The sequence below is a fragment of the Perca fluviatilis genome, chromosome 18, assembly GCF_010015445.1.
Source record: "Perca fluviatilis chromosome 18, GENO_Pfluv_1.0, whole genome shotgun sequence".
NCBI classification, from domain to species: domain Eukaryota; kingdom Metazoa; phylum Chordata; class Actinopteri; order Perciformes; family Percidae; genus Perca; species Perca fluviatilis.
Window position 1 is genome coordinate 21,616,867 of NC_053129.1, and position 52,842 is coordinate 21,669,708.

General features: G+C 40.1%; 1 protein-coding gene across 5 annotated transcripts; it reads left to right on the plus strand.

Moving 5' to 3' along the window:
• The first annotated feature begins 472 nt into the window (after positions 1–472).
• fndc1 (fibronectin type III domain containing 1) lies at positions 473–36,702 on the plus strand. 5 transcript variants are annotated; one of them, XM_039782415.1, is made up of 23 exons: positions 474–618; positions 7,811–8,005; positions 9,503–9,571; positions 13,848–14,093; positions 14,273–14,371; positions 14,628–14,745; positions 14,861–15,048; positions 15,651–15,758; positions 16,182–16,364; positions 16,458–17,830; positions 17,990–19,040; positions 19,128–19,243; positions 19,907–20,018; positions 20,164–20,496; positions 21,874–21,948; positions 22,901–23,050; positions 26,082–26,318; positions 28,936–29,044; positions 31,779–31,858; positions 32,173–32,202; positions 33,529–33,690; positions 33,785–33,907; positions 34,999–36,702. In XM_039782415.1, exons 1-23 carry the CDS (start codon positions 546–548, stop codon positions 35,112–35,114), a joined length of 5,346 nt encoding a protein of 1,781 aa, XP_039638349.1. In that variant the 5' UTR covers positions 474–545; the 3' UTR covers positions 35,115–36,702. The 5 variants fall into 5 exon arrangements, with proteins under 5 accessions (XP_039638344.1, XP_039638345.1, XP_039638348.1 ...); XM_039782410.1 differs by having other exon boundaries at positions 473–618; positions 16,458–19,040; XM_039782411.1 differs by having other exon boundaries at positions 473–618; positions 7,814–8,005; positions 16,458–19,040.
• Positions 36,703–52,842: the final 16,140 nt, after the last annotated feature.

The following is a 52,842-nucleotide window of genomic DNA, read 5'->3' on the forward strand; positions in this document are numbered from 1 at the left end:
TTCTGCCACTAATCACTTGCTTACACCCTGCAGTCTTTTTTCTCTCCCTCCACCTGCTACCAGACCTTCAGTTTTGGATGAAATCAGTGGTGTTCCCTGAAGAGGGAGACATTTTATCAATTTTATTATATTATGTTATCCAAAATGAAAAGACACCCTGCAGAAGCCTGCAGGCACTTTTAAAGAACTGAGACATAGGCTATATTGTTGAGAAATAAAAAAATGCATTTGAATAAATTAAAATGATGAGAACCTATGAGTCTTTATATAGAGAGACAGCATTCAGTTTATAAATGCGTTTTATTTTTTAAAGTCAACTCCACAGTGTTTAATTCTTTCAAATCAGAATCGACTGCAGAGGTTTATGGATGTGAGATTCATTATTGGTTTTTGAAAGTGTTTTGTTGACATAAAGAAGCCGAGAATTAATGGTGAAAAGCAGCAGTCCCATCGGAAGAGGGGAGGGGAGACGTGGTGCTGGTGTGTCCCAGCCCTCTGCATCCAGCTGGTGCGTCGCTTCGCAGCAGTAGCGCGCCACACTCACCATGGCTGTAGCCGCAAGCAGGACGCTCTTGGCGCTATTTGTTACGTTTTGCGCACCAGGATGCGGATGGACAGGTAAAAGATTTGTTTACTTTTTTTCCTGAGCAGGTGCACGTTTTCCATTAATGTGTTATTTTAGTTTGATCATTGCTGCTGCACTGTTGCTTTCTTCTCTTGTGGTCTATTGGATCCAATTTGATCGATGAGGCAGTGGTTGTTTGAGTTTGACCAGCTTATTGCGATAATTTTTCATGAAACCGAAAGAGATTAGTTGTAGCCATTTAGAATGCATTAGAATATTTAATTTAGAGTGTATGGCTTGATTTATCATTTGCAGATGTGACAGGTAGCCTAGTTTAAGTGAGCAATTATAGCAAAAACAGACTTTGACAGTATTTTTACTGTTGTTACTTTATGAGGGGAAAATATGATGCTGGCCTCTTAGCATCAGTCATGCAACAAGTCCTTACCTCATATAGTAGGCCCATGCTGCAGGAGCTGTGATCAACAATTAGAAGATGATGATAAATACCAGGCTGCATCATTGTGCTTTCTTCTGAGGGCTATTATGCCAAATGGGTGACTAATCTGGCTGATGGTGGTGATAAATGGCCTTCCTGTAAAACTAAAGAATAAAAGTGGTGGGTTTTCTTTCTGTCATACTTTCTCTGGGCAGAGCTGCTTTGAATATCAATCATCACTATTAAACAGAAATGGGTGAAATACTTCTTATAGAAAAATTATTAAAAGTGTACTTTAATGTATTTTGTATTTGAACATGTATTAGATTTTTTATTCATGTCAGCATAGTGATATATCAAATGGATGTAACATTTTTGACAGGCACAGGGACCGCAGCACTTAAGTTTCTTAAATACTGTTTGTAAAATAAATCTTGAGGGAAAGAAGCCCACATCCTCCAGATGGTCAAAATATCCCAAATATCAAAACTGCCATAGAGCCTGAGGAGTTTTGGAGGGCAGTAAGCTAAACCTTTTGGCTGAGTTTAAAGGCCACGTTACAGCCAGCCTTTTTTTTCTTCTCCCCTTTTCTCCAACACACTCAGTCCACTTATATTGTCAGTTGATCTGTAAGTTTCTATATGCCTCCTTCTTGACTGTTAGCACTTAGTGCATGAGGTCATTGCTTTCTCTGAATATAGGCAGCTGCTATTTGTTGTGGTCTTTTCCTCTGAGTCGTTTTCTTTTCCATCTTTTAGGAAGTATTTTCAGAGCACTTTTTCTGCAACACCCTGCTACACATTCATCCACTTATATAATGTACATTCTGTTTAATGTACACCTGGGAGCTACTTACTGTAATACAACCACAGTTCACTGCTCCGCTAGAACAGCTTGGAGTTAAATGTCTTCCTCTCAGGCATTTTGACAGTTGTTGTTAAGGGAGAGGAGAGTGTTACTTATTAACTTTCTCCATTCACATGTCATCAGCTTGTCAATCTAAAATTCTACACAACAGTAGATGAAATTGGGCACTTGGGGATATCTGGGCACCTAGGCGGGAGCTGTGCAAATAGAGAGAACAGAAACAGTGTATTTGGACCATAAATAATGTCAACTTCTTCTATGCAGCCACAGTCCATCAACGTCTGGAAAGTGTCGAGTGTAGAGAGTAATTGGGACGGAGAGTGAGGGGAAAGAGGGAATCATGTCTTTGCAGGCCAGTGGAATTTAATTTCTGTGCTCCACTTACAGTAATATGCTGGGATTGTGCAGGAGCACCCCGTGAATATCTCACGGAAAACTTAAAGAACTTTTCTTTTTTTTTTTTTACTTTGCATTGGGAAAATATGACAGCCAGAGCGGCAGCGCAGATCCAAATATCTCAAAAATTTTCCACAATACTGGGTATGTTTGATCACCTGTTTCACCCAGCCCCCTCCCCCCCCCCCCACCTGAAACTTGGCTGCCTGTCAAATCTGCCAGCGATGGCATGTCTGGTGTCATGTCATCTCGAGACGCCGTTCCAGTTGTTTAAACAAGTACCACCTGGGTTGTGAGCACACCTGTCACAGCAGTATGTCAGCATAGTAAGTGTGTTGCAGGAAGATATAGCAAAAACTAAGTGCAAGATGTCAGTCTTGTGTGGTATATTTGAATAATTTTGGAAGTATTTTGGTTCGAGCTTGTGACCATCAATATTGAAATGCAAAGCACGTTTTTTAAGACTGTAATTGTACTGGCCAGCTACTGTTAGTAAATGTCACATACGTATGCATGTAACTCTCCCAAGTTAAACAATTACTCACTTCAGGCAGTTGCTTTAAATAAAATATGTTCTCAGTCACATTTCCCTTTTAAATAAGGCTTCATTTCCAATAATAAAATGACAGAATCTAATCTGACAGTCAGGTGATTGATTGTGCCTATGGTCATGGTCTCAGTCTGGTGTGTTGGCTTTATGACAGAGTTGATTACTGGGAAGAGTTTGATGAAGGACAGAGGTCAGAGTGATAATAATAAGGGTGACAGAGGTGAAACCAAGAATTCTGTAGCCCCTGGCAAGATTTCACACCGAGCTCTCTATATGAATTAAAGGGACACTTCACCGATTGGGTCTGGAAAAAAGCCTCAGATGACGCAAAATGACGATTTTTGCGTCATCTGAGGCTTTTTTGCCCAGAGGCAAAAGACTAGAGCTAGTATTAGGAGCCACTTCCGCATAGCCCATAGGTGGTTGGACTGTCAGCTTTTTCCGGAGATTGCCGAGGAAAAAACGAGTGTTAGCCATCTTGAATCCTCGCTTAGCTTCTCAGCAGGAGCAGAAACTGTTCATCCCGACGGAAATTTTAGAACAACAATTATGTGCATTCAAACTACCGCACACGTGTACCACCGGGATACATTGGTACAGATCGGAGAATATGCAGGACACTTTATTACAGACGCAATACTCGACACACTATGCGAGCTTCGCCTGCATGGACACCAGCGGTGGTGATCGATGGCTCTGGCCGGTAAAGAGACCTCATCAGCGGGGAGCGTTGAACGAGTGTGCCGGTGGAAAGCTAACGCTAGCCGGCCATCTGTTCACCAATCCTGCTTGCAAGTGTCCGCTCATTAAACAAACTGGACTACATCCAACTTCAACGAAACTCCCAATGTGAGTTCAGAGACTGCTGTGTTTTTGTTGTTGGAAATATTGCTGTGGACAATCCAGCCTGCTGCTCTGTCACCGGGTAAGACTAGCTAGTGGAGGTGGGCTGTGTTACCACGGACTGCCTGTTGCAGAAATGGGGTGATTTGTATCCAACTAACTGCTAACTGCTGGTGGAGTTTGTGACTGTAAAATGCCGACCATTCTACATCCCACGCAAATTTACGGCTGTGTTTATACTCGATGTTTATACCACAGCCCACCAAGAGCTAATGCTAGTAGCTATGTGTTAGCCTTCTTTTATGGCTTGGTTGAATTCTAATGTAGAATGCGGTCTGTTATTTTCTTGATAACCCACCGTTGCCATGCATAGCAGAGCGTTGCCATGGACACAGTTCTGTTCACTCTGGAGCTATCAATCAATCTGCTGAAAGAAGTCCGGATAATGTATCAGCTGTGGCAAAAAAGTATATATTTTAAATGTGTAACACCACTTGAAACGTTTTTTCGTGTATATGGTTGAAATGACAATAAAACACACTTGTTGAGTTGATCGCCTCACTGTCTGTCTGTAAAGGGTAGGCGTGGCTTGGGAGTAGACGCTAAAGCAGCAAAGCAAGTGCATTCTGGGATTTGGTGTCTTTCATCCACATGAGCCAAAAACACATTTTCTGGCTTTTCTTGGCCTAGAAGCCACCAATTTCTAAAAAAATGTCACATTTCTACTACATAAGTGACCCAATTTAAATATATATTCATCTTTACAATGGTGAAATATTCCTTTAATGTTCTTTTTTTTCTTAGAAGAAAGATAGATGAGAAAATCAGAGACTGTCCTCCCTAGAAAATCGCCCCATCAGTCGTTTGCTCAAAGTAAACAGCGTGTTTGTTTTACTTTACAGTATAAACGGAACTACGTCAAGCTCTGCGTAACATGCCTAACCGGAAGCAAAGTAACATAACAAATTTACTTGTCTTAACCCTAATCACAATCTTTTTCTAAAATTAACCAAACTGCTTTCACAATGTTATTGACGTGTTAAAAAACGCAACGGTTATGTTCTCTAGTTTAGATATGACGACGGAAACATTCCTGTGGGTCGTATTTCCTGCCACTGCTAGGGACGCTAATTTATGAGACACACCTATGGGTCGTATTAGAGCATAGAAAAAAATGACCTAGATGGTTGTATGGTTTGGAGGACTCGATACCCGTCTCATAACACACCAAACAGCGACAATCCTTAGCTTAGCATAAACACTGAACACTGCGGAAATTCACTCTCCAGTTTTTCATATATCTGTCCCAATACAATAAAGGTGAATGGGATTTTTTTGTGGGGCTAAAAACACAGACACAAAATACATTTAAAAAAAGCAACAGCTACATCTATGTCCAGAATCAGTTACTCATGATAATCTACAGAGCATACTGTCAACATGGGACTGTTTCTTTAGTAGAAAGTATTTCCACTGAAAACCGTTGACAGTGAGGTTTGTGAATTGTCCAGAGTAACATTTAGTTACAGTTACAGTAACACTTTTTAGTAAAGATACATTGCTGTGAGCACCACAAGAATTAATTCAATTTGACTTTGTCTGTGTGGCATCAGAAATCTCATAAACAGATATTTCAAAAACCAAAATTATCTGCATGATTTACGAGTGGTCTGTGAGAATTATCTATTTTGTAATTTGGGTAAACCAGCCCTTTAAACCAATGTCATGGGTGGTTGATGGCTTTCATGGCTCTAAGTTAAAGCTTGTTTTTTGCTCAGTCTAACAGCAACTTACAATATAATATAAGACATAAGATAAATAGACTAATAAAATAAGACTTTGTTGATACCAGGGGGTAAATTCACATGGTGTGCGTATATATCCCTAATACTAACAACAAAAATCAATAAGGCCCTGCCAAGAAACACTGCAAGACATCGTTGAGGTTTCATTCATGTCTGTGAAATGCTTGTTGTGCTGCAATGATAAAAAAAAAAAAAATTCAAAAAAATAGGAAAGTGTAAAATTTTACATCAAGTCTCTAGCACCTACAGTTATCGAAGAGAAAAGACACCTCAGTCAGTTCAAAAGTCTTTGTTGTTGCCATGACAGCAAATTATTATTAGAATCTAAACATGTACTGTTGTATATGACTTCAGTCTGTTGTATATGACTTCAGTCTAAAGAACTTACAGAACGGACAATCTTAGTTCGACACTTCAACACTACCTTGTTAACCCCTCCACACATACCTGCTTCCCCGCACACACACCTTCACTGGGGATCCTGGTTATTGATGGGAGTTTGTGGAAGAGGACAGTTATTAGGGGTTAATGGCAAACTTATTAGGGGTGAGCGGGGGGTCAGCGTCTGTGATTTTGTGTGCGAGGTGAGAAGGTGCTCTTGTAAAAGTGGAGCACATTGCAGGTGCATGAGCACAAGTATTTTCTAGAACAGTTTTACAAGAGTCCTTGACCTCAGGGCTTACCTGCATATGCTTCTTGTACCACACTACACATGAACATACATGTGTGTGTGTTCTGTCTCACGCTTACACACACACACACACACACACACACACACACACACACACACACACACACACACACATTCTAAAAAGACAGTGACATAATGACCCTCAGGCCCTGCCCTCATACTTAACATACTTAATACTTTCCACTGTCTAACTCAATCTCACTCTAACTGCCTGCCTGTCTTTTAAATGTTATATTATTGCCCTGGTGTCCCATGGCAACGCCCTTACAGCCTCCCTCCGTAAGATTATGATGTTACAACCACTCACTTGCTTAACTGCTTCTCAAACTGTTTATTCTTGAATGGCAATCATGCATACTGTGCTCGAAGGAGTCTTGATTTAATCAGAAATATCTGGTTTGCCCTTGGATCATACATTTCCAAAGAGGCCAAATCTCAGAATGATGTCTGGACAGAGGAGCAGATCCCTTCCTACGTAATACATGGCCTTATTAGAAACAGGGTTGGAGTGATTGAAATGCATCTAGACTTGTGTCAATGGAGTCTGCCATGAACAGCTGATAAAATTGACTCCATTGTAACCCTACATTAATGAGGATATAAAAAGGAGATATTGTGTTTTGTTTTTGGAAAACACTCACACTTTTTCATCCAACCAGGCACATAAAGTCTGTGTCCAAGGGTCTGTGTTGTCTAGAGTCCCTAAAAACAGCAAGGAGACGTTCTTTCAGCATGTAATTAAACAGTTAAGCAGAGACAACATTGTAGACCTCCAAAGAGCTGTGACCAACTGCAAACTGCAGCACATGAGGACTGACCGGCAATTATTTCTAAATGTGAAAAATCAAAGTGCAGATCCAGCTGGGTGCACACGCCTGCAGACAACAAGAATTCATAGCGATGGAGTTATTTTGTGACGATGCTAAACTGAAACGGCTGGTGTAAACCTTTGGCCAGCACAGACAGACATAAGGGCCAGCTGTTTATGATGTGAACAGACAATACTGACAATTATATGTGACAGCGATGAATGACCAGGTGCCAATAAAACCTGCAAATCCCCTCCATTTACAGCGTAGCCAATGCTTGAATACTTACTATTTGGATCTTGAGATTTAAAGCTGCTATAATCAATACATTTGTAATAACAACAGAATAAATGGCACAGAAATTTATCACCAGACTCTGCTGTTCCCCTCAGCTCTTTGGAGCGTTTTTAGCATCTTTCAGTTTGGTTCACCCTCACCGCTCTGATCAGATAACCTTTCTTTACCAGCAGGCAGCTGTTTTTCAGCAATAACAAAAGCTCTTAGAAGATTGTTTATTGTCCTGAGCATTTATCTATCCCAGCAAATCCTCATTCATTTATTTAGACCCCAAACTAGTTCGTATTTTTGGGGCCTCCTTACATGTAAGTTTGTGCGTCATCAGAATCAGTTTCTTCAAATGCCAAGTATAATAAATCCAGAGGAAATTGTACCGGTGGCACTGAAGAAGAGTTTTATTAACAGCTTACAGAGCTTGAACCGTAGACCCACATACTGCTACAATTTGTAGGGGAAACAAGCCTTCAACATAAGGGATAAAGACAAAGAAGATTGTTAAAATAAGCTTTATATAGACCCAATTTATCCTGACGTCATTTGTTTTGCAGCAGAGAAGCCCCTGCGGTCACACAATGGGAAACAGACATCTGTGGATAAGGGCCTGAGGGAGAGCTGGGAGCCTTCTATTCATCTGGATGGAAGACCTGTGGACCGCTTCGTCATAAACTCCAACAAACCCACAAGGTCTCACCGCTTCACAGAAGTGGGGAAGAACAGTCGCTCTCCTCTACTGGAGGATGTAGGTAAGGCAGAAACATAGAAAGAGTTAAAAAAGAGTGAGAGCAAGACGAGGATGTGAGATAAGTCACTGACTGCTTGAGATAGAGTGACATGAATGAATCAATTGGGAGCCAATCAATATGTTTCTGATGGACCTGAGGTCGCATTGCTAGACAAAAAAGTCATTAAGAGGAACATAGATGGATGAAGAGCAAAAAAAAGAGGTTTGGCTTAAACTATGGAGTAAGCTTTCAGATCCTGGAGTTCTGCACTTTCTCAAGACAAGTGCCAAGAATGAGGAGGGATGAGTAAAGCTGTGTACAAGGCAGAGACGCCAGGAGGTGAGGTGTATGCACACTTGTGCAAGTGCATGTATGATGGATTTTTATCAGAGGATTAGTTTATCATTGGATGTGCTGTCGTCCAAGTTTGCAAGACAGAAAGAGCACTGGGGGTTGGTATGTGTGACTGACGATCTTCATCTTGGCTCTGCAGACAGTGGCTATTTTAGGTTTTAGTAGGACATTATCTTTAGGTCTTAACTTCTTCGTAATTCCTAATCCTGCCTTGTTAAACATAAGACAGGTCTTTATGTTTCTATACACATACAGTTTGCTGTGTTGAAACAGTCTAGCCTGCTTTTGTCATTATTCCATTTTGTCCTTGGCCTCTTAGAGCCATACTTCATCAGCGGCTCAGTCTGCAGCCAACCCTTCATTTCCACATCCAAACCCAGCTCAGCTCCTTTAACCCAATCCCCTTTGTTGTGGCCACTTTGTGTGTGTGTGTGTGTCTGCACATATACTGTATGTATGTATGTATGTATGTATATGTATGTATGTATGTATGTATGTATGTATGTATGTATGTATGTATTTATGTATGTATAGTGGTGGAGGATAGGGTGGGGCCAAGTGTTGAATCATGCATTGTCTTGTATAGGGTGTCAGTATGTTAAAGTGTGTGTGTGTGTGTGTGTGTGTGTGTGTGTGTGTGTGTGTGTGTGTGTGTGTGTGTGTGTGTGTGTGTGTGTGTGTGTCCCACTGTGTGCTGTGGCGGCCTTGTGGTCTCTCCAGCTCCGGTGCAATTTGCCATAAGTCTCTGGCAACCGAGCAACATCTCAGTGTTGCCTTTCCAGAAATTCCTTGCAGATTGTGTGTTGTTCCCTAAGCAGCATGAGAGCAGCATCAGTCATCATAAATAACACAATGCTGTTTGCCTCCACATCATTGTGTCTGGACAGCTGCTGTTAAAACAACAAAAATGGAGAGATGACTTATCAGGAACAGGGGGCGAGATGGAGAGTAAATAATAAGGGGGTAAGGGGAAATACCAAATCATACACATTTAAAAGTTGACTACAAAAAAGAAAAATACCATTTCCACTTGAACATGTCTTCATCGGGTAGAAATGATTCAGTAAATTTGGATTCTTTTTAAATCTATATAATTTAGGGCTTGCTTACCAATTTTCTATTGGCAACATCATTTAACCAATATTTTGTTTGTTTTAATTTTAGACCCTGAATGGGTTAACCTGGATGGCTTTGCTGTTTTGGGCGGTACACCTGTCAGCAACACATCAGCAGGTAAACCTGATCTCAAGGCATCTTTACCAACACCACATGGGAGTGGTATGTCTCAGTGAACAACCGTACACGTAAAAGTATGTAGTTAAATCCATTAAAAGCAGTTTGCTGAAATTATCTGCTGTCACCGTGGATATAAAAGGAACCACCAAATCTAATGTCACAATGCAATGTCTTGGGGCTCACTTTTTCTGTCCCTATAGGATCAGTTGGGAAAAACACGTCCTGGTCTCTGACTCAGATTCCTATTTATTCAGCTAGCTGTTTTTCTTGCAGGTCATCCAAATTTAACATTTAATTGAGTTGTGTTGCCTTTAATGGTGAACAACACTTTAATTATCACATTTACCAGTCACTGCTTTCAACAGACTGTAAAAGTAACCTATAAACAAACTTGTGGAGAGGCAGACTATGGGTACCTAGCCTCCAAACAAGATGGCACAACTAAATACAAAAATAATCAGAAACAAATATACGGTAACTCAGTTAGTTAAACAAATAAGCAAAGAAAACTCACAAAAAAGCCAACAATACAAGGGCAGTACAATTAATGCAAATCAAACCTAAACTAGATGAACACAAGCTAAAGACAAAAATAAGATAACCAAAAGGCGAAACTAGACCAAAACAAAGAGACACAATTAGGGCAAAACACTAAGAAAATGGCAAAAGGCAAAACAGCAACAGGAAGTCAGGAGGAACATGGAAAGGAAGGGAGAATACATTCAACCAGGCTCAACCTTACTATATATTAAAATTCCATTTAAAACCGTGAACCTACTCACCACGGAGATGGGACATTAGGGGAACAAAATGACCTTTCCAGGGCAGGAGGGGCAACAAGCATTTCCACTTTAAACAAAAAGTCAATCAACCACTAGTCTTGCTTTGCCAGAACGTCCTCCGAAGCGTGCCGAAGGAGAGTCTAGCTACTCCACACAGCATTCGGGGATGGGAGGAAAACTCTGGTTTAATGGCATTTCTTTAAACCAATCAGAATCGTCATGGGCAGTACTAAACTCTGCACAGAGCCGCTGCAAAATAGTTGTGTGAGAGAAAGCTCAGATTGGACAGATAGTCTAGCTAGCTGTCTCAATTTACCCTGCAGAGATCTGAGGAGCAGTCAACAATTATAGTCCTCATAAATCCACCGAATTTAAAATTCCAACACAAAGAAAGCGGAAGGAAACGGAAAATACATGCATCCGGCGGAATTTCCTCCTACACCGCAGCAATCCCAAAAGTGGAACACGAAGGATATAGACTAATGTTAATTAGTCTATAGGTATAACTAACTAACTAACTGTTTAATTTAGAAATCAAATGTGACATACAAATGTGCCTTTCACATACCTGCGGGCAACAAACACTAGCCACAGCAGGGACAGACACAGGATAAAGGAGCACAGGTGCCTTATGTAGCCCAGCCCTGATTAGGAGGTTGGCCATGGGAGGGGTCAGGCCAAGGCTGCATTCAACTCCAGTACACATTTACCTGCACTAAGGGAAGCCGTCCCCACTACACTTGTAAGTAAGTAGTATGAGTGCACAGTCAATTAACTGCCAACAATTTCCATTAATTAATAATTAATAGTTATTTATCAAGCAAAAATGCTTCACATTGACTGTTTTCAAATTCTCAAATGTGGAAATGTTTAGATTTTTTCCGTTTTATATCATTTTATGATCCTTTTGACCTGTGATTATTTAAAGATATGCCACTTTGGGGATTATGAACTTATGATTGACATTTGTTTTGCTTGTGTGTTATTTATAGACTAAATGAATGATTGAAAATAGAAAAGAAAATCAATAATGAATTGTTCACAGCTCTAATATTTATTGAAATATCACAGGGTGAACAAAAATAAACATTTCTGTTCATACTGTTCCACATGGACAATTTAATCTCTCCACTTCACTTGCCATGTCTTTGTGCCACAGTAGGGAACATGGAGAAAACAATTCCAGACTTAAAGAACAAGGACCAGCAATTGAAACCAGGATCTTCTTGCTGTGAGGCGACAGTGCTAACCACTAAACCACCATGCTGCACTGGAGTTTGAGTTGTATTTATTTGAGGAAAAGCCACTCTGGAGACACAGCTAATCATATTTGTTGAGTTTATAACCTTAGTGAATGGAGCCAAAGACCCATGTGTTTCTGGCAAAGTAATGCTTCAATAACTCCCAGTGAAACACAAGGGGCAAAAGAAGACATAGCATGTCATGAAGCCTTGCTAGCACACTTAGCGTTACATTAGCTAAAGTTATCTAGCTAGCTACCAGGCCAGGCAATGTTAATTATCCCAGTTAACATTCCAAGTCATTACTATTACTAAAACTAAAACTACTACATACTAAAAATGCCAAACATTAGCAAGTGTTATAAAGCTAGCAACCGTAATGACAACTGACAAATGCTATTCATTGATAGGTTATCTTTTAGGTCAGCTAATTAGCCCAGTTAACAAATCAAGTTGTTTACTGAAGTAGGTGATAGCATGTTAAGCTAATGAATGAATGATGGCAAATGATGAACAAAGCCATTGAGCATAAGTTTTGTATTTTGATATTTTGACTATTTTGAGTTTTTTTGTATTTGTCGGTTATGTCTAAACTGATTATATCCGCCTCCAGGAAAGCTCTGCCACAGCATGTTGTTTGTAAATAAACAGTGGCTAAACTGAGCAATGTAACCAATTCTACCAAAGCAAAGTTGTAAAGTTTAGATTTACTTTTGAAGGTGGTGAAATGTCAGAGACAGCCTTGCTTTCTTCAGCTAGTTTTTGAGGAGGGAGTAAACAGTGACATTCTTCAACATCAGCGTGAACACTGAGGTGGGTCCCCGCTGTAGCAGTGGTCTGTCTGTCTGGAGGACAGGCTCACAGCATCTCGGACTATCGAGCTTCCAGGAGAGACAGAAAGGATTTGGCAAGTGAGAGCACTTGTGGAGTCAGTGGTTTAGTGGTCCGCAGCCTGGTGACCCACGCCAAACTATGCACTGTGACAGCTTTCCAGAGAGAGAAAAAGAGGAAGAAGGAAATAAGGAAAAGAAGATTTAGGCTGATTAAAACCAAATGTCTTTTTCTTCAAGTCAGTCAGTACGAAGAGAGACACCTCAGTTACATCAGTTAGCAGTCAAAAATGTGAATGAGAGAATGAATGATGTTAAGTTTAAGTTTACATTTAATTGGCTCCTGTTAATTTTCCATTATGATGTTCAATTTGATTAATTAATAATAATTTCAATGTCTACTAATTACACCTTTAATAGACATGCAACAGTTTGTTGTGTTTGCAGACAAACAAGAGGAACATACAGAACAGATTATCCATGAAACTTGTACAGGTGCAGGAGAATCTTGGAGTTGTTGCATTACCGAACAGCCAATTGTCTAGATCCAAAGGGGAGAAATCCACTCAGCTGTGCTGGCAGAACAGAGGAAAGGAGAGAGACAGAGAGACTCATGGAGAGCTCCAACAAACCTCCTCTTTTTTCCTGGGATCTTTTCTAGTGTGCTTATACTCCCCTTCACATCCTCTTTGTCTCATTTTTGTTCCCCCCATATATAAAGTGTCCTGGTGGAAGCCCACCAGCACTAAAACTCTCCCTCTCTCCCTTCTTTAAGCCAAAGTAAAAAGCAAACTACTCTTAGTTGACCCAGCCTACATCACAGCATTTTTTTGTCCTTATAACCTGACCTGTCAGTATTCATCCAGCTGTGCATGCAGCTATCCTGATGGGAAACAAGGCAGATCGTTTTCATCTGACAATGATTATGAGAAACGGATGAAGGAGGGATAAAGGGAGGAAAGGAAAAAAAGGAAGATTTTTTTGGGTTATATTGCCAATGCTATCGCTCAGCACTGTAGCCAAATGAGGGGGATTGTCTGGCTGTCTAAGTCAATGTCTGAGTTGTTGTCCAAGATGGAGTCACTCTAGGGTGGGATTGAAGCAGGAAGCAGGACGCCAGAAGTTGGAGCAGATGACAGGGGACATGTCTGTGTCATGACATGACGTGTCTTTCAATGGCATGTCCCTTTTGTGCATGTTAACTGACACGGTTGGATGAAAGTGACATGTAATTATGTGTTTATCACTGAGCTGATGTATCTTCAGTGGAGCAATTATGTTCAATGATTTTCCATGGCAGTTAGTTTCCCTAAGGCAAATCCAGCACAGTGCATAGATTATGAATGAACTATGAGATCAAAAAGGTAACATGAACTCTGGTGCCCTCTGACTTCTCCCCTCCATTATCATCCACCAACAGGTCCAGCCAGGTCACCACAAACTGCTGCCAGAAATCAGCCCTCTTTACAGCGGGCCACCAGGGTGGACAGAACGGCTCACCCATTAGGCGTGTCTAAGACACGGACACACAGGAGGGCCCCTCAGTCCTCCTCAGGTCCCAGGCAGCCTGAGAGAGCTTTGGCAGGAGCTCCCCCACTGGAAAGGAGACGCCAACACCACATCAAGCCACAATCTGACCAGAGAAACCGAAACACACAAAAACTAAGTAAGAGGACTCACATTTTACACTCGTAACCAGATTAAAGGGGTAAAGCTACATTTTGCAGATCTTATTTTGTGATTTTGTTTGAAATCAAAATTAGCTAAATGTATACATTTAGTTTGTACTATCTAGTGTTCATAGTGTAAACCCTGGCCGTGCCTGGTATCCCTTTCTATTCATAGCATCTGAGTCCGTTCATGTGGTGTCACTGCAGGCACAGAAAGCCCAGGGCCAGAGCGCAGCCGCCAGCAGAGCAGTCGCAACCAAAACAACCACACCAGGTACCTGCAGGTTTATTGAGAATCCCTGCATTCCTACACACATTGATTGTCTTTTTTGCATTGTAAATATCTCAAAATAGCTCATCAATATCTATGTAAGTTTGAATTTTGAATATATTTGGTTGTCATGTTGGCCAAAATGTGAGAAACCAGATGCAGACATTTATCCAAATTCAATGATCTCAGAGGTTATTTTAATGTTGGTTTGGAGCTAGAAAGCTTTGTCTCTATGTCTTGTGTGTGTCTGTGTGTCCAGTGCCACCGGAGTACGAGGCCCGGGACATCAGTGTCAGGGTCATGTCTCCTCAGTCGGTCCTCATCTCCTGGGTTGACCCTGCTGTTGAGATGGGGAAGGTCGGCCCCGGGGTAATCAGGTGGGAACTGTTAAATTGTGTGTGAAAGAAAGTGACTTAAAGGGAAAGATTGACTGAGTAAGAGAAATCTAACCCTTTCCACTGGAATAAAACATCCCTATTTTTCTTCACCCAGATCCTACACAGTAAGGTACAGGGAGAAGGGTGAGTCAGCACGTTGGGAGTACAAGGACAGCAACCAGAGGAGGATAATGATAGACTCCCTGTCTGCTGATGGCATGTATGAGTTCTCTGTCAGAATCTCTCAGGGAGAAAATAATGGAAAGTGGAGTATCTCCGTCTTTCAGAGGACCCCTGAATCAGGTATGCACATGCAGCCTCTGCCTGCTGCTTATAGCTTATCATTTAGTAGGTCGCAATGCACCTTAGGAAAGATTATGAGAAGTGAGTCAAGAGGAATAGCTATAGAGAGCCAAAGCCCTGCATTTTCCCAAGAATATGAAAAGAAAATTCATTCGTGTAGAAAATAATTCCGTCTCGCATAACTCTGTCAGTTAGCTCTTTTCTACTTATTTCCTCATACCACACTTCATCACATTCACTGCCTATTGCTCCCATTTGATATTTGATTCCAGCCTTGGCTGCAGCTCTGTCACGATTGCAGCTTTTGTACTATCATAGCAGCTCCTGAGCTGCGGTTCATTGGAATATCAGCATTTATTGCCTGGCTCACAGCTCAGATATCCATCTGCAGTTCCATACATGATCTCAAGGGGAGGTTCCTGACAATGTATGGCAGCAGAACTTCCCTCAGTTCAAGCCTCCTGGCACAAACTTGCTGTTTTTACATTCCTTAAGCAGCAATTTCCTCACCCTGTTACCTCTATGTTGCTTCTGGTTTCTGTCCTGCTGCTCCTCCTCTCACTGCTGTCTTTCCATTCACTTGTGTTTTCCTCACTTGTTAGCACCATCTGGGCCACCAGAGAACTTCGAGGTCAAGCCACTACGAGGCAAAGGAACTGCTGTCATAGCAACATGGGATCCACCTGAAGAACCCAATGGGAGGATAAGAGGTGAGGCCAGGAGGAATAAATAAATTAAATTTGCTAAGAAAACGGTATATATATATATATATATATATATATATATATATGTTTTATATTTGTGTTTTATTTATATTTCTGCAATGATAGTGCCCCCCATATTAGTGCTCTCCAGTGGTCATGAAATTTTTGTTCTGACTTACTATGTCGGTACTGTAATTTCTTTGGTTCATACAATAATGAAAATACTAAATACGGAAAATATGTCTGGGTAATGTACAGAGTGCTGAGGTCACATCAACTTGATGCATACGCATTGTCGGTTTGTTAGAAAAAGGGCAAACATTTCCTGAACTTTTGAATTCAGATTTTAAAGGCCATTAGTGAAATTTTCTCCTGAATGGTCATACAATCTCTTTTCACAACAGTTGTTCATGCTCTACCTCCACACAGAGTACATCCTGTCTTATGCTCCTGCTATGAAGCCATTTGGAATGAAAAGTGTGACGTACCGTGGCACCACAGCCACCATAGATGGCCTCACACCAGGAGACCGGTACATCTTCAAGATCAGAGCCACCAACAGGAGGGGTCAGGGACCACAGAGCAAGGTCCTCAGTGTTGTCATGCCAGGATGTAAGCACATTTGACTGTATACAGTATGTGTGTGCATGTATGATTCAAAATTGGATTAATTCTAAATTCACAACAATTTTTGTCTACTGCCAGCCAGCAGCGCTGCCTCTTCGTTCTCAAAAACCAAGGACAGCAGCAGGACTAGCCACACTCTTTCCAAACAGGATACTGACCATGATGAACCTGACCTGCAGTCAACAGATGCGACAGAAGAACCAACCAAGCCCCCTCAGCCACGCCCTGCTGCACCTGTCAACGGCCGTGTACGCCCACTTTCCCAGTCACGCTCCTATCACAGCATCTTCTCCTCTGTAAGGGGCTCAGTCAGAAACACAGTGAACAGAGGGTCGTCCAGAGGAAAAGCTCAAGATAGAGAAGATAAGGAGGTAGAAGAAGAGAAAAAACCCACAACACCATCTCCGGTAGAAGAGACGACAACCATGGAGGTTGTACCGGAGAGAAAAGAACCAGACAACGATGTTTCCCCTGAATTTGAAGATGAAATGGGATATGATGAAAAGCCTCTGACTACTGTGACCCCCAGCCTCAAAGTTTTGACGCCCTCCCCAACTAAACCTCGTCCCAATCCACCACCCAGAAGGCCCATTAAGATCAGGGTCCATCAAAAACCAGGATCCAAGGCTGCTTCTTCCTCTTCATCTTCTTCTACTTCATCCTCCTCATCCACTTCCTCCTCTTCTTCTGATTCCTCCACATCTTCTACTTCACCTTCTACAACCTCATTATCCTCCTCCTCACGTATTCAAGAGTCAGCAGCCAGTAGAAAGGACTATGTGGCTTCCACATACCCAGAGAGCAAAGACATCTACGATAAGTCCAGGTTAACACATACAAATCCCTCCTCTACAGTTGTAAAAGAAACCAATTTACAGCAGACAGAGTCTACATCTGTTGGTAGAGATTCGGCTTCAACGGGGCGCACCAATGGGTCTGGGTTGGGCTCTAGATATGGTTACATTCAAAGACGTCCTGGAATTTTCTTTAGAGGGAATTCAACTCGAATGCCGAATGGTTACAAACCTGCAGTCACCTCACAGTTGAATTTACCAAGCAGGACTTTGAACCCAGCAACTTCAAACACACATAGTTCAGCAACATCACAGTCCTCTTTACCAGACAGGACCCCAAACAATGTAACATCACATACTTTCAATTCAGCAACATCCAGGTCCGCTTCAGGAAGTGGAACCCACAGCCAGGCAACATTAGATGCATATAATGTTTACAAATCACAGTCCACATCAGGGTCTCGATCTAAAGGCTCTACAACTTTGCAGAGCTCAGGGACCAATCCATCCACTTCACAGAGCAGCTCAAACCACCCATCCAACAAAGACACAGCAGGCTCTTCTCAGTCAACTTCACACAGAGGATCTCATAGCTCTGCAACTTCACACAACACACAGAGTTCGCACACATCACTTGAGCGAGACACAATATTCAGGGAGGGAAATGATGACACTAATTACAAAAGCACAGACGCAGAAGTAACCAAAGTTAAAGAGTCTACTTCAAGCTCTATACCACAACCCACAGAGGAGAGAGGGAGGGAAGAGAAAGAGGACGAAGAGGGAAGGGAGATGAGACGTAATGAAAAACCTGTTGTTCCTCGTACTGGAATTAGCCCCTCATTTGCTGAAAAGTTCCCTTGGCTAGCTAGCCGTTACCCAGGCCAGTTTGGTTCAGGGACAAGAGCTTCATCTTCCAGGCAGGATGGTAGGACCCCCTTGACCAGGACATCATCCTCCATGGGGACTGGCAGACCCGTATTGAGGGGGACACCCACGAGGGTTTCAGGGGCCACAGGTGCTGCAGGAGTATCCATGATACAGCAGACTAGTGAAGATCTGAGGACTGACAACTTACTAAAGAATGGGGTAGGAGTGGGTTCAGTTAAGCCTTCTTTGACCAATCAAAATACAGCATCTAGTGACGCTAGAAACCTTGCTACCTCATCCTCTTCATCATCTTCCTCTTCAGCAGCCACTTCTTCAAACTCTGATTCCCATCATTCCTCAGGTGGACACAGAGACTCAAGTGAGCATGTCCATAGAGGAACCTCTAATGACAATGATAAAGGTCATAATGAAGATTATCTCAGTGAGAGGAGTAGAGACATCAGTGGGAAAAATGATAAAGTTGCAGACCCCACAGCAGCCCAAAAGAATCCTACTATAATTCCAGCTGACCCTAACAGAAACGTAGAGGACAATGATAGTGTGGATAGAGGGGAATCTTTTTCCAGGACAAGACCTGGCTCACCGTCTAATCGTCGTCCTGGTATGGGGGTGAACGGTAAGGTGCGCTCTCCTCTGCTTGCTAACACGCAGTTTGGTGGATCTAGGCTTCCCATCAGACCACAGCCAGCACAGAACTCAAGGCTGGGTTCTTCAAAGTCTGATTCTTCCTCATCATCATCTGACTCCTCTTCTTCCTTAAATGTGCCCCAGCCAGTTTTGACCTCAGATCGTGACATTGGCAGTGGCACTACTGTGACAAAGACAGGCGGATTAATTGGAGGCAACTCCCAGTCTACATCATTGTCCTCAGCATCTTTATCTAGAGGCAACTTTAGGGGCCAGGGGGGAAGGTCTCGCTATCCCATCAGAGGGAAACCAACCAATGGAGGACAACCCAAGCCTGCTAATGGAAACGGTAAAGTCGATGTAATTAAAAGTCGCTGCCACAAAAAGCTAAATGATAGATAACAAAATTACTCTGCTTAAATCGTATAATTGTTAGGTAAAAATGGACGACCCAACCTGACAGCAACAAGTGATAAAGAGACCTCATCCTCTCATGGAACCAGCAAGGCCATTCCTCAAAGGTTTATCACTGGACCTGATGGAACCAAATGGGTAACTATGTTTAATTAACTGATTGTTACCGTAGTTGTAGTACTTTCTTGTGTTACTGGCTTGTTGTAGCATGTAATACTATAGAAGGTACTGTGCTGTATCACCTTTAAGATATAATTAAACATTTTGGGAAATACACATTCACTTTTTTGCCAAATTAATAGATGAAAAGATTGATGCCTCTCTCATATCGGTGTGGTAAATTTGAAGCTACAGCCATGAGATGGTTAGCTTAGCTTAGCATAGAGACCGGAAACTGGGAAACAGCTAGCCTGGCTCTAGTCTCTGCTGGTAGACTGGCAACCTTACAGTGACGACAAGAATCCAAGAATTTACTATGCCTGTCCAAGATATAGTCCAAAACATAAGCCCCAATAACATCACAAAATGTTCATTTTTGTTTTCCTTTGTACAAATTAAATAAACAAGATATAACATGTTAAGTTGTTAGCTTTAGAGGTGCTGGTAGGCTGGGTTTGTTACCTTTGGACAGGGGTAAGCTAGCCAGTCTCGTTTCTATTCTAATGTTGAATAAATCTGTTTAAAAGAAATAGTAGTACATTTGAGTATAACATTACCAGATCTCACAGTCAGTATGAGGCAATTGTTCACGTTTTATCTATAAAGATTGCTGTATAGATTTAGCAAATCTTGTCTCTCCAGGTGGTAGACTTGGAGAAGGGGGTTCTTATGAACCAGGAAGGACAAATTCTCCAGGACTCCCAGGGCAAACCTAAGAGAGTGGTGGTTGGAGAGGATGGACGCACGATTTTTGGTGATATGCTTCAGTCAATCTTACATGATATTTACACATACAGTATAAATATTTAATCATTCTTATTATTAGCTTACTGTTCAAGACAAAGCCATGAATATTCTGTTTCCACTCTTCCTTGCTCCTCCACTCCACCGACCACCAGACCACATGGGCAGTCCCCTGGTAAACCAGGACGGTATGGCTCTGTTTGGTCACGGCCGAGACAGCCGGCCTGTGGTCAACCCCAAAGACAAGATCCTCATGATTGGAGGGAAACCTGTACTTGGCTTGGACCTTCCTCACCTCAAATCCACCACCACCACCACCACCATGGTTCCTACCACCACACCTGAACCCACCACCACTGAGTGGATCACAGAAGAGTCCACCACTGCACAACCATACCCATCCTGTCCACCTGGAACCTTCTCCAAAACAGATGAATATGGGTCTCCAGTGCTGGACCCAGAAGGAATATTGGACTGTTATCCAGAAGGTGAGACTTTAATAAAGACATAAGTACTCAAAATCCATCATAAATAACTGCAGACAGCATTTTATAGATTAATCTAAAACAAAATACTGCAGTGCCCCAACTTGCAATATTGCTAATTAAATAGCTTTTCCACAAAACTGAAGCATTTTACAGCCAGAATAGTGAACATATATACAAAGTAGGTATGACTTCATTAAATCTCTCAGTTGTATTGTTTCTCATATCCATCTAGACCAAGGCCATGAGTGCTTCCTGTCTGTACCCACAAAGTTCTATAACTCTATGACTGTGTGTCTTAACTGTGTGATCTGCTCAGTGTGTGTGTGTGTGTTGTGTGTGTGTGTGTGTGTGTGTGTGTGTGTGTGTGTGTGTGTGTGTGTGTAAGACCACATGAACCACATGTAAGTCTCCACATCTGGGGCCTGGCTGTGGTATCAGAGTACTGTGGCTTAAACACACTACGGGCTGTCAGTTACATAATGCCATTAGTGTTATCTCACAAAGACATTTAATGAAACATAATTACACACAAGCATGAGCACACAAGCATGGCTATTATAGTTATTACAGCACACATAGGGGAGAATTTGAAAATAATTAAACTAAACCAAGTATATAAGATCAGAGACTCAACTCAAAATAGAAAATAATTGAATTCAAAATATTTTTTATTAACAAAGGTACCCCATAAAAACACAAATCTGACTATGTGAGCACAGAACTGCCATTGTTATTTGTGTTAAACTTATTAAATGTACAAGTTATTAGCCATAACCATATTAGTCAGGGTTTTGAAATATAAGTGATGCTGCAGCTTTACTGAGGAACTGGATGTAAACATTTGAAGGTAGGGATGAAGTATTTGGTTTCGAGCTTACACACAATACAATCTTAAAAAGCCATAAATAGATTTTTATTGTGTGGATCCTACGAAATATCTTTTTTTTTATTTCAGAAAGAACCATACTGATGCTGATTTATATCTTTAGTGTAGTTTCTGGGATATTGGTCATGGTTAAAGTCCCACAAAAAGGTCATTATACCGCAAAAACTCATTATAATGTTATGATGACATTCAGTATAATAGTAAACTTTCCCACTGTAAGAAAATACTATGATAATGATTTTTTTCCCACTGTGGAAGCTCTGTCCCTTAGAGTGCCCATTATTAATGCTGCAGTAACACGCACAAACAGCAAACTGAGACAGCCAGGGTTACGTTGGTGTCAAAATATGTGCTTGTACCTAGAGTATGTATTTAAGTAGATTTTTCTATATGGTTGCGTAGGTGTACATGTCTATGTGTGTATGCAAGCTCAGAAATGTGTACATGCTCATGTTAGATTGATGCTACAGCTTGTTCTACTTCTCTGACAGAGGAATCCTCAGGAATGGAAATGGACCACATGGTTTCAGTGACCATGGTGCCTGATGCTTTAGCTCTTAAGAAAGGTATTGGCTGAGTTTGGCTTTGGACCGACCTACCGCCACTGGGCTAGGATGGACTGAACTGCACTATATGTTCATTGTTTGTTGACTGTTTACTGCACTGTTTGTTTATTGCCTGTTTATCTGTCAGTGGATGTGTTTGCTAGCTCTTCCTGTCTCTTCCTCTTTGCCTTGCCTGTGGTCTTCACTTTGTTTCTCTTCTTGTACGTTTGTTTGGCTTGGTCTTTGTTCATGGTTGTGGTTTTGGATATTTTCCATTATGGGCTGTTTTTAATCACTTTTATTCCCAAAATTGGACCATGTGGACTGCATTACTAAGCTGAAGAGAATTCCCTGGCTTATGATTTAATGCAATGTATTTGCTGTTCTTAACGTTGCTTTGTAATGTAATAGATGAACCCCGGCTTCAGCCAAACACTAGCTGAATGTACTAATTTCACTATAGGTGTTTGGATCTCTCCAGGAATTGGTTGCATGTGAGCAGCATTTTATATTTTTCTTTCTTTTTGGGGATTTTGCTAGAAAAGACAAATTGGGCATTACAATATTTTCTTAGCATTTCCCTGCCATGGCTCATAGCTGGTTGCATGTGTGTGGACCATGATGTAATGCCAAGGCCCAATGACAAAACTGTGATAAAAGCAGAAGCAACTAATTGGATATCACCCACTGAATCCCTTCCCCTTTTCTATCCTTGGAGACTTGTGAAATGGTCGTTGTCTTCAAGTCCCCCTCACATGGAGAATGGGCGTTTAGAGGAAAAGGGGTTATTTCAAAGTGAGCTCACACATCTGGCCACAATTAATTTAACCAATTTGACACTTTTATTCCATAGATCATGGTGCCAATTACAATTACCTGATAAATGAAACACAGCAGCTTGTTATTGAGTTAGGATTTAAATAATATAAATCTTTATTTAAATCAAAAGCTCACTGACACGTGTTGTTGCTAGATGAGCTTTTTGTCCAGACCACCCTGCCACCCACAACCACCAGCACTACAACCACCACCACAGAAATCCCGACTCCGGAGCCAGACACCAGACCCTCCAACCACGGCCCGTCATCTGAGTTTGACCTCAGTGGGAAGAAGCGATTCACAGGTAATCAAAGACAGAAATAGGTGTGTGTTTATGAACAAGTGTATGCTCGTGTATATTCACTCTTGCATAAATGTCCTCTCCTCTTTCTCTGTTTGGTGCACATCTTAACAGTTGTCCTTCCAGAGTTTAGTCTTGAGTTTGTTGTGCAGCTATTATCTTAAATTTCAGGTTTAATATCACATTTCCATTATGCATGATGGATCGATTTTCAAAAGGAACTTTAATCTATACTATGCTATCTAAATACAATATTTTATATATATACATGTGTATTATTTTTATTTGTTCCTGTTAGTGTAATTGAGTGTAAAAAACAGAAGAAAATACATATTATCTTTACAGAACAGAAAAATAAATAGCATACATCTCTTGCAAAGAAAGTCAAAGAGCATGATTAACCATGCATGCTTGGCGTCAGAATATTACTTGTTTTCTTTTGTGTTACTGTTCATGAATGGGTGTGATGAATGTTTCGCTATGCTGTAAATAATGATACGCTGATGGGAGATCTGTTCTGTTTCGTGGGGGAGTAATAAATTAGAACCTCTATATTGGCTTTCTCAGCAATACCTCATAAATATGTGACCCTCACAGATTTTACAGTAACCATCGGCCAAAAAACTAAAAATAAAACTTTAGTAGTATGTAGGATTAGTTATTTTGTCCTTATCCATATCATAATTTAGCTAATTGCAGCACTCAACCAACAATTTGTGGGAATAAGTGTGCCTCTAATAGTTGATTCAAAATTGGTTCCATGCATTCAAAATTGGAAAATAATAACAAAGTTCACTGAGGACGAATTATTCAGGGTTTCCAGACTTAATCCCAGTTAACTTCAGCCCACTGCTTTGTTTTTACTGTTCCTATGTGATTACTTTGGCCTCTCATACCATATCACCTCATCTGGTTGCACAAACAGACCACAAAATTCTCCTGACAGAAATAAAAGCAGCATCTACTTGACTCCAACCTTCTAAAAAATACATAATGTCAGAGATCCTTTCAATAGTGACTGTCGTTTTTGTTATATTTTAGCCGTTGAAATAACAATTGTGAAGATATTGTAACCACATACTTTAATAGTACAAGCATTTACAGACGAATACTAGTCAGCAGTAGGCGATTTGTTAATTTTTAACAGTGGGGACAGACCTGGTTTGTTTCATGTACACGCAACTGGCGAAGCGTCTCCAAGACAAAACTGACAAAAGGACGGGACTCGCAATTGCAAATCCTTCTGCTACTTCAGCACCATGGACAGTGCCAGGCATTTATCAATACACAGTTAGGCTTCTAATATATCAGAGCCATGGTCGGAGCCATAGATTCTAAGTTGCACAAACCTCAGTCAGATAAATGGTCTATGAGTCAGGCAGGATAGACTAACATATTCAACACATTTTGCTAACAAGAGGGATAGCATCCCGCCTCATCCTCCCTCAAATTGCCATGCCAGTAAGTGCTCACTGTATAGCTTTGGAAGTTTTAATTCATAACTGTACAAGTCACAGTGGATTATTCCACTTATATCATTGCTAGTTACTTAAAAACCAAGATATAAAAACCTTACTTTACGGCTATTTCATTAAGTTAGAGAAGCTGTAACCTTGTAATAACTGGAATTGGAAGCGCTCTATCAACATGTAAGAATAGTGCAGTGACTTGACAAGAAGAGCCACAGAAGCAAGTTGTGTAGCAATGTGAATAAAACCTTGAGTAATGGTTTCTTCACTATTATCTAATGACAGATTTAATACAATGTGTCGCTGTCACTGTTAAATTGATCTTTGTGGGGAAAAGCAATAGTGGGACAACCACATGGCTTACTCTGGGCACCATTTATTTTGGTAAACAATGACTGAATTGTGATCACCTCACATAGAGCCATCTGAAAGCTATTACTCTCCCTTAGATAAAAACAGGCAAGAGAGAGAGATCAGTGGAAAACATAAAAATTACTGAGCTGCCCTCAGCATAGAGAGAAGGCTGTGTTGGCTCAATGTGAAGAATCCTCTTTCCTATTTATTAGTTTAATATATTTCAGGTTCACTTCAGCAGCCTGCCAGTCTACTGACATACTTAGCATGAACTGTCTGACAGAGACTTCCCCCCTTTATCTGGTTTGAATAATTTTTGCTCAAGACAAGACGTGGGACAGAAAGTACTAACTAATAATTATTAGCAGCTGTGTGAATCTGCTTTACAGTAAAATCCAGATGGATGGAGTTTGCCACATTGGACTAGAAAATGAGTACGAGGATGTTTGGACTATTAGAATGCTTATTTATGCCTTACTAGACTGATAACAGAGTTGACATTATGTGAACTGTCCTGATACTGTTTCCCAGTGATATTTGATCCACGCCTGGCTCACACACGGCAGTTTTCGTCAGTGTTTTTGGATTTGGTTTTCAACAAGCAGGAGAAGACAGACAGACAGAAGAACACAGGAACAAAGCAAAACATCTGGATCTTCTGTGAGCATAGCTGCATTATGAACGTAAAACACCCTGGTGTATAGAAAATACACATACTGTGATACTAGATCATGTATTTCAGTGTATGAATGTGTAATGAGACACATGATTGCGTATACACATACAGTAGGAGCTTGTAACAGCCTAAACCCATACAGCCTCACAGACGTGTAGATACTGACATGTGTTAGACTATTGGCCTTCGCAGAGGGTCAATCATCTGGGGAGGTGGGAGTGATTCCAGGCTCCAGTGGTTCCCTCCAAATCAGCCAGACTAGGAATTATGGGATATCTGAAGCTTTCACAGCTGTAGGTCCAGCTGGCATTTCCAGAGTCTGAAAACAAACAAAAGAGACAAAAAGGGGAGGAAAGGAAAGATAGGGAGGTGACTTCTGACACCCCTGTTTATAAATGACTATGAACAAACCGCAAATTATTTCAAAATGACTGACAAAATTAAAAAAGTATGACCATTAAGATCAATGATTGTTTTATAAATAATGCAAAACAAATATTCTCAACTCTTTTCCATCACTTTTTCCTGGCTCCAGCTCCCTATGTGAACTACATCCGGAAAGACTTGGCTTCTCCTTGCTCCTTGACGGAGGCTCTGGAGTATCTTCAGGTCGACGTCCTAGAAGACTTAATAGAGAAGGACAGCATTTTAGCCAATCAGAAACAGCCTCCCAAGAACAAGCCTCATAACTTCACCGTGGTCGCCATGGAGGGTTGCCACTCATTTATCATCCTGGACTGGGGCCGCCCACTGAAAGATGATATGGTGTCAGGTAAGATATGTTTTTCCAGAAAGAAAGAATAAAAAAAATTAACATTCTAAGAAAACAGTACCTTTATCCTTGGTGTTTGTTTTGACTTGTGTATTTATTTAGTCAAAACTGTAATAAGTAATTAAGTTTTATTTCCATGCTGTGATAGTTCTATCCAGATGTAACATACATTTTACACAAATTTTCAGAAAACTGGCAAAAGAAAATGCAAATTAGTGCAGTATGTCAGACAAATTCTCAAGTCGGGTGTCATTAAACCATTGTTGAAGAAAAGGGCCCCAAACGATACAAAACATAAACAAACGTAATGGAAATATGGCAATTATGTTTTTTCATGTATTACTTTGAGGAGCATTACACTCCATACATATCTGATGTTTTCGTCTGCCGTTATTTAACCTTTCACCTGTGGTTTAGGATATGCCTTTAACATGTTACCAGCATCCCTTCTGACTTCGATTTTAAGAACCCACTCCAGCAGTTCATTGTGAATAAATCATACAAAACAGACTGCATTAAACATATGGAATAATACTCTTTAGCTCCTGCAGAGCAAAATTCCTATGACCTAGAAAGTGACACATGGGGAAAAAGGGGTCACAGAAGAGAGTGAAGATAACAGCATACTGTATGAGATGTGGTGGATTATCAGAGGTAGCAGTCTGGCCAACTAGAGAGCCAGTACGTTTTCTTTGGCAGGAAAACACAAGCTCCTGGTCATGCTGTGGGCTAGTCCGTCCACTGATGTGTAAAACAGATAGTTGGTCCGTAGGCTACCGGTGTTTTTTTCCCCTCTTTCTTTCCATCTGTTCTCCTTGGTGTTTCCTCTCTGCTTACACACTATCTTGACACTTCATATTACTTTAATGCATTTTTGCACTTAATTTGTCTGGACACTTTAGCACCTAATAACTATTTGCTCCCATTTCAAATACTTTCTCTGTGAATTTGTTTTATCTTACATACCATGCTGCATTCCATTCCAGTCCCTCCAGATAAACGCGATTATGCGATCGCATAATTCAATGCATAATCAGCCAAAGTCCACATATTTATGTGGGGGCCGCATTTTTTCAAATACGCTGCACTTTCGCCGCATTAATTGCCAATTTCCGCGAAAAATATGCGGGGCTTGCAAGAGCAGCCATTTTCCCCTGTTGCCATGGGAACGTTATGAAGTGACGTAATTACACGACGTGAACATCATCGAAAAGCAGGTTGTTGGGGGAATCACTTTTTTTTCTCTTTTTCATCAAACCGCAGTTTTTGCAAGTTCCCGCAATTTTATTCCATCGCATTTTTTAAGAAAACGTGCCGCATAATCAAGGATTTTTGCCCGCAACAATCACAAAAAAACTCCGCATTTTTCTGGAAGGACTGCCATACAGTCATTTCTGTAAAGTGTTGGGACACTGATGTACTGATGTTTCTCTGCTGTTATGTGCAATATCAAAGCCAAAACTCTAAGAACCTTTACCTTTTATATTTTATAAAAATAACTTTTAATGTGAATTTCGTTAAAATGTAGTATTGTATTGCAAGACATACAGCAGACATGATCTGATACACACATGCAGGTATACAGACAGTTTACACATGCAGATATACAGTAATCATAAGGAGCTGTTTTACTTATTGGGCGTATTTGCACAACCATGTCTTACGAATTACGAGTCACAGCTTTCAAAACAAGTGGATGGAAACAGCTGTTAGCAAGTGGTCTGGAATAGATGAGGGACATTAGCATGAGTTTTTACCTGAACCCAACTCTTGGTTCCATTTGCATTGCATTGATGACCTTTTGTTTAAAGGTTTCGGGCAAAACATGCACATCAGTCACTGAGTATTATAAGTGTTGCGTTTGGCTCAAAGGACCAACTCCTTGTAGAACATTTAATACAGTTTTACCTAAAGCAGAAAAAGATCGAGTCTACACACTACTCTATCTATCCTCAGTTTAACATAGAATTCTAGGAATAAAAAACCCAAAGAAGAAAAACAAAGTAGCTAGTATTTCCCTTCACTCCTGTCAGCAGCCAGCTGTGTTGGTGAGGCTCCAGTAAAAATAGAAACTCAGACTCAAAAGTCCAATTGAAACAGTTGGTAGTTTAATGTGCGGCAGAGACAAAGTGAGTGATCTAGAGCTGCGTGACCTGAGGTTGCTTACCGGATTCTAAGGAATGGTCTGCGTGACTGAGAAGAAGAAGAAAACAGACGGCCAGGTTGGAGGACAGTCAGCATGAGCTACAGAAAATGCCAGGGCAGCAGTTTTTCTTCAGAGTTAAATGTATATGGGGGACCACCTACTCTCAGGAAATAATTGAAAGCATAAAATAAATGTTGATACTTTATAAATAATCATAGGTCATGCAAGTTCAAGGTTGATGAAGCAAAAAGCTGCTGGTGCTAGCTTCATGTTTATCTTATTGACATGAGAGTGGTATCGACTGTCTCATCTAACTCTAAGTCTCAAAATGTCAAAGTATTCCTATATTGTTGACCCTTAGCATATTGTTGTGTCTCACTTACAACTTGATATGAACCTGAGAGTGAATCCAATTGTATCTTTTTCGAACAACTTGAGCTTTGCCCTTTCATTCTATATTGTTCCCTGCAGGCTACATGGTTCACAGTGCTTCATATGACGATATCCTCAACAATAGATGGTCCTCTCGACTCGCCAGCGGGACACATCTGCCTGTGGAGAATCTCAAACCCAACTCTAGGTAACACATTACCACCTGGTGCATGTTTATATCATTGTGTGTGCATGCATACAATATACACGCTTATACAGAGGTTGGTGTGAGCACATGCACACTGCTTTTAGGGTCAGTGATTCACACAGTATCGTCTCACACATAATGGGAGTCATAGAAAAAGAGAACCTGAACTTACAAACAAGGATTTGCTTGGTTAAAAGATCCCTTACTCTGACCTGCATGTAATGTTTATGATGAGATTGCTGTTGAGTTCATGTGTGCATGTATCTGTTGGTAGCCTATTTAGCATATTGATATGTTTCTAATTTGATATCAAACCATACGGACACTGATCAGAACAGAGTGTGAGTTGGATAGTGATACTGTAATGCTTGTATAAGAGATCAGTCAACCCTCAGAGTGAAGTAAATCACTTTGGCTAAATGGAGGCAGGTCAAAAAACACATTTGAATCTGCACCAACATGTGACATGCTGTAAAACTCTAAAATTTAGTGGAACGTAAATTCAGCACACATTATCTGAGATACAGTCACCTGGGTCTGTTTCAGTTATTAGAGCGTTTCCAAAACACTGTCTTACGAGACACGGGTTACGGTTTTCAAAATAAATGCATGGAAACAGCTCTTAGCACGTAGACCCAAGAGAGGAAGGGAGAGTACTTGCCTAAAAACCTATTTCTTGCTCGATTGAACTCTGTGCACGAAGCTTGAAAGTCGTAAGTGTAAATGGCGCAGGTAAAAGTCTTTTCTTTAGTTTCTCAGCAAATGTAGGTTTTGATCAATTTTATTTGGAACCATTGTGTATGTACCATAAAAAAACATCTTGATGAAGCACTAGCATGCATCAGCAGACAGCTGAATGAATGGCAGACAGGTGAAACTGCTATCAAGCTGTACGTCAAATAAGAATCTGGTGGAAAAACAGTTTCAGATGTGTGAGTTCATCCTCTTGCCCGGTGGAGGCACGACTCTGCTTGAGGTGTTATGATAGGTGTCTCACCTTAGGAAACACCTGCTGCTCAACACTAACAGAGCTGCGTGCATCGGGTAAAGTTTTCCATGAGATTTACATGGGATTCCCCTTCCTGGCAACCAGTTTGTATTCACGATAGTGCGTCTCCCGTGGTTACGGTTGATCCCGGATTGTTTCATGCAACAGTGATGGCATTTCCCATGCTCCCATGCTCCTTATGGCTACTATAGTCCTTAACACACATATGTATTCAAACTCATATGTGGACAAGACTTTGCTGCTTTTCGTTGTCTTGAATTATTATAAATTACTTATCTTTGACAAAACAAGACATTTTGATGACGTCACTTTGTGCTCCAGGAAATAGCGATGGCCGTTTTTACTGTTCTTTGATGTTTTATAGACCATAAAAAAATGACCAGATGAATCGATAAAAATAATCCTTAGTTGCAGTCCTAGTCTTCCTGTCTCTTCTGCTGTATCCAGGTCTCTTGCAAACGGAATCTTGATCTCTAAATAAATAAAGATTGAATATAAGATATATGCTACGATACGTTGTTGATTTAAAACCTCCATGCTTGTTTTTCCACTTCTTTTCAAACAATACGAGTGTCATTAAATGCCTTTAGAATAGATATCAATTTATAATCCACTTACGACTTACAATAGTACAAGTTTGCAGGTTTTTGTGGCTGAACTATCATATATGCTGGGGAGCATGTAATATGGCCAGGCTGAATTTGGCCCATGGTGTGTGTGCAGTTGCCACATAGATTTTCATCTGATGAGAAGACAAGAAAAGCAATGCTCTAAATGAAGCTGAGAGCTCTCTGTGTTGAAAGTTTCAAATGGCTAGCTCAGCTCAATGTAGCATTTTGTGGTCTATTTTCTGTTTTTATATTGACTCACATTTTCTTTTTTTTCTACCTTCTCCAATTTCTTATTCATTACATCATCTCTCTGCAGCTGCCTTGCCGTATTCTCCCTCTCTCTCTCTCTCTCTGGTGATATATATTTTGGTCACTGTTGTCACGTGGCTAGAATGATTGGATCCAGGCCTCGTGGCTCTACGTGGTGAAAGGTTTTGGCTTGGAATTGACCGACCATGAACTTACTGTATGTGACCTTGCAGAGTGAAAGGGAGCACATATGCATACAATACTGCATTAATGAATACACACACTGTAACAAACACATCAGCCAGCTACAGTGGAAAAAGTTTGCAAACTCTCAAAGTTGTCACTGGTGTTTTTAATCTGATAAAATGTAATAATTCCTCCACCACCCGGAGACAAAGTGAGCTCACTGCCATATTAAAGCTCTCTGTGAGAAATTTCTCTTTTGAAGACTCCTTCTGTCTTTCAACCTCTTCCCATGCATCCATTCCCTTTCAGCATACATCTACCCCTGTGTTTACTTTTTCCACACCCCTTATTTTTCTGTCTTTCATTCTTATCCTCTAGCCTCTATCTGTTAATCTCCACTTGTCTTTTTCCCCTCACCGCCCTTCCCTCCCGTCTCCTTCCCTTCTTCTCCCTTCAACACGAGCCAAATACCAATGTTATTGTGCTGCGCTCACTTTGGATTCATATGAATATAAAACAGACTACTCTTAAATCAGCCTGAGTGAAGCATGCCCAGTCATCTGCTATGGTCATTAACATTTTCCTCACCTTCACCCAGTCACAACAATGCTGGCAGAATGACACTTTCACTACTAAATCTCTCATTCAATCCTTACGTTGTGGTTTGTTTTTTATTCAGGTACTACTTCAAAGTGCAGGCCAAGAATGTGTTTGGTTTGGGACCCTTCAGCGATACACTCACCTATGTCACAGAATCAGGTATGTATCCTATCAATGCCTGCAAAGATAAACTTAAGAGATGCAATACTGACTACAGGTCAACCCTCAGTCAAACTGGCTTTAATTTTCTGTACTGCAGCATGCAAGAAAAATGTCATGGTGACGTTCATTGTATTGCAATGCAAGACATTCAAATATAAAACCATCCTTGCAGTAAAAGCAGTCTACCAGATGTACTCTGCATTACGTGCATTATGGGTCTTTCATTCTCGAAATCAGGTGAATGCATTAAACCTGCGGTGCTGCCTGTGTGCTTTTCCTCCCTTGTGAAACGATTGCATTCTTTCTTTCAGATGATCCTCTTCTCATCGAAAGACCGCCTGGTAAGTCCATACTCTGGCTTCACGTCTTTAATTTAAGGTCAACAAGCCATATCTTACCGAAGCTGCTGGTTTTGGGAGCCATCATGCTAGAAAGCCCTGATTGCTAGGCAAGCGTCACTCTGAATAAGCCAGGATGATACATCAGCCAATATAAGCTTATTGCAGAAACATCATACTTTGTATATGGAGTGACTCTGCAGGACTAACATAGGAGAGACTCTTGGGGTGTTCATCGGCGTGGGGGAGATGTTGCCCCTAGTTCAGCTGATTGGTCGGGGCTAGAAAAGGGGAGGGGGAGAGAAGGGAAGTGAGAGTGGAAAGGAAAAAGGGGTCAGACAGAGATAAACCTGAGAAAAGACCACCTGAGCGTTAACGTTACGCTAGTTACGGCCACCAGCCTTTTTGTTGTTTGGCGCATTCTTCCAACCCCATTATTAGCCTGTATTCTAGGGTAATTAAACTCGGTCCTCCGGTTAAACTTCAGCTACCGTGTCCTCGTCATTCAGCTAGCTAGCCAGCCATGCGGCGCAGCCGCGAGCGCTAAAATATGTTGGCCAATAAGTATTATGTAAGACACTGCAGTACAGATATCCCAAATATACTGTATGTTTTAAGTATTTTAGAAACAGTGTACCCATTACATAGTTTGTTCACAAGAGAGCAGTCATAACATTTCTACTAAATTTCCCATTTAGCATGATTCTCTGATCACAAAATTTAGAGCGTCCTTGTCAAAGATGTTTGTATGTTAGGTTTTAATGTAAAATAATATCGATATTGGCCTCGAAAATCCAATATCAGTTGGTCTATAGCTCCGGACAGCACACACTGACACGTCATCTTTAAAGTAATTTTAGGATTTATTTATTGGTATTTACTGCCTCCCTTCCTGAATCCTCTGTAGACCTTTCCTCAAGAAGGCAAATCAAGGTACCTTACATGAGATATGACAAGGCATTAAGACAAGATATAAAAGAAACACAAGAATTTAAACGGAGTAAAATAAAACAGAAGATAAGCTAAATTGAAGAAATAAAACAGATCAAACTGAATACAAATTACAGTGCGGCACAACATATAAATGAATTATGCCAATTTTTTAAGAGATATTGGTAAACAGTTTTAAACCTTGATTTAAGTCAGTGGGCAGCCTTTTGACAGACAATCTGAGAGGTCTGGATGGTTCATAAAGGATCAGGAGATTAAACATGTATTTTGGCCCTAAATCATTGATGTATATATCATCATCTAGGTTCAAGATAAAAACTGGATTTCGCTGCCTTCTGGCTACCTCAGGAACTAACCATCTCCTCCTCTGCTCCTCAGGTGGAGAACCAATCTGGATCCCCTTTACCTTCAAGTATAACTCAGCCCACAGCAGCTGTAAGGGCAGCCAGTACGTCAAGCGGACATGGTACAGGAAGTTTGTGGGTGTGGTTTTGTGTAACTCTCTGCGATACAAGATCTTCATGGGAGATGGTCTTAGAGGTAATGACTTTACTTCTATGTAAAACCAGTTCTAGTGCTATCATAAAAAATAAAATCCTAATTATGATACCCACTTCCTCTTTTCCCTCCACAGAGCCCTTTTACAGCATAGGAGATACATTTGGCCAGGGAGATGACCATTGCCAGTTTGTGGACTCCTACAGGGACGGAAGGACAGGTCCGGCCTACCTCTCAAATAATCTGCCCTCAGCACAAGGTAAACAAGTTGCACATTGATATTTAGACAAAACCTATTCATTTGTTCCACACAGTCTCCTTAGGCTCCTAAGTGGTCCAGCTGCATCGATCTAATCTATGCAGAGTAATGTTTAAATAAATACTTTTTAAAGCGCCTAGCAGGGTTTTGCATGTTTTAGCCAAAATCTCACATGCTTTTCATTACTGCAGACCATTTTTCTAATTATACCTTAACTTCCTAGACTAATGCCATAACTTCCTGGCAAGTATTGCTTTCAGGTCATATCAGTACATCATGAGAATAATAATCTTAACAATAATCTTTTACAATTTACAATATTGTCTTACTCTTTGCCCTCTGTATTTGATTTTCCAGAAACCTTGAAAGGCTTGCTTTTTTGGAAACTGATTTGCAATGTTGTAGATACTGTGTGTTTTGGCTTATATTTAGGCTACTGTAAAAGTTAATGCTGTCCCAGTTCTATAATTTTCTTATTGTCAACAAAGCCAATGCAAAAACTACAACTAATGATGCATCAGCTCATCTGTCAATACTTTCTGACTTTCCTACCTTGGGTACTGTATTTAGCAAACATTACACAACCAGTAGTGAATAGTGCATGTGTACTATTTTCTGCTGCAGATTTGGGACAGGACAGGACGGGACAGGATGTTGTATGTGGGATTGATTCAAAATAAACTACAGTGCCCATGTTCATCGTAAGGAACAGATCACCCAGGTCAACAGTGTGGCTCATTGATGTGGTTTATTTTATTTTTTTTATAGTTTTTTATACAAAATGAAGCTCTACGGCACAGAGGAATAACAGCAGACTTTGGATACACAGACTATACTTGTTAGTAGGACCAAGTCAGTTTTTCGTAGGATTTACTGAATAAGAAAATAATAGAGCATCACAAACGTCATGATTTCAGATGTAAGAGTCTCTTGAAGAATTAAGTCATGAAGTCAATCATAGATATAACTAAGTAATTGCTATCAAGTGCTAAATGATGATTATATCCATACATGCTCACTCTTTATTGCAAGTCTCTTAATAATTTTCTTTAAATGCCTATGGACAACATTATCATTTCTTTCCTTTGCAGGATTTTATCGCGCCTATAGACAGGAGCCAGTTTCATTTGGAGTTATTGGCCGACGCACACCCCATCCATTCGTGGGCTGGTATGAATGCGGGGTGCCCATTCCCGGGAAGTGGTAACACAGGAGGAGTAGGAGACATTGTTACCGAGGGTAACCCTTCTGCATCCTGCTGCAGGCTCTTACCTTCACTGGTCTTGCCCTTAAAAACAGACTTTTGCCTGCCACAATGAAATGACACCACTACGAATTTATTACAGCTTCACGGAAAGAGAATATAGTACTTTTTAAACAACTTAATGTTTATCATTACAATGCACTTTTTTATATAAAGCAGTCTGTATATGAGGGAAAAAAGAAGCATGTGTGCTCTTGCTTAGTGTAACTCTTGTCTTAAAGTGTCCTTGTACTATTCCCAGCTATCCCAGAGACCTCACCCAGGTCCTCACCCAGTGTTATTTATCTCATCAATAATGCACACACACGGTCAAACCAGTGACATTGGACCAAAGCACAAGTTGCAAAGCAAACTGTAAGAATGGGCACTCAAAGTGTGTATGGGTCTGTTAATTTTTAATCGTGAGATTTGTATTTCATAATGTAACAGCTTCTGAGAGCTGCTTTTTGTTTGTTTATTTGTGTTCCTAAACCATCAAACTGTTTGTTTGTGTTTAACACCTTTTTGGTATTCACCAGAATTCATTAAAAGTTACTGTGTAAGTTTTGTAAGTATACGGACAAAGAATAAAAGATCAAATATTTGCTCAGGAATTGTGAGAGATTGAATAAAGATGTTATGGAAACCACAGCAATCCAAAAAAATGAATCACATCATATTCTCCTGCTGCCACATTCTTTTCTAGCAAAAGCTTCCACACGTGATCCAGATCTACTTAATCAACCTAATGGAAGATTTGAATAACAGAAAAATATTGGTGGAACCAGTTGGCACAGCAACTGTTAAAATCAGATGAAATGTTAAAAACAACATATTGTAACACACTGCCCCATAAATATGCTAATTGGATTTCTAATGCTTTTGTACTATATTAGATTTTGTTTGAAATCAGTGGTGGAAAGTAACACAGTACATTTACTCAAGTAATTTTCTTAAGTAAAGAAGTTCATTTGTTTCAATACTTGAGTATTTCCATTTTACGATACTTTAGACTCATACACATAATATTGTACTTTATAATCCATTAAATTCCATCCATCTTCGTCCGCTTATCCAGTATCGGGTCACGGAGGTAGCAGCTCAATTAAATTTACCTGGCAAATTAAGCTTAGCGTTAGTTCATGCAGGACACGGAAGTCATACGCCTGCTGATTTGAATTATCACTCCTATCAGACACACACCAATCCCAGACATTCTCACATCAAGGCGGTCCTTTTTAAATGTGACTCCTTCCTCACTGATCCCTGCTACACTGATGCTGCTTCACTCACTGCTGCTGGCATTGTTTTGCCTCCATCCCCCCAGCCTCCACCTTCCTAGTTCAGAGTCCTAACATGACTCAAAGTTTAAAATGGTTTTCAGTGTCTTTCTTTAGGCTCACTCTTTTTTTACCCAGGGTGGTTTCTGCATGGTGCTCCCTGTTTCAGCTTAGCATGCTGCTTGGCTGGTCCAGGGAGCATTAGGAAGAGCGGAGCCTTCAGCACCAAGCATAACTGTATTTTCATTTGTTGCAATAAATGGTTAAATCTATGATGAGAATGTTTCTGACTGAACTGTAGTTACCACTTACTTTTCTAATTAAGTATGTATATGTATAATCATGGGACTCACAGGAGCCATTTTTCCGAAGAAAGAGTATTTTTACCTGGTGGTGGAGGAAGTATCCAGATCTTTTACTTAAGTAAAAGTAGTAATACCACACTGTAGAAATACTCCATTACTGTAGAAGTCCTGCATTGAGAATGTTACTTGAGTAAAAGTATTATCAGAAAAATGTGCTTAAAGTATCAAGTATTCATAGTACTCATAATGCAGAAAATTGGCCCCTGTATATAGTAATAAATATTAGATTATTGGATTCTTATTATTACATTATTGATGCATGTGTAAATAGCAAGTACTGTTATCTGTAACAATGCATCATATTTTATAAAATCATATGTTTTGTGTGTAAAATCTTAATCTGCAATGTAACTAGTAACTATTAAAATTAATGAAGTAGAGTCTAAACTACAATATTTATGTTTATACTGTGGAGTAGAAGTATAAAGTTGTAAAGTACAAGTTTCACCTCAAATTTGTACTTGGGACTACAATGCTAGTATGTGTAAATCTTAGTTATACTCTACCACTTTACTTCTGATAGTTCTTCTTTTGATTCTTCTTTAATAAATAGGTACATTGTGCTGATAATACTTCTGTAACATAAGCAGGATTTTGAATGCAGGATCTTTACATTGTTATATTAGTTCTTTAATCCAAGTAAAGGTTCTGAATACTTCCTCCACCACTGCTTGAAATAGTACCCACGTCTGCTGTGTTAGGTTTGGAAAGGCCCACAGTACACATTTGTCGAACAAATCATCATTGGTATATCCTGGATCATTTGAAACTGAGTGTTAATCCAATTATCTGACAGATGAGTTAGAATTTGCTTCTAATGCTGCTAACTTCAGATAAAATCCTTCACAAGCAATAGACTTTCATTTTCATACTCAAAGCCAATTATGGCGCTCAGATTTTAATGTCTTGTTTGAACACGAATTATAGTCCATCTGTGTAAAATAACTGTAATAAAAAGGAAAAGATGTGATCATAAGTGGGTCAACTCCAAAATAAACCAGGTGGAAAATATTTCACAGATGAGGCTTAATGAATGGAGAGATCTATTTTGTATGTGTTGCCAATTAATCATTACTCCAGTTAAGATTGGTCGCTCTTTCCGTAAAGAGCAGAACCGGTGCTGCTCTTTTCAGTGCTTGCCTAAAACTGATTGAAACTGTTGGTTTTGACTCAGTGAGAAAAATTGAAAATGTTGCGTAGCAGCCAGGCTACTTGTTTTCAACACGCACAACTCTGCCTCAAAGCAAAACCATAAAAACGTATCACTCCTATTAATCCCCATCATTCCTCCAGGAATGGAATAAGATATAACCCACAAAAGGCTTGAGACTTTATCATTATTCTATACATGACACCTACTTTAATACTATACTTACTCTGTTGGTATTTAAGCCAAGAATGGGGTTCAACATTCACTCAGGTTAGTGCAAGAAATATTGCAGTAGAAATGCATAATTTCTCCAAAACAATACTTTAAGTCCATTACATTAAGCAGAGTTGATCAGCTTACCTTCCTTACTTAACTCTGCACAGTATCAAAGGTCCCTTATCTGAAGAGCACAGGCGGCAATTTGTTGAGGTTGGCTCTGATGTGCTATGGCAGTCAGATTTGAAAGACATTAAATGCGGATTGAGTTCTGAGAGGCCATAAAACATTTCCCCTGGTCACTGATGAAGAGATAATGGCTGTTTTTGGAGTGATTACTGACCAATTTGTCAATGCTTTGGTGGATGACGGTGGCAGATTTTAAGCATATTTTCCAGGTATGCTGTGTGTTTATGAATGCCTCTAGTACATGTGTTTTGAGTGAGTGATGATTCTCCCTTTGCCCCAAAATATTTTCACTGGCTGCAGGTTGCAGTGCCATTTGACCTGAGCAGAGAATAATGATATTTAATACAACACACTATGGGAAACCCCACCCTGAAAATTAATCTTCATCTATGCAAGTGTTTTTTACTTGAGAAAAAGACTAAGAGGAAATGAAGAAAAAAGAAAGAGAAAAGGGGAAAAAACAGGAGGACAAACATGCTTCATAAACACGTGAACTTGAAGACTACCACATCTGCTACAGATGTTAGAGAGGATAAAGTCATACGTTTTGTGTGTGTGTGTGTGTCCCAGTCAGAAATGATGACTGCTGTCAGAGGGAATAAGAAAAATAGATAAACCATAACCAATACAACGAATGACGCAGAGCTACAGGACAAGCAGGAAAACATGAGTGTGGTCCAAGATTTAAACTCTGCACCACTGCTTTCCCCCGAGGCATTGATTCTTGGAAAGACCTGAAACACACCATTTAGAGCATGTGATGTTGAAACTCCTAATCAAGGAGTTTTAAGGTTTTTTTCTGGGAAACATGATAGCAACACTCCGGGAATCATGTCAAATGCAAGCTTTTAATGTCCTCTTATCTCTAGTTTGGTGCATAGTTACTCCAAAGAAAACATGTCTCTTTGGCTAGCTAGAGTTCTCCACAGCTAGCTACTTCTGTAAATGTATGCCCTTCAGTAATTTTCAACTTGCTGTGATGAGTCTATGGATGCTACCACTTAAAGTGGGGGAAACAATTAGGAGAGATATAAAAAAAAAGAAGCAAGGCAGGGCCAAAATAGACAAGAAGTCTATTTTATGCAAATGCTGAGCGATGCAACTGCGGCTGCCAATCGGGGTGAAGGCAGCGTGACATATGTACGTTGGTTGCTCGAGTCAAAGAAAATCATTCAAGATGGCGGAAACGCTTCCGGACATCGTATTTCTGTATATATCTGATATGTTTGGCATTTTATCTCATATATCTTGTTACCCCTATCGAGAAATAAATACTTTTAAATCCAAAAACACCATTCTTGTGACTTGACAATACCTCTGAAGTGACTCGTAAGACGTGCTTGTAGGCAAGGGGGTAAGCTTCGCTTCAGAACTCAAACCTCCTATGGTGCCATTTTGATGCTACAAAAATATCACCTCCCGTTAGCATTCCATTGACTCCCATTCATTTTGACGTCACTTTGACAGCGAATAACTTTACATCTGAAGCGTTTCAAGACTCTATTTGTCCATTGTTTATTTCTAAAGAAACACGACAATGTATAAAAGGCTCCATTACCTTGTACCTCACGTTAAGGCTCCGTAGCAGAAGTTTTTGTAAAAATAGGCTAACGATTGTGTCATCACCACGTGACTTACTGTCGCACAGTAGAGGAATTACTGTATAGTACAGGAGAAGCTTGCAGGCAGTTTGACTTACATGACCTGTTTAGGTTTAATTACTAATGTTAACTAGCATTTTAGTTAGCAATAATTAGCCTGTGCCCATGTTATCTCCTTACATATACCTATGCTCTCCGTCTCTGCAAGATTCGGAATGATTGAGATTTCTCTTGGCACAGCTACCAGAAGACTTACAACTTTCAGACAGGTTGCTCACGTCACATTTACGCTGTCTCTCTCAGTTGGAGGCTACGCAGTAACGCTCAGCGCTCACTGGAAAAGTGCTTCTAATATCCTTCACTGGTCTCCATAGCTGTGCCAAGAGAAATCTCAATCATTCCGTTTTTGCCAAAAGGAAAAAAAAAAGAAAAAAAAAAAAAAAAAAAACACAAAATCAATCCTAGGTAACATTAGTAATTAAACTTAAACAGCTAATGTAAGTCGAAACTGCCTGCGAGCTTCTCCTGTACTTACGGTAATTCCTCTACTATGCGCAGTAAGTCGCGTGGTTATGACACAATCGTTAGCCTATTTTTACAAAAACTTCTGCTACGGAGCCATAACGTGAGGTACAAGGTAATGGAGCCTTTTATACATTGTCGTGTTTCTTTAGAAATAAACAATGGACAAATAGAGTCTTTAAATGCTTCAGATGTAAAGTTATTCGCTGTCAAAGTGACGTCAAAATGAATGGCAGTCAATGGAATGCTAACGAGAGGTGATTTTGTTGTAGCATCAAAATGGCACCATAGAAGGTTTGAGTTCTGAAGCAAAGCTTACCCCCTTGGTTTTGCCCCCTTTTTCATGGCAGACATTTTGACAAGGGAAAAGCACAGGTGTGATTAATAAGATTAATGATGTTAATATTTTGGTGAGTTACTTGACATTAAAAGTTCAAAACTTTGAGCTGATATTGTAGCTGGAGGAAATAATTCAATGTAGCATGCTAATATCAGGACTTGATTATAAATGGTTGCAGCTCTCTCCCCAGTGAAGCTAATACTGATAAAAGCCTGTTTAAGATTTACACACATTTGCAATCTTTTAGGTGGAGTCTGTGTTCATCTAAGCAGGGTGGTCCTCAGGAAAACAAAATGTGCTCCACAAACAAATCTAGACAGAGTTCGGCTAATCAAACTGGTGTTGTTGTATTTTCTCCTCTTATGAAAAATTTACTTTGGATTAAGAATTGGATTGTGATTTGTTGCATCTGCTTTGATCAAGGAGCCAAAAGCTGACATCAGAAGACAAAAGGATGAAATGGTGAGCGCCATCAGCATACACACACACACACGCATGCACGCACGCACGCACACACACACACAGCCTTTTAAATTTGTCCAAAGACACAGCTAACACCATGACATCCATCCATAATGAAACGCCACTAAAGCATCATATGTCGGCTATTTTGTCAAATCCTTTGAGTTTTCAGTTAAGGGCTGTGCACAAAGCAAAACTGCAGATCCTTTATATAAAAAAGGGCAAAAGGCCACGCCAACTTGATTGAGTCCAGGCCCAGTTGACTTTCCACACGTGGATCTTACATTATAAATTCAGCTACTTTTCAAACCGGCTGATCAATGCCAGTAAGCTACTCCTGGCATTAGTGTACTGATATAGATAAAGCTCATTTCCATACATTTGAATATGCCACAGAATTGCTTAATTATAGGAACATTAATATCTCATACGAAAACAATGTGTGGTTGTGAAAGAATGCAGGTCTTTTAACTGTTTTCCACATGTTGCTTTTTTTTGTTTCTTAGTGGGTCACACGCTGTTTGGGCTGGAAAAAGTTAGACTTCATTCTAGAGAGCTGAAATCATTGCAAGAAGAACCCGTTGAAGGTTGAAAAGAGAAAAGCAAAAAGGGAGGGAAAAGGGTGAGAAACAGATACAAGCAATGTCATGTTTTATTTCTGTTGTGTGCAGAATTTAAATAAGCGATATTTAATAGATTATTAAAGTGTTTTCTTCATGTTGTATCTATTTTAAATATACTGTAAGTAAAACTATGAGACATACATGCAACAGGCTTAATTTTTCCTGTATGCTTTATTTTTTGTGGAATTTTGAAAAGCATAGCAATATGTTTTTTGTTAAAAGAGTTCAATTTCTAGTCTAAACTTGAGCTGTTTTGTTTATTAGTATGAACCTTAATCTGTCACTTTCTGTTGCTTTTTCAGTTTAAGCAAATACTACTCATGATGAACAGGAAGGTTGTAAGGCCCTTAGAAAATACAGTTCTAAGGTTTCAGCCTAAGATAAAACAAAAATGTAATGTATTAAAGCATACTGGAAAGGAAGCAGAAAGGGGAATAGATCTCGTATAGTTAAAGACTAAAACAACACAACAAAGGCCTGTCCCTCTGAACATGACAAAAAAGGAATAATGAAAATTAAAGATCTGGGATTTCTCAATTGCTCAGAGACATAATATTTACCAAACTCCAAGATTACATAACAGGCAGGCTGCAGTGACACAGACCCGGTTGTTTTGTTCTCAGCTTACTGTTCTTTTATTGGGGTTTGGATGAAAGTTGGGGCTCTTTTTTGTTAACTATTCTGAGCTCATTGTAAAAGTCAGTTATGAACTCAGCCTGCTGAGCCTTGCAATTATATAATTTTTTGGCATGCTGATAGGTCGAGTCACGCAATAATCTTAGAAACTCTGTGGGGGGAAATGAGAGGTGAGTGTAAAGGAGTCAAAAACCATAATTATCTTTTCAGATTATCAGTGGTTAGAGTTTTGGTATCCCTTAAAGGATAGCCCTTTCCAACTGGGAACTGAAGATGTTATGCTCTCTTCAAAGCCACCAGACTCTTTTGACAAAAAAAATCATTTTACATTACCTCACAGAACACGGGAGTTGCTGGTCTACAGCTGCTGGGGGTGTGCCAAGCTCCATCTATTGTAGGTAATACACTGATTGTGGATAAGTACCTCATACAACTCCACTTTAATTCTGAACTATTCCTTTTAGGTTTAGTGTCTCATTTCCTATTTTGCAGAAGGAAAAGAAAGGCAGACACAATATGGTGACAGGGAGCTCAGGAATTTGAGACATACTATTCACGTCATGAAATACACAGAAAATGTTTCCAACATTTATTCAGTTTAAAAAGTAAACACAGTCTATTATGAAAGACCTGTTGTTTTATGTTTCAGGCACACACAAAGCATACGAGGCAGTCAAATATGGATATATTATTTCAATGCAAACTAATTTCCAGGTAATCATGTCAGGATAAGAGAAAGTGCTGCAGCATATTCCAATTCTGTCAACAGCTAAACTCATTTAATGACGTGGATGTAAATTACTTCACCTGATGGAAACAAACCTGGAAAAACAGAGAAGATCTTAGACATCGTTGGGGAAAAGAGCAGGGTGTTTACTTACACTTAAGCATTGACGTTGATTGCTACTGACCTTCCTCTGTGACTGTGTGTGAGGTCTGGGGTGCATTTAACATGTCCCACGAGTCATTATATGCAACGACACATGTGCATGCTGCACATAAACAACTGCACTTGTGTCAATACATAGCACACATGACCTTTGTGACACTTACTCAATTAAATGAGCAAATCCTTCCTGATCCAGCAGCTTCTAGATAATATTCTCTTTATATTGGCCCATAAACCACAAAGATAGGTTTTAGGATTATGAGTAATTGTTCCCATGGCTTTTCTTGGCTAACTAAAACACTATGTCATCCTATCTTACATGATCAGCTTATATATATCTGATAAAGAGGCTGTGAAAGAGCTTGACTGAGTTGTGGTTTCTTTACAGTTCCTGTTAAACCCCTAATGAAGTCAATGTTAGACACTAAGATTGATTAATGAGGCTCCAAACCTCCTAAAGGCCAGGACAGAGAGAGAGAGAGAGAGAGAGAGAAAGAGAGAGAGAGAGAGAGAGAGTGAGAGAGAGTGAGTGAGAGAGCGAGAGAGAGAGGCACTTATGATGCTGTAGTCTTCTTTCTTGAACTCTGAAAATCTATCTCAGCTGCAAAAGAATGATGCGTTTAATCCACAGAATTTGTTCCTTTTCTGTGAGCGGATGATGACAGAGTTAAGGTCTTATAAATAAATCAGTGGTGTGAGGTGACGTATTAAGAAGCTGACTGCACTAAAAGGGAAACATTTTTTAGTCTTCAGGACTGAGGAGGCGAGTAACTAAAAGAAGGGAAACAGAACTGAAGCTGTAAGTAAGGGAAGTTACTAATACTCTGACTTCATCAAGTTTAATTTATGCTTGATTGCTTGACACTCGCAACAAAATTTGTCACATGTAATTGAAAACAGAACAGCAAGCAAATTTCACTTTCATTAAATTTACATGATTGTTTTTTGGGAATTGTGTCCAACCATCCGTCATAAGAAGTCTGATATGGCAAGAAACATGACTGGTCAGCATATCGTTAGTTTGAAACAAACCCCCACATTAGCCAAACTTATGTAGAAGTGAAAACAAAGTTCAAATGATGAAATTCTTACCCAAACCCTCTGTGGCAAACATTCATCACAGCTTACAGCCCCACTTCCTGGTACAACCTTCACCTCACATACTTTCCGTAGTTGTGGCACACCAAGTTTTATTGTGCAATAAGCGATTATTACTCCCTTTTTTGTTTACTTTTAGTTTTACCTAAATAAAGTGGTTTACATAATCTATCTAAACTAGCTTGTTTACAATGTATTGCCTGATTCTCTCTCCTGACTGTTTTTTTGGCCTGTTGACTTTGTTATAGCAATGTTGCTGTTTTCACAGATCTTAGCAATTACTTTACAATGTTATCGTTACCGAAGAAAATTATGGCAGAACTACAAAAATAACACCCACATTGTAATAAAACAGATTTTTACTTTAAGCAGAATGATAAGAGTTCTGTTGTTTTATGTTCAAGCATTGATATAAAAGGAAAATATTTATATTGGGAATGTGACGATGTACTATTTTACTTCCTCTGCCAAGCTTGATTTTAGGTATACTGAGCTGGAAATGACTTCTTGAGTTGTCATTTGCTCAGATTTTTAAAGAATAGTGTGACATTTGGGGAAATACCAACTTGATCTCACAGAATTCCATGAAATGAACACAGCCCCTTAACTCAAAATCTGTGGCAGTTTCACATAATCGGCGAAAAGAATTCCGTGAAATGAACATGGATTGATGAAAATTCCGTGATGGGCCCACGGAAGAATTCCGTGAAATGAACAAGGCCCCTTAAGTTAAAGGAGAACTCCAGGCAATTTTTACGTTAATCTTGATCGCTATACCTATGTGAGTACTGTCGATGGCAACACGTAGCTGCTGCAGCTAATGCCCAGAGCTCCCACTTAGCTAAAACGGCAGTTTTGGGGGCATAAGATAAAGAGTGCCTTTGTGCCTCTTAACACACACAAAATGCAATTAAAATGTCTGTGCAACATGAACAGGGTCCTTACATGACAACAAGATGCATTTAGCAACTTAGCCATTGTTTAAATTCACCTACCCTGTTAGCTGCTAGCTGCCGTCTGGGATGAGTGAGTGTGTTCAGCTAGGCTTCGGTAATAATCATCACGAAGCAGTTCCGTGTGTATTTGTAGCATATATATCCATTTTGTGTGTGATCCATCTGGCGTTGGTGAGTAGGAGTCTTGTCAGTGTTGATCGTTGTGGTTTCCATAGCCAGGCTAGCAGGCCCGGCCGGCGTCCTTGCTTCTGCTTCCTCCCCGCCCTCCAGGGTTACCGCGACCGACAACAATCCAACGAGTGCCCGCTGGTACTACATAGGTATAGCGATCAAGATTAACGTAAAAATTGCCTGGAGTTCTCCTTTAAGGAAAAGGTCGTGGGTGGGCTTACGTTTCCATGACACGCGGGACAACAAAGGGGTGGTTGGGTTTAGGAAAAGAAGAAAGTGACGGTTGGTTTTAGGAAACGTGACTCGTGGGACACAAACCTCGGTCTCCTGGGTGAAAGTCCTGCGTTATTTGAACCATCCACCACCCCAACCAACCTCCCTATGTGGATTTTCGGGCTTCCATACTAATTTCTACTTTCTATCTAGTCGCTCTTAATGCTACGTCATCTTCTCATTGACTTTACATTGACATTGTTTTCCGTAGTGGCCACACAGAATTTTCACACATTCCGTGTCACCACCACGTAATGAGCTGTTAAAGGTTTGTGATCATTTCACAGAATTCTGTGAGACCAGGATGGGAAATACGCCGGTTTTTTTTTTTTTGCCAAGATTGTCATTGACATGTCCTTATAGATGCTTACAACTATATTATAGTCAGTTATAAAACATGTATTCAATATTTGTATAGTGCTTATAAATGCTAAATAGGTGGATTTAAATTAAAGTGTTACCCCAAATGGGGTAAACACGTATTTAGTTTATATCTTTTTGACAGCTGAGCTAATATACCCACCTATCTGATAGTGAGCTCATCTGACACTGTGTTCCAGACCTTAGGCATTAAGGCTCATTAAATCAACTCCACTGCTCTTGTCAAATGCCAAGTTGTTCAAATTTTCTATTACTTCATTATTATCCTCCACCTCTGCAGCAGATACAAATACGTCATCGGAAAAGTCCGTGCCAGTGGAGGCCAAGGCCAGGAGCGGCTTTTCTTGATAATCAAAACACAACATTGGCAGGGATATCTACCTTTGACAAGTTTATTGTTTTGGACCTCATTTTCCTCCATGTTAACTTTCCAACACGGTTGCCCCTATTGTTCGAAGAAATGATTTCATCATAATCAGTAAGGCTAGGTTAATATTTAAATTTCTCTAATATGACTCCAGAACACTCAAAAACATCCCATTATGCCGAATGGCTAGTACTTGTTGCCTGCTCTGGTTGGGTTGGTTAGGTTAAGCAAGAGGAGTGGGATTGGTTATGGTTAGGGTAAGAATGTCAGGGCGAGCTAATCAGGGATGAGTTCCCTAATGAATATTCATGAGTCTTCCCCCACCACCCTGCAACAAAAAAGAAAATATTGCATCTGGTTCTGGTGGTTGATTAACGCAGATGGATAGCGCACTGCCATGAGTTCATGAGGAAAATGTCTGATTACGCAACATTTTAATTGTGATATTTTGTGATTAAATTCTGACTCTTCAACATTCTTCTGTTAGGTAGATGTAGTAGTACAATGTCTTCCTCTGATGTAGAAGTACCCTGTAAATCAGTAGTAGGCTATACAGTGGAGTTGCATATTAAGTGGTTTGGGGTCCTTCTGTAAGTAATTTTGGAGTACAATTTAGTTCTGGAAAATGCTACAAGCACCAATACCACAGGCCAAGCAATCGGCCCGTTACAAACAGGCACATTTTGAATGGGCACTGTAGTCTGTTTTAATGTTAATCTGAGGTCAATAGTTCAAACACCCTTTTTGTTCCCTGTGTAGGCTACCTAGATGCTGCTACCCATGCAACTTGTCATTTTCTTTTCTTTGTTCTTATTCTGTAACGGTTGTCCCCCTGTTTATGTGTCTTTTATGTGTTTCATACCTGCTGCACACCCTATCGCCCTGCAGGGACACAAATAAAGTTGAAGTTGAAGGGAACTATGTGGTTTCCTTGGTTCTGCTCAGATGAAGGGGATAATCACAAGAGAAGATTAAATACGAACCAGGGAATTCAGTTTGAAGGCTTATCAGGCACCAAGACACTGCACAGCGGTCTAAAGGTACTCCTTTGAAGAAGGATTTTGCATCTCTGGAAAGTTATCAAGCCAGTATCGTTCTCTCCTCCCTCTGGAGACCAACACAGTGGTCTCATTATAATAAATGAGGAGGTTGCCTTTTTTGATGCAGCAGCAATGACTCATGTCTAAGCCAAAGACTGTAATACACTGTTAAATTGATGCTAAAACTTTAATTACATAAAGTAATTTGAAGGGATGTTACATCAAATATTGTGCATACAGTAAAACAGCGTGAAGTCAACAGAAAAGGTTAAATTGTAAACACACAATAAAAGAAGGCATGACGAGCAGTTGCATAACGTAAAGCAGACATGTCTCTGCATGTGAGCGTGGTATGGAAACGGTTTTGGTTTATTATGTCTCTCTCTCTCTCAACTCATTTATTGACCTGAGAAAATCTGACAAGTTGACTTATTCTTTTTTGCCATGTGTTAGATGAAGGTGGAATATGTGCGTTACTCTGTTGGAATTTATTCCAGTATGTCTCTGGCTATTGAACAGTGCTCCTCAGCTGCTGTGATCCATCAAAGTCAATCAGCCTTGGCCCAACATCAGCAGGGGGGAAGGGGCAGTTGTTGCAAACAAATATTAGAATTTTTTTAAACCTATTAAAGCATCACAGAGGTAAACCCATCAGAAGGTGTTGGGAAGGTCAACTGCTTAAAAGGCGTGCTAAACCTTGTGGCACATTGTATTGACATGTCAAAACTCATCTGGTGCTTCACGCAAGTTAAAACAAATGAGAAGAATTGTTTGCAAATGCTGTTTCACCACCTCTTGCCTTGAGCTTGGTGACTCAATTTTTTTCTGAGACTTGCATCCATTTCCATGACTCTTTTATACTCACTCCCACCCTGTCTGACTTTCTGGGGTTGTAAATGTTACACCCTTCTGCCAGTGGCCGAGGAAACAGACAGACATTCAGAGAGCACAACACAGAAACAATCTGGATTTACAGGCAGGAGCTTTTGAGCAAAGACGTAACCAGTCTGGTCCTTGTGCTCATGATAGACATTGTTACTTATCATTTAACTGCCATTGGAAAGCACTTCAGGGACACGATTTATTTATACACAGTGGGACACTAACAGATGTGGAATAAACAGAAACACAAGTACTTCCGTATGTGCAGACAAACGCTGCAATCAAATGAAACACAGAACAGTATTGACACAAAAACAATGCAAAAGCACAACATGATTAAACTTGACTCAACGAACAGAAGTGATGCTTGATCCAAACAGCATAGTCGTCCAATGTCTTAATACATTTTGAAACTAGAGATTGAAGATATGCTTTTTTCTGCTCCCTTCTTGCCCTATTTATTACACCACTAAATCTGTATTTAAAAAAAGGAAAAGCATCACATCTTGAAAAGCCATCTCATATGAAATGGAAGTCACATGGAACATTTAGAATGCAGTTTCCAAAAGAGGCTTCCAAGGCAATATTTGACTTAAAGAGAACCTATTATGCTTTTCCATATTTTCTGTTATATCTATGTTAAAATGTCGGATTTTCATGTTAAACATGGCCAAAGCTTCAAATAATGAGGTAAAATGTATTTCAGAAAAATCCGGATGAGCGAAGTCTCAGATTCCTCAATGTTTTGAATGCTCCGTTTTCAACAGGTTTTTTTTCTACTCTTGGCTCTGTGTAACGTAACTCGAAAATGGGTTGCTATGATTGGTCATCTGCTCCAGGCAGGCTACTGAGGCATTTTTTTAGGCTAATGTTACTGCAGTTTTATTGCCACAAGTACTGTAGCTACATGCTAATGCCAGAGAAGCTGTAATCTTGGCTACCAATGTTTTATTTCTCCCCAATTTTGGGTCACATAACTTAGTATTTGGTTTAAAAGCCTTTATATGTGATTTTTGACGTTAGAAAGTGCTGCTATATTCTATTACTGTCCACTGCTAACTATAGCAGCTGCATGCTAATGGCAGGGAAACCTGCAATCTTGGCTGCTATGTCGTTAAACTCTCCCCAATTTCGGGTCACATTACTGCTGAAATATATCCAGTTGGGTAGTATTTGGTTTAAAAGCCTTTATAGGTGTTTTTATGGTACAAAGTCCTGCTGTATACTCTGTTGAAGCCACCGAAAAAGCCACCGAAAAACAGCAACAAAAGAAACACTGATACGGAAAGCTGACCAATCAGAGCAGACTGGGCTTTTTGTCAAAAGTATTTGACTGGAAATGGAATGCTATTCCAGACAACATAAATACCTGTATTTCAAATTTCAATTAAAACATTATTTAAAAACTAATCAACTATGCAACCACTAACATCCTGCTTTTTTTACTTTTATTTTTTTGTTTTTCAACATGGTGCTGAACAGTCCCTAACAAATAAAATGAATAAATAAAAAAATAATTTTGTGAGGGGGGGCTTAAAGAGACAGGCACTCCAACAGGGCAGCAGCCATGGGCAGTATGAGAAAAATAAAGTGTAAACATGTTTTAGTAGAAACACAAAATACAAGTATAAACCTGAAAATGCTATATAAGAGGTCCTCTTTAGTGTTTTATGAATCATGATGGACAGAGCCAGGAGATGTTGTGAAATAACAGGCCCTGCTCTTCTCAGGCTGATTGGCTGAGTCCCACAGCTCTGGGTGGAAAAGTCACATCACAACAGGAGCTAGTAGGGCTGGCTGGCTGAGGTAAGACAACGGCCAACAAACGGAAGCTCATTGGAGGAACAAAAGGAGCACAAGAAAGGATGTTTGAGGAGGTTGTGGGTGCAACTTTACATGTATTACCATGCAATTTATTGCAGACACTCATGGTCTTTTCGAATACCCTGACTTTTCATCTAGCATCATCATCATTTAGATTTTCTGCCAAGTATTTTGGCAGCTTTGGTTTATCTATCTAACAGACCTTACAGAAAACATTACAGCCTCACGGAGAGGCTAGACTTATTTTTCTATAAAGCTGAAATTAGGCTCTTTCAGGTCAGTCATGCCTAAATGAACAGAGTAAGTATTTAATTACCACCCACCCACACACACACACACACACACACACACACACACACACACACACACACACACACAGTTATACTGTTTGAGACAAAGCTATGTCTATAGCAAGGTCTGTCTAATGCTGCTAATTAGGCATTAAAAGCTGATGTAATGTTGACTTCTTCCACAGTCAGAGTGTTTCTATTGTGTGGGTGTTTATAAGGAAGTTCCTTGAAAACCCGCTGTAAATATGAAAAGTAATTACTTGTGTGTGTGTCTGCATTGCCTACGGACTTCAAGCACATACTGTGTGATATGTATTTTCAATTGTGCTATTTTTTTGTCTGAATCGATAAATATGTGTACACCGTGTTAATTTATTCATCAAGAGTATGTGTTTGCATGTGTTGAAGCCCTTCATAGTGCCCTGGTTGGTAAAACACTGCGGCAGATGTATGAGGATGAGGTCACTCACGTGCTGCTTTAAAGACTTACACTGATGCTGAATCACCTCACATGGACGGAGAGCAAAGGGAACAGTGAGTGAAACAGACAGAAAACAGAAAAGGCGTGAGAATGAATTACTTGTTTGTTAAATCTGTCCTGCAATAATGAAAGATTGTCGTCAAAGCAGAAGATGTCATCTCGCAGGAAATGAACGATAAGCAAGAAACGTGTCTCTTAAATAGTGACATTACTTAGCTTGTCTGTTTTGAAACGCACGACTGCTGAGGAGAGGAAGCTCAATCCAGAAAAGAAAAAAGTGGAAGAATGAGAAGAGAAACCGAGACTGGGAGTAAAATTAACAAGAGGAATCAGTGTAGTCAAGGAGGCTGTATTAAAAGAAGGAATGGCAGTGAGAAAGTGGGTGAGTGTGAAATTAACTGGGACAGCGGGAAGAATGCTTTGAGGGCTTATTTTACTAAGACTTTCTACCCGACTACTGGTCTGACTGCCAATATTGCATCTGTTTCTGAATACAGCAGTGACTATGGAAAATCCCCTGGCAGGGAGAATCTCTCTCTCTCTCACACACACACACACACACACACACACACACACACACACACACACACACACACACACACACACACACACACACACAAACACACACACACACACACACACACATCTACAGTTTGATATAACTGACTCTAATTTTGACCTTTGGCCCCAGGCTTGCCCCTTCATGTCACTTGATTTTATCCAGACCTCATCTCCTGCCATCCTCTCTGGCCTCACATGCCTTTCTCCTTCCTTCCCCACAACGCTTCATGCCACATTGGAGGGTTTTAAATTGATCGACCATCAAAGTCTAGACTTTCTTCCCGAGTTTTCTTTGGTTTTTAGTCACCATTTCAAACAGGAATCAGACCACTGAAGGCCTATGGCAGGTGAAACAAGACAAGAAGAGGAAATGAGACGTATCAGACTGAAAACTCCATTAGATGTCTTCGTGGGATCTTTTCTATTATTTTTTTTCAAACTCTGTGGACAGGAGGTGAAAAATCTACCATTGCGACATTTTACCTAAAGTCTTTTCTTCTTTTTTCAAAAAAACCTTCTGTCTGTCACTTTTTCCATCCTGGTTTCTGCTCCTATTTTTCCATGTGGAGATGTATTTAGACAGACAATGAAATATAACAGACCAAAATGATAAATGGATTCTGATGGATTCTTGCAAAAATACAGACAACCGTCTCTTCTGTCCAGCATGGTTTCATTATGTATGACATATGAAGTCAGCAGTTTTTAGATTTGAATAGCTTGCTATGATTAGAGTCCCACTATACATCAATGAGATGATAGTTAACTGTTTTTTCATGAAGACTTTCAGTCATCCAGGACATTGGATCTTAAAGGCAACTGGACCTCATGTTTGATCTTGATGTTTCACTAATCACCACTTATCTCATGGTGACGATTTTAGCAACTTACAATGCTATTTTAAAATCGCTTTCCACCTTTTAGGGTTATGCTTAAAACAAATAATTTAGGCTTAAAATGAATGTTTTTATGACGTGCCTGTGTCCATGTGTCCATTTGCTTTTGAAAGCAAAAGCCACTTCAAAATAGCCTAGAAATCTAGACGCACCCTAGCGGCAGCAAATGTAATTTGCAGCCAGGGGGTCTAGCAACTCT

Excerpts from the sequence above, each read along its gene's own strand:
- fndc1 (XM_039782410.1), top strand. The coding sequence starts at position 546 with ATGGCTGTAGCCGCAAGCAGGACGCTCTTGGCGCTATTTGTTACGTTT. Across the intron at positions 20,497-21,873 it reads ATTGGACTGTTATCCAGAAG|AGGAATCCTCAGGAATGGAA; the intron begins GTGAGACTTTAA and ends CTTCTCTGACAG. Across the intron at positions 33,908-34,998 it reads TAATCTGCCCTCAGCACAAG|GATTTTATCGCGCCTATAGA; the intron begins GTAAACAAGTTG and ends TTTCCTTTGCAG.